This window comes from Staurois parvus, unplaced genomic scaffold (genome assembly GCF_062004578.1).
Source record: "Staurois parvus isolate SC_StPar_1 unplaced genomic scaffold, SC_StPar_1.0 ptg000221l, whole genome shotgun sequence".
Classification (NCBI taxonomy): Eukaryota; Metazoa; Chordata; class Amphibia; order Anura; family Ranidae; genus Staurois; species Staurois parvus.
Window position 1 is genome coordinate 3,411,884 of NW_028318017.1, and position 72,089 is coordinate 3,483,972.

The window sequence follows — 72,089 nt, forward strand, 5'->3', positions numbered from 1 at the left end:
AGCAGCTTAGTGAGGGAAGGCAACAGGATACAAATGGCGGCTTGCTAAGTTCAAAGTCATTAACCAATCAGGACTAAAAGAAAAGCAGCATTATTCAAGCTACAGCCTCATCTGATAGGAAGGAAGTCAGAGAGTGAAAGACTGGCTGACCTGGAACCGACAAGCAGAGAGGCAGGAAACGCGACTGCACCAGCTATCCAAGGCTATGCTATTTGTTTACTTGGTTGCCAGGTGATGAGTGGAAAGCGCACACCCTCCAAAGAGGATAAGAAGAGAGCATGTCACACTAAGGCAGTGTTTCTCAACTCCAGTCCTCATGGACCCCCAACAGGTCATGTTTTCAGGATTTCCATTATTTTGCACAGGTGATTTGATCAGTTTCACTGCCTTAGTAATTACCACAGCTGTTTCATCTGAGGGAAATCCTGAAAACATGACCTGTTGGGGGTCCATGAGGACTGGAGTTGAGAAACACTGCACTAAGGTAACACAGCATGGAGGAGAATAGAGGGCGTAGCACAGCGTTCATCAGCACCTCAAAGACCAGTGAAATATGTGCTTTTCCCGCAACCCAGGCACAAGGGTAACTTGGCTTTAGGGGGATTAACCACCCATACGCTGGGTCTTCCAAACCAGGAGAGGCTGAGAACCTAGGGGGAGGTGCTGTAGCGGGGATACTGCTCATCAACACCCATCCAATCTGGAAACCTTTGGCAGGTGGCCTCGAGCGACCGAAAAAGAACACCGGGGATCAGGAGGGAGGGACTTTTATTCTAGCTATTGGAGGTTGTCCTGGGGGTTATCTACAGAGGATCAGCCCATGGTGATATGAGGTGTGCCAGGAAATACTTTTTTTTTTCCTTCAGCCCCTAGTGGGAGGGACTCCCACTTTTCTTAAAGATACCAATCAAGTGCTAATCGACCTGCAGGAGGTGGTGACCAATCCTTGTACTTTTTTAGTGATGGCAGATATTGCCTGGCTATATAGCAATATCAAGGATGGGATGGAGGTAGTGGATTTTTACGGATGGAAAGCTGTGGACCTTCCAGGTATTCAAAAACAGTTTATTCTCCAATTGCTTGATTTTGCTATGAAACACAACTATTTTTGGTTCAACAAAGTTTTTTTTCTCTCTCTCCGCAAACTAGGGAAGTTGCCATGGGCACTAAATTGGTGCCCTGTCTTGCAAACCTGTTTATGGCCAGGTGGGAGGAGGACATCTATTCTCAAGATAGGCTGAAGTTCATATTCTAGCGGCGGTATATAGATGATCTCCTCTTCCTATGGCAAGGTGACATAAAATCCCTGGATCATTTTGTGGGGATGTAAATACCAATAATCGTAATATTAGATTGTCCCATACCTCTAGTTGGGTGGAGATTATTTCTTATATTTAACTCTGATTATAATTATTATAATAATTATTAATGGAAATGGTACTGTTACAAATTTTTTTTTTTCTCCCTCCCTCTCCCTCCTCTGCCTCAGGAGTACCCCAATAGACAAGTTTCTCAAGCAGCTGAGCACCCACTTGCCTCCTGTTCCTCACCTGTCACAGGGGACTCAGCAACTGCTGCAGCCAAGATAGAGCACGCTCCGATCCAGGAGAACACCCTAATCACATGCCGCCCCAGCCCTCACCTCCTCAGGCTACCCATGATCCTACATCACCGGCTGAGATAGCACAGGCGGTGGTAGTGCTCCTCACCCCCACCTTTACTGAAGCTGTTATTCACTTCTTAACCACTTCCAGACCGGACACTTTTACCCCCTTCCTGTCCAGGGCAATTTTCAGCTTTCAGTGCTATCACACTTTGAATGACAATTGCGCAGTCATGCAACACTGTACCCAAATTAATTTTTTACCATTTTTTTGAGACAGATAAAGCTTTATTTTGGTGGTATTTATTCACTGCTGGGATTTTTATTTTTTTTGCTATTTAAATGAAAAAGTCCAAAAAGTTTGAACAAAAGTGTTTTTTTTATAAAATTTCGCAAATAAATAATATTTCATCATAAATCTTTGCCAAAATGTATTCCGTTATCTTTTTAGTAAAAAACAAAAAACAAATTAGTTTATAACCAAAAATTATAATTTTTAAACATTTTTTTTTTACATTTTTATTTTATTTTTTATATTATTTTTTATTTATTTATTTTTTTATAATGTCACCCTAGCAGTACAGTGTCACCATGGTGACACTGTACTACTTGTGGGGGGTGATGAAGATTTTTTCTTTTTTTACAATGATTGCTTTTTACACCCATATAGGATGTAAAAGCAATCATTTCTCTTTCTCTCTGTGTGCATTCCTGCACTTATTGAGAAGTACTGAGTGAGCTGTGATTGGTCACAGCTTGTCACATGGTACAAGGCTGTTGTGAATAGCCTTGTACCATGTGACCTCTGTGATCATTCACAGATTTCACACGTAGTAAGCAATGATGTAACAAGTGACATCTTGCTTACTACTTTGCATGTGATCACTGATTGGCCAATCAGTGATCACATGATCGGGACCTCGTACAGAGGTCCCGTCCGACGATCGGTGTTTCACTGTGTCCGGAGGACACAGCGGGCACCGGATTGCGGTGCTGCGCGCTCCCAGGGAGCGCGCACAAGCAGGCTGCGGGGAGGCAATTCATAAACGGCCACCCGACCCTGTACTGCCACTGTCCGGCCGTTTATATGCAACGGCCGGTCGGGAAGTGGTTAAAGGGCCAGTGCAGTGTCACAGAGATCTACATCCCATGACCCAGAGGATTACACTGGCAGAGGAAAGGATAGCCACTGTGGAAGATGATTTTGTGGCCATTGCTGCAGCTGTACGCAGACTCACTACCTACCTCACAAAGGAGCTGTTTGACAAGATAGATGACCTTGAAAACTGCTCATGGTGGAGTAACCTGTGCATCATAGGGCTGCCCAAAACCTACACACTGCCTATGTTGATCAACATTTGCTCCACAAACATCCCAGAACAACCGGGCCTCCGCTTGTCCTGTCTAATTAAACAAGCTCACTGTATCAGACCTCCATTGGACTCGCTTTAAACCCTAGACCGGTGATTGTCCACTACCTCAATTATGCAGATAAGCAAGCCATCCTTCCGAAATCTTGGAGGGCACACAACATCTCTGTTGATGATCAACTGCTATTCTTATTTGATGATTATTCCATTGAGGTGATGTGACAATGTAAAGCATTCTCCGCCATCTGTCCCACCCTCCACCACAAACGCACCACAAACGCATCACATTTTCACTGGCATACCCTGATGTGCTACATATCCAACCTACTAATGGAGACCCTCTTCCTCACCTCCGCCCCCCCCCCCCCAGGGGAAAATCTGCATTGTCTCAAAATCAACAAATGGGTGCAATTTGGCTGAACAGAACGCTACAACCATTGAACTGCCTCTGCTCGTACTTCACCTACAGCTGAAAGGCCTGTATGCAAGTATCCCTCTGATATATTGTTACCCACATGTTATGGCTATTTTACACATCCATGTTTGTTCATATGTGGTTTAGATGTTTTCATGTTTTAGCCTAAATTCCCCTTGCATCTCCCCTTGTTAGCCACCTAAGCAGCCATTGGCCCATTTATGGTTTCTAGCACAGCTGGCACCTTAGTGTGTCTGCCTCTATCATGGCCTTCTTTATTCATCGGACACAGCTTTCTCCTAAACCCCACATCCTCTATTGGTATTTCCCTTACCAGCCCCCCTCTTTTTACCCTCCCCCTCCTAATACTCCCCATTCCCCTACCTCTCCCTCTTCGGTCTTTCCCTCCCTGTTCCTGAACATACCTCCCATCCTCAAACCATGTCCCTCCAAGGTGGGAGTTCCCATGAAGGTTGTTCCATGTGGGGGAAAAAAAAAGTCCCAGATGACTGAAAGGAGATTTTTCCCTCCTGCTATGTTTTTCTTGGTGGTTTGGTTTGTTAATTATTCCACTTATGTTTCTGTAGATCATCTTTCCCTTTAATTGTGACCCTGGACTCATTGGGGCAATGCCTGAAGTGGTGTTGCCCTTCTTTGGGCTACTTTATTTTTCTTCAACAAAGAAGACATGGCTTCTTCAGATTACAGGGATCATCTAAAAGTAATCTCTTGGAATTTTAAGGGGCTATGTTATCCTAACAAGAATAAGCAGGTCTTAAGCGTTTGCAGGCGGATGTTTCTCTTATGCAAGAGACACACCTGGCTGCACATGATCTTGCATGTCTTTCTAAACTATGGGTTGGTCAGGTATATGGCTCTCCTGCTATAGGTCGCAAAGCGGGCATAGCTTTTCTATTACATTTCTTCTATCCTATGCTCACTCACTCACATCTTCAATCTCTCCTTCTCTAATGGTGCCTTCCTCACCCCTCTAAGGCATGCACACATCACTGCCATACTTAAAAAGCCCTCGCTGGACCCCACCAACCTGAACAACTTAAGACCCATCTCCCTGCTCTTGTTTACTTCTAAACTGTTAGAACGCTTAGTCTACAATCGCCTGAGCTCCTCCCTCACCGACAACCTTCTTGGCCCTTTACAGTCTGGCTTTTGCTCACTACACTCCACTGAAACTGCCCTACTAAAACTCATTAATGATCTATTAACTGCTAAAACCAATGGCCACTACTCCATACTCATCCCAACCAATGGCCACTACTCCATATTCATCCCAACCAATGGCCACTACTCCGTATTCATCCCAACCAATGGCCACTACTCCATACTCATCCCAACCAATGGCCACTACTCCATACTCATCCCAACCAATGGCCACTACTCCATACTCATCCCAACCAATGGCCACTACTCCATACTCATCCCAACCAATGGCCACTACTCCATACTCATCCCAACCAATGGCCACTACTCTATACTCTTCTTGACCTCTGCGGCTTTTGATACTGTTGACCGTCCCCTCCTCAAAAAACTCCACTCTCTTGGCCTCAGAGACTCTGCTCTCTCCTGGTTCTCCTCCTACCTATCGCAGCGCTCTTTCAGTGTTACCTCTAACTCTGCCTCCTCATCTCCACTCCCTCTTTCTGTAGGGGTCCCTTAAGGTTCTGTCCTTGGACCCCTTCTCTTCTCCATCTACACCTCCTCCCTTGGTCACTTGATAAACTCCCATGGCTTTAAGTACCATCTCTATGCTGATGACACACAATTCTATCTTTCTACTCCTCACCTCACCGCTTCAGTCTCCTCTCGCATTACTAACCTAAGTGACATATCGGCATGGATGTCACTCCACTTCCTCAAACTCAATCTTTCCAAAACGGAGCCTGCAGCCCATGCCCCCTCCCCTGACTTCTCCATCAAGATCAATAATACAGCCATCAGTCTCTCCCCCCCATGCCAGGGTACTAGGTGTAATCCCAGACTCCCATCTGTCCTTTCAGCCCCAAATCCAATCACTGTCCAAATCTTGTAGACTTCCCCTCCGCAACATCTCCAAGATACACCCATTCTTAACCTCTGAAACTACTAAGCAACTTATTTACTCCCTTGTTTTCTCTCGGCTTGACTATTGTAACTCCCTCCTCATTGGCCGACCTCATCGCAGGCTATCCCCTCTTCAGTCTATCATGAATGCTGGTGCCAGACTCATCCACCTTACCAACCATTCCATATCTGCCATCCCTCTGCCAATTCCTCCACTGGCCTCCACTTAGTGTCCTCCATCTCTCTCTGCCAATCCTTCCACTGGCCTCCACTAAGTGTCCTCCATCCCTCTCTGCCAATCCCTCCACTTGCGTCCCATTCCTCAATGAATAAAATTCAAAACATTAACAATAACATATAAAACCATTTATAACCCCAACTGTCCTCTATGCGCCTCACAAGACCTCCTGCTCTCTAGCTCACTTGTTTCCTCCTCCCATGCTCATCTCCCGGACTTCTCCAGAGCCTCCCCCATCCTCTGGAACTTTCTACCCAAATCAAACTATTACCTACTCTGCCCACTTTTAGGTGATCTCTGAAAACCTATCTCTTTAGGACAAGCTATCCTGCCTTCAGCTAATAAGGGAATCTTCTATTCCTCCTACCAGTCCATCCCCCACAGTTATTACCTTTTTGTTCCAATAGCCCCTCCCTATTGGATTGTAAGCTCCAATGATCAGGGCCCTCCTAACCCTCTTGTATTGAACTGTATCATTGCTGTATTGTCTCCCGTTATATTGTAAAGCGCTGAGCAAACTGTTGGTGCTATATAAATCCTGTATAATAATAATATATTACATAAACACCTGTGCCATACCATGCACTCTATCGAAACCAATTCTGATTCTGCACACTCACTTTACACTTGACTATCGCTTCTTGTGACATTGCTATTTCCAACATCCATGCCCCCAACTCCCCAGGGCAGGCCTTTTTTTTAAAGATTTGGTCTCTTAGGCTATACAAATCCCTAAACCTTGCCACATGCTTGGCGGGGACTTTAACTCTGTCACGCATCCACTTGCTGACCGCACAAGCGACCACTCGCCACGACACAAACAGCAAACTTCTCAGGCCCCTCCTCCTACTCTCCTAGCGCAATCCATCTCTATTCAATCTCAATGATATGTGGTGTCTAACACACCCAATGAATTCTCAATATACATTCTACTCCCATCCACACAATTCCTTTTCTTGTACTAATTACTTCTTCTAGTCATCTGCCTTCCTACCTCTGACTTGAAAGACTGTCATATGCGATATGGCTATCTCTGACCACTGTCCTTTATTACTTCACTTGTCTGGACTAAAATCACCGATACCCCCTCCCCCACACTGGATCCTGGTGCTTCCCTTCCTACTTATCAAATAACAATGATTTCATACATATCCTTTATACTGCTTGGGCAGAGTTTGCGCCACCAATGGAGCCCATATTACTAATCCCAACCTTTTTTGGGAAGCAGGAAAAGCATTTCTCCAGAGCAAATAGTCTCATATACCACACAATTTAAAAAACAATCCCTACTTCAATATCAACGGGCAAGGGAAACCCTTCGTCAAGCCCACATTGATCTTTCTCTTTATCGCATGCCAGCTACCAAATTGGCTTGGCAATCTGCCAAAGGTGCCTTTTGACTACTGGGCTGAACAACAGCAGGCAGCCAAGCTATCTTATTGCTTAAATTTCACAGATATGGCATCAAATTGGGCAAATTGGCTCGTCTATGTACAAGCCCACTGCCCTACATACATTTTTACACTCCAAACCCCTAAGGGTTCACTGCTTACTACGTCCTATGAAATAAATACTCTTCTTACCTCCTTTTATAAGTCTTTGTACTTGGAGGAACAGATCAATACTAAAGTTGCAGAGGAAATACTCACTAGTGCACACCTGCCCAAACTCTCCCAAGATCAGGTAGAAGCTCTCAATGCCCCGATTATCCATGACAATATCCGCTCCATGATTAAACTATTACCTACCACAAAGGCTCCAGGACCCGATGGATATTGCACAGAATTTTATAAACTCTCAATAGATTTTATTCCAGATACTTTACATCATGTCTATAAGGCAATGTGGACTAACGGTCTGTACTTATCCACCTCTTCACGGGCAAACATAAAACTTTTTGTGAAAAACGGGAAGGATCCATTATCAGCTGGGCCATATAGGCCGATCTCTCTGATCAATGTTGATGCTAAAACACTCTAAAATTTTCACGGCCGTTGCTCCGTCATATTACACCCAGCTCAACCTGGATTTGTTCCAGGACATTCACCAACCCTAACCATACACAAGGTCTTGATGGTGCTCAAATATGTCAAAGCTCATCTGAAAAAAGACATTGCCATTATTTCCTTGGAAGCCCCAACGGCTTTTGATAATATCAGCTTCTATTGGCCCTTCATGGTTATGAGGGAGTTTGGCATATTGACTTTGTCCAAAAAATGTACTCCTCTCCCATGGCCCGGCTCGTTACTCCTGACTTTGTCTCCAGATATTCCCTTAACTAATGGCAATAAGACAAGGGTGCCCTCTATTCCCCCTTTTTGTCAAAATAACCCTAGAACCTCTATCCAGACTACTCAACTCAGATGATGGGATTAGCGGTGTCACGATCGGCGACCAAACCTTCAGATCAGCTTTGTTTGCTATCGATGTATTGTTGTTCTCATCTGACCGTCAGACTTTATCAAACTTCAGAACTTGTTTGTGACCTTTTGCAGCTGTTCTGGACTGTGAATTAATTTCAATAAGAGTGAAGTTCTGCCATTGATCCCATCTGCCTCAACCCATTGGTTCTCATCCTCCAAATTTAGTATTGCAAAACATTCAATTTTCTATCTGGGGATTTGTATAGGCTGAGAATCATCCACACTATATAGCCTTAACTACCCTCCTCTGATTAATAAGATTGTACAGGAGTTGGAAGTCTGAGTGGATCTTTCCATTTCACTCTTCGGGAGATGCCACCTCTTCAAAATGATTTGCAAATTACTCTACCCTCTCTAAACACTACCTATTCTCTTGAAACACTCAGATGTGCAAAAAATTAATACTGCCTTACAGGCCTTTGTATGGCAATGCAAAAATATGTGTATTGCACGCCAAAAATGATGTCTCCTCCATGTGGAGCTGGGCTACCGAATATTAGGTTTTATAACTTAACTTATCTTGCCTGCTTCACCAGGGCCTAGATTAGTTATCATTAAAATCATGCTACTCAAACTATATACTAGAAAAAGCCCTGGTGCACCTTCCAGCCATCCTTCATTCGAGACTTAAATCTCTTCCTCTCCATCTTCGATCCAACTCATTAATCAGAGAAACCGTACAGAGATGGTACAGAGACTCTTGGATTTGCCACCAACCATGTCAGGAATGGACTTGCCAGTAATGGTGGGACTCACCTGCCTTGTGGGCTGCAGTACCAGGGCTGGCCAGCGGGTGCTCCCAGCAATCAGAGACTCAACCCTGCAGCCAGCCAAACACCTGAAGCTGATTATGCAGGTGTATTTAAGGGTTGGCCAGACCTGCAGTCTGGGCCTTGGTGTGTGTTTTCTATGGGCCCTGTATCCTGCATTCCTGTTCCTGTCTGATTCGTTGCCGACCCTGCCTGATCCGGACCTCTGCTACTTCTCCTGTTTTGATCCCTGGCTTGTGACCCCGACCATTCTCTGCCTGACCCCCTGTACCTACCTGCCCGTTAGTTGCTGTACCCGGCTCGTGACCTGACTACTCTCTGCCTGCTCCTCCTGTCCCTACCTGCCTGATTGTTATTGACCCGGCCTGCCTGACGATGCTTGCATTGTATGTATTGTTATCTGTGGGTGGTTTGGTTTGGTTTGTTTGCACTGTGTTATGTTTTAGTATTGCACTGCGTTTATGTATTGTCAGTGTTAATAAATTATATTGTTTATCACATATCTGAAGCCTGCGTTTCCCTGCGTCAGTTCACATACCTCTGGTCATACCCAGGAGCCCTGACAAACCATCTCCCGCTACCTGCCTATTCACGGAAACCCTCTTTCCTCCCTCTAGTAAGCATGCAGATTTTACCCAATGGTCACATACTGGACTTAACAATGCGATAACGGACCAACAGATCCTTTAAGTCATTCCTGGATCTGGCTTCTCAATTCTGTCTTCCTGGAGCCTATATTTTTCATTACCATCAGCTTGTGAACTATGTCTGGACCTGCTACACCCCTTGACAAGACCTGTTCCAGAGCTCATTCATTGAGATAGCTCTCCATCGGGACCAATACTCTATCTCCAACATCTATCCCCATCTCATTACCCATCAAACCACAAAATATAATCTCACTTCCAAGCCTTGGGTTCCCATACTCCAACAAGATGACACCTCAGAAAAGATCCTGCTAGGTTACCAGAAAATCACAGCATTAGTGATCTGTGAAACACAATTTAAAATTATGCATCATGCCTACTACTCATTCACTGCCAATAAAGCAATTTCTGCACATCCCACGTGCATATAGTGTGACCATCATCTACCTACTTTGTTTCATGGGAATGCAATCAAATATCCGTCTTCTGGGACCAGGTCTTGCATTATGTTGCTCAAATCTATAATGTTACCATTCCCAAGGATGCTATGTATCCTTGGATCTGAAGAACTCTCAAGTCGGCACACTCCATCAAATCTACCAACACTCCTCAATGGATCCACATATGCCTCCTTGTAGGGCACTTCTACAAGCCTGGATACATCTCAACCCACCATGCATCTGTCAGGGCTCCGGGTATGACCAGAGGTGTGTGGACCGACACAGGGAAACACAGACTTCAGGTATAGCGTGTAACACAATATAATTTATTAAAGACGACACAAACATAAATGCAGTGCAAACAATCAAACTCAACACTTACATAAATATGTACAACCAGGTGCAATAAACCTTAAATGAATAGGTACCAGTGCAGTCAGGGCTGGAGAGGTGGAGCGGTCAGGCAGGCCGAGCCCACAGCACAGATTTCCTCAGGGCGCAGGGTCTAAATCCCAGCCTGCTATTCACCAGGGCCCCTGATGGTGGGGATGGACTTGGTGCAGACTGGACCTCCCCTGAGTGCGTCCGGCTGTGGTAGCGAGTACTGGCAGGGGAGTGCAGGAACGGAGTCTGATGGGAAAGGGCAGGCAAACTTACTAGAGGTGATCCGTGCGGGATGGATGGATCGTCGGGTGAAGTAAGCGTAGTCAGACAGGCCGGCTCGGTATCGTGCGGGCAGCGTGGTACAGGAGGAGCAAGCAGAGAATGGTCGGGGTCACAAGCCAGGTTCAGCAGGTAGCGGGCAGCGCGGTACCGAGGATCAGGCAGAAGGATGGTCAGGCAAGCCAGGGGTTCAGCAGGAGATGGTCAGCAGAGGTCAGGATCAAGCAGGGTCAGCAACGAGGCAGGAACACAGGATACCAGGTACAGGGGCTCATGGGAAACATACACCAAGGCCCAGATCACAGGCCTGGTCATTCCTTAAATACACCTCCTGCAATCAGCCCAGGTGTTGGCTGACTACAGGAGTGAGCTTCTGGCTGCTGAGAGCACCCGCTGGTCAGCCCTGGTACTGCAGCCCACACGGCAGGTGAGTCCCACCACCAGTGCTGAGTCCATTCCTGACAGTACCCCCCCTCAAGGAGCGGCCTCAGGACGCTCCAAACAGTCCTTAGTGGGCAAAATGTTCCACCGCCCGGGTCAGGTAACTGGCTGGATATTTTACTGCCGGGGTCAACCGGCTGGCTGGGTTTCCTGCTAGCAGATTTCTCTTTATGTAATGGAACCCAGGAAGGCAGGTCGCTGGACACAGGATTTCCAGGAGCAGGCTGGGAATCAGTTATTGGCTAGTTTAGCTGGGCAGCGTACGGAGGCACGTCAGGCTGGGCAGCGTACGGAGGCACGTCAGGCTGGGCAGCGGACGGAGGCACGTCAGGCTGAGCAGCGGACGGAGGCACGTCAGCGGGCACCGAGTCATCTGGCACGACAGTGGGCACCGAGTCATCTGGCAAGACAGCGAGCTCCGAGTCATCTGGCAAGACAGCGAGCTCCGAGTCATCTGGCAGAACCGCGGGCGCCGGGTCACCAAGCTCGACAGCGGACACCGAGTCATCTAGCACGACAGCGGGCTCCGAGTCATCTGGCAGAACCGCGGGCACCGAGTCATCTGGCAGAACCGCGGGCTCTGGCAGAGAGGGGTGGAAGACACTGAGTGGAGGCCAGTGGAGGGATTGGCAGAGAGGGGTGGAGGACACTGAATGGAGGGCAGTGGAGGGATTGGCAGAGAGGGGTGGAGGACACTGAGTGGAGGCCAGTGGAGGGATTGGCAGAGAGGGGTGGAGGACACTGAGTGGAGGCCAGTGGAGGGATTGGCAGAGAGGGGTGGAGGACACTGAATGGAGGGCAGTGGAGGGATTGGCAGAGAGGGGTGGAGGACACTGAGTGGAGGCCAGTGGAGGGATTGGCAGAGAGGGGTGGAGGACACTGAGTGGAGGCCAGTGGAGGGATTGGTAGAGAGGGATGGAGGACACTGAATGGAGGCCAGTGGAGGGATTGGCAGAGAGGGGTGGAGGACACTGAATGGAGACCAGTGGAGGGATTGGCAGAGAGGGGTGGCAGATACAGAACGGTTAGTAAGGTGGATGAGTCTGGCAGCAGCATTCATGATAGACTGAAGAGGGGATAGCCTGCGATGAGGTCGGCCAATGAGGAAGGAGTTACAATAGTCAAGGCGAGATATAACAAGGGAGGGAATAAGTTGCTTAGTGGTTTCCGGGGTTAGGAACGGGCGTATCTTGGAGATGTTGCGGAGGTTGGAAATGTTGCAGAGGTAAAGTCTACACGATTTGGACAGTGATTGGATATGGGGCTGGAAGGACAGATGGGAGTCTAGGATAACACCTAGTACCCTGGCATGAGGGGAGGGACTGATGATTGTGTTATTGATCTTGATGGAGAAGTCAGGGGAGGGAGCACGGGCTGGGGGGAATACTAAGGGCTAAGACTTATATCCCTTTGTGCCCCCCTTGATTGCAGCATCGCTGGTATGAATCATTTACTGCCATGCACAGCTTAATTGTCTATTGTGTTTTCTGTATATTTCATATACTGATTGTATGTATTTATCAGTTTTTGGGTTAGGACTTTATCCTGTTTACAACTGTTGATGTGCAATTTAGAAACGATTCCCATAGAAGTCAATAGCCCATAATTTACACCTGAACAGGACCGTACTGCTCAGAAATCGAACTGGACTTTTTTTCAATATGCACTGAATCCACACTGCCAATGCAGCGGACTTATGTGAACAGGCACCATAGGAAGCCATGTTATTTCAAACCGCATCCAATCCACCTATATGTGAACCAGAACTAAAGGCTTGGAATGGAATTGTGAAAAAGGAAACCTAATTCTAAAGAACCTCTGGGAAAAAAAATTGAGGAAACTTTAACAGTGATATGAACAAAGCCCACCTGAGCCTGCATAGCAAAACTTGCCTGAGCAGTCTTCAGGGACAGGCCCTGATAGTCCAACCAGGAGTAATGCAGCATACTGGAAATGGAGAACCTAAAAAATCATTCTCTGTACAGTGGGCAGCATCAGAGACACATTAAGTTCCATGAAAAGAGCAGAATGCTACCAAAGAAGTAGGTCATCCATGTACTCTACAAAAGGAATACACTAAGTTCATAAAAAGGCCCAGAATCAGAACCAGGACCCTAGTGAACCTCTGTGAATTGGAAATCCTGGGCAGGTTGAACAGTAAGGACACAAACAGAAGATGACATTCCTCCATCGTAAAGGACAAGGACTTCTGGAGAGGGGAATACCCAAAGGTGGGACCTGTTCATGTCCACTGATGCCAGGAAGACCCCAGCTAGAGAGGCCATCACTGGATGCGCCAATTCCATCTGAAACTTCCTTACATGAAAAGACTTTTCACAATGAAAATAGATCCAAAATAGAATGAACATCACCGTCTGGTCTTGGAACCATAGAACCTTTGAGGATAAATGTGAAATAACTCCCTGAAACAAAGGAGGATGCAAAGGAGCAAATCTGTTTAGCACAATCAAAGAGAAAACATGAAGCATGAAGTGAGGAGAGGGAATGCTCTGAATTCCTAACTCAGTCACAAGCCACCATGCTGCAAACCCACTTATCCGCTATCACCCCTTTCCAAAATCTGCATAAGGCCTGTAAAAGTCCTACTTCACCCAAGTGAAGGCCCTTGTTTAGATTGTGTGGATGCCCAGTACTCCTAATGGAAATGGAGATTGTGAGAGCAGCAAAGGAAACATCTTGCTGAGATAGAAGGAGCAGCAGGTTTGTGAGCTTGCCCAACTCCCTGAAGAAACCAGAGTGTCCCCTTTTCCTGATAAATTCTGGGTATAATAACTTCTGGTTGAGAAGAGGTTGCCGGCTCTACTGGAAGCATACACCCTCCCTGAGTGAACTTACTTTCCCTGAGGCATTGCCAGGTAAATCTCTGCAGAGGAGAGAACACTTCTTGGAGGTAAGCCCAGTCCATGTACTAGACATCCATATGGAGATGATACTGTATATCAGGAAAACTAAAGCTCTTGTGGCGTCCACCATGATCCAAGTCATGAAGCCTCATGAGAAGAAGACATGGGAAGCTGCAAGTATAATTTATGCAAAAGGATTCACAAAATTTCTAGGGTTATGCAAAAAACTCTGACCCTGGGGTTGTACGTTTTGTCGTAATAACGTCTTCAGGAGGTATTCCTGAAGACATCATCACGACAAAACATATGTCGAGTCGAAGCTACAGGATATGACGGCATTCTGACCCTGCAGTGACAGCTGTGGTGGTGGTGCACAGTGGTGAAGTGGAGCATGGGTAGCAGCACTTGGAGGTGTTGACGCTGCCTGAAGAGGAATCCGATGGTCCATCTACACTGGGTGGTGCCGGATGGACATTGGAGGGAGCCGGGTTTTCTCCTGGACTATACTGTGTGATGTCCCCATCTTCTACTTTCCAGTCTGGAGACAAAGTGAGACAATCCTCGGAGGTTTTCCTCATCTCCCAGCCATGGACTAAAATACAAAGACAAAGAGGATTACTAGACAGGAGCTGATTGGTTCCCCCAAACCAGGACTCCGCCCACATCAGGCAGCTTGGTCTCTGAGGAGCTTACAATTCCACCCTCAAGGGAACTAGGAAATGGCTCCTCTGATCTCCTACCAGGTCATTTCTTTATTCATGGACCTTAGTCAGAGAGTGAGGAAACAACCAGAACTGTCTTTTATTGGGACAGTGATGAGGGGATTATAGGACGAGGGTCCCCACCCCCTCTATCACTCATCGCCATCTTCCCAACACAAGAAGTACTGCACTTCCTTATTTACTCCATGATTTAGTCATGAAGAACAGCGGGGCTGAGCCCCACCAGAGGTCAGAGAGTGAGGATGGGGGGAGAACAACCAAGATGAAGACTGGACTGATCCTGAAGACCACCATCATTGGGGTATTGACTCTTCCCTCATTATCACTTTCTGTTTAATCCTAAGTTGGATCCTAAGTTGGAGGATGTTATCACATTATTATCACCATGTAAAAGTCTGTGCTCCAATCACATCATCCAATATAAAATGTCCAACTGGTAGGAAATGGGAGAAAAAGAAATAACGTAAATGTAACATACAACTAATTATATAAGATACAAAAGGACTATATAGTATCAGAATGTTGTAATGTACAACATAGAGTATATAGTGCAGGGGTCAGGAGTATGTAATGTACAACATAGAGTATATAGTGCAGGGGTCAGGAGTATGTAATGTACAACATAGAGTTTATAGTGCAGGGGTCAGGAGTATGTAATGTACAACATAGAGTATATAGTGCAGGGGTCAGGAGTATGTAATGTACAACATAGAGTATATAGTGCAGGGGTCAGGAGTATGTAATGTACAACATAGAGTATATAGTGCAGGGGTCTGGAGTATGTAATGTACAACATAAAGTATGCAGTGCAGGGGTCAGGAGTATGTAATGTACAACATAAAGTATGCAGTGCAGGGGTCAGGAATATGTAATGTATAATATAAATTATACAGTGTAATGGTCAGGACTCATAATATTGGTATTCAGTAATCAGTAGAAGCTTAAATGATTACTGTAGACAAGTTGCAGAGATCCCACACCGCTGCCTCCCATCTCCTGAGACTGCACTCAGTGACTTGGGTCTGAGACTATACAGACATATCCCTCCACCCGGTACAACCAGCAGACAACAGAGCAAGTAATCCTGTCCGAGATCTTACTAGACCCGGGGGGGGGAAGGAGACCCAAAGCACATACACTTGGTGCTTAGGTCTAATAGCACCTATGATGAAAATTAACAGTTTGCTTCCAGTATCTATAAGGATCTACAGTCCATACACACCCAGCACAAGGCCGGGGTCACACTACCAGACGCTTCTCGGGGATGCAGTTCCTCTGAGCTCCACAAGGTGGTGATCTCACTTCTACCCACACAGGAAGTCTTTATGGAAGACAGACAGGAAGTGATGTCAGGCACAGACAGAAAGTTCCGGGTGAGAGGAGGAAGTAGAGGGGAGACGTTGGTGGAAGTGGCAGCAGGGGAGGTAATGAGACGTTATTTTATATATACACCCAGTAACCCCCCCCGAAGACATTTCATAGGTGGCCTGGACTGGAACTGCAGACTGAATCAATGAAAAAAAGGTACAACGTTTAGAAGAAAAATACATAAATATATATATATGTATTGCCATTACGGAATGTTAAGGGGGTCGGATTGTCTTGAAGGCAACTTAAAAAACCAGCTGGAACTCCTCTTTACCCCTTCAGGGGTGTAGTATGTTGTGTGTAATATCTGTCTATAGATCTAGATAATTATTACAGACAATATCTTCTTATCTTTTATCTCTTGATCTTCATCTACAAACCAGAGAGGCGTTGTCACCCAATAATCATTATAATACCATCTATATATATGTACCTTCTAAGGTGAGATGTACACAATGGCTTTGCATAGCAGAACTCATTGGGCAGCACCGTGGCTAAATGGTTAGCACTTCCACCTGGCAGTACTCGGGTCGTTGGTTTGAATCCCAACCACGGCACCACCTGCCTGGAGTTTGCATGTTCTCCCTGTGCCTGCGTGGGTTTCCTCCAGGTACTCCGGCTTCCTCCCACACTCCAAAGACATGCTGGTAGGTGAATTGGATCCTGTCTAAATTGGCCCTAGTATGTGTGTGTATGAATGTGAGTTAGGGACCTTAGATTGTACGCTCCTCGGGGGTGGGGACTGATGTAAATGTAATATATATATATGTAAAGCGCTGCATAAATTGACAGCGCCTGTAATAAATTGAGTGTCTAAGTATTTGCACACCAATGCTCTAGGTAGAATAACATGAGTTGAGGACACAATACTTTGCGTGGCTTTTTCCAAATTCATAAGAGGGGCGAGTGAAATTTGTCACTTTATAGTCAAAATGTGAATGTTATTGAATCCTCTGTTTATAACATGCTGAAGGCTATGACATATATGGATGTAAAGAGCTTTCAACCTTTACTGCTTCCCCCCCTTCCTGACCAGGCCATTTTTTAAGTTACGGCGCTGTTACTTTAACTGACAATTGCGCGGTCATGCAACGCTGCACCCAAATTAAATTTACGTTCAGGTGAGTCCCACCACCACTGGCAAGTCCATTCCTGACAGGCTGTATTTTAAAAGACAGCAGCTACAGTTTTTGTAGCTGCTGACTTTTATTTTTTTTTTCCATGTGCTTTAATGCCAAGCTGATATATCTAACCATCTGTTTAGAGGAATTATAAACTGAATGATCAGAGTAACTGCTCTACTGCAGGCAATGAGGGGTCGGCCTACAGCCGGGTTAAAAAATTCCTTTCCTGATCCCCCGAGAGGCAATCAGATATTCCCTGGATCAACTTTCCCTATAAATGTTACATCCAGTTATATTCTGTGTATCCAAGAAAGGATCCAGGACTTTCCTACAGCAATCCACTGAGCTGTATTGTATAGTGTGTGTATATATACACATCATTGGATTCAGGTGTTCCAGTCACCTCCATGGCCACAGGTATCTAAAATCCAGCCCTTAGGCATGCAGACTGCTTCTACAAACATTGGTGAAAGAATGGGTCGCTCTCAGGAGCTCAGTGACTCCAAGCGTGGTCCCGTGATAGGTGGCCACATGGGCAATAAGTCCATCCGTGACATTTCCTGGCTACTAAATATTCCACGCTCAACTGTTAGTGGGATTATTATAAAGTGGAAGCAACTGGGAACAACAGCAACTCAGCCACCAAGTGGTAGGCCACGGAGAATGACAGAGTGGGGTCAGTGCATGCTGAAGTGCAGAAGTAGCCAACTGTCTGCAGAGTCAATAGCTAAAGACCTCCAAACTTGGTGTGGCCTTCAGATGAGCCCAACAACAGTGTGCAGAGAGCTTCATAGAATGGGTTTCCATGGCCGAGCAGCTGCATCCAAGCCTTACATCACCAAGTACAATGCAAAGCGTCGGATGCCGTGGTGTAAAGCACGCCGCCACTGGACTCTAGAGCAGTGGAGATGTGTTCTGTGGAGTGACCAATCACGCTTCTCTGTCTGGCAATCCGATGGACCTGTCTGGGTTTGGTGGTTGCCAGGAGAACGGTACTTGCCTGACTGCATTGTGCCAAGTGTAAAGCTTGGTAGGGGGAGATTATGGTGTGGGGTTGTCTTTCAGGGTTTGGGCTTGGCCCCCTAGTTCCAGTGAAGGGAACTCTTAAGTTGTCAGCATACCAAGACATTTTAGACAATTTCATGCCCCAACTTTGTGGGAAGATTTTGGGGATGGCCCCTTCCTGTTCCAACATGACTGTCCAAGTATACCATGTCCACCCCTCTGTCCAAGTATACCACGTCCACCCCTCTGTCCAATTATACCACGTCCACCCCTCTGTCCAATTATACCACGTCCACCCCTCTGTCCAAGTATACCACGTCCACCCCTCTGTCCACGTATACCACGTCCACCCCTCTGTCCACGTATACCACGTCCACAGCCACCCCTCTGTCCAAGTATACCACGTCCACAGCCACCCCTCTGTCCAAGTATACCACATCCACCGCCACCCCTCTGTCCAAGTATACCACATCCACAGCCAACCCCTCTGTCCAAGTATACCACGTCCACAGCCACCCCTCTGTCCAAGTATACCACGTCCACAGCCACCCCTCTGTCCAAGTATACCACGTCCACAGCCACCCCTCTGTCCAAGTATACCACATCCACCGCCACCCCTCTGTCCAAGTATACCACATCCACAGCCAACCCCTCTGTCCAAGTATACCACGTCCACAGCCACCCCTCTGTCCAAGTATACCACGTCCACAGCCACCCCTCTGTCCAAGTATACCACGTCCACAGCCACCCCTCTGTCCAAGGTTTTGCTCACCTCCTCATAAAAAGAAATCATATTTGTGTGACAACTTCCATCTTTCATGAATCCATGCTGTCTGTGGCTTACAATATTTGTTTCCAGCAAGAACTCATCTATGTGGTCTTTTATTAATCTCTCCAGTATCTTCCCAACTATAGAAGTTACACTAACAGATCTATAATTACTTGGGAAAGATTTTGTCCCCTTTATAAATATTGGCCCCACATTGGCCTTACACCAATCCAGTGGTACTATGCCAGTCATTAATGAGTTCCTAAAAATGAGAAACAATGGCTGTGAGATGACAGAGCTGAATTCTTTAAGGCCCCGTGGGTGTATGCCATCCGGTCCAGGGGCTTTATTCACCTTTATTCTGTCTAAATATTTCTGGATCATATCAATTGTGAGCCAATGTGGATCATCTGGAGCTGTGTCAGTACCACCCCCCATTATGGACAAGAGCCCCCCATGCTCCTTTGTATACACAGAGCTGAAGAAGGGATTTCATACATTGTCCTTCTCTTTGTCCCCAGTCACCCCCTCTAGATGGTTCTGTAAAGGGCCTACATGCTGGGACCGGACCTTTCTACTATTCATATATTGGAGGAATGTTTTGGGGTCGTCCTGATATCTTTCTGTCATTTGTTTTCAGTTTTTGCGCCTTTATTTCCTTTTTGCATCTTCTGTTCTATTCTTTGTAATGTGTAAACGATGATCGCGTTCCTTCATTGTTATATTTAATAAAAGCTCTTTTCTTATTATCTATCGCTTTTGTAACTTTGGCCGTAAGCCACAAAGGTTTGATTTTTAGCCTTTTATACTTGTTGCCCATGGGAATATATTTTGCAGTGTGGTCACATACAGTCTTTATGAAGAACCCCCATTTCTGTGTTGTGTTCATCAATGCCAATATTCCCTCCCAGTCTAAGTCTTGGAGAGCAGATCTCAGCCTTGGAAAATTAGCTCTTAAAGTTGAGTGTTTTTTATTTTTCCCGTATGTTCTTGCTGTTTACAGGTAACAATAAATGATATCATGTTATGGTCACTGCTACCCAGATGTTCTTTTATATGGACATTCATTATAAGCTCTGCATGGTTGGAGATGACCAGGTCCAGCAGAGCATCATTCCTAGTTGGGGCCTCTATGAAATGTACCATAGAATTGTCCTGTAGTAGGTTTATAATTTTTTGCCCTTTGACTGTTCCTGCAGAACCATTACTTGAGTTAATTTCCATGTATTTAAAATCCCCCATTATTATCATCACTTTCCCAACCCTTGCAGCCCTTTCCATCTGTGCGAGGAGCTGAGTCTCCACCTCCTCATTAACACTGGGAGGCCTATAACAAACTCCATTGATTACCTTTGTAGCAAGTACCCCCATGTGCAGTTCCACCCATAATACTTCAGCCTCATCACACTCTCCATCAACTAGGTCCTCTTTCACACTCGCTCTGAGATCACTTCTCACATAGAGACAGACACCACCACCTTTCCTATTTCCCCCGTCTCTCCGAAAGAGAACCTAGCCAGGAATATGAATGGCCCAGTCATGTGAGGAATGAAGCCAAGATTCAGCAATACCAATTCAATCCTAGTTCTCTTCATGCACCAAACCTTCCAACTCACCTATTGTGCTGGGCACACTTCTGGCATTGGGGAACAAACACTTTAAAACATTGACACCTTGTGCACATGTATTTTGCGTATTTTCTATTTTCCTACAGAAGGTACCAATTCCAATGGTTGTTTGTAACATGGGCACCTTCTTATCACCTGCCATAGCCCTCCCCCCAGCTTTCCCCATTCCACCCACCAATAAGTACTGACCCCTGTCTGATTTGTCTACCCCATTGTAATCCAATTCTCCCTTTCCCCTCGATCCTAGTTTAAATTCTCCTCGATCCTCCCCATAAACTCCTCCCCCAGCACAGCAGACCCCCTTCCATTGAGGTAAAAACCATCTCTAGCATATAGACTGCACCCCAATGAGAAGTCAGCCCAGTGCTCTAGAAACCCAAATCCTTCCCTCTTACTCCAGGTCTTCAGCCATGCATTGAGTTCTCTAATCTCCCCCCGGTCTCTCCTGAGTTGCACATGGCTCAGGTATATTCAGAGAATATCACCTTGGAGGTCCTTCCCTTCAACTTGCAGGATAGTTCTTTAAATTGATTCTTAAGGAGCCTCCACCTTCCATGTATTTTCATTGGTTCCAACATGGACCAAGACAGCTGGGTCATGCCCAGCCCCTCCCAGTAATTTATCAACCCGGTGGTCCACCACATGCTGAACCCTGGCAACAGGGAGACAGCAAACCATTCAGTTGAGGCGATCCTGGTGACAAATTGTTCTATCAGTCCTTCTGATTATAGAATCCCCTACTACCACCAGCTGTCTAGGCCTTCCTGCACTACCCTCACCACCCCTCCCAGATGGTCTGCCCTCCTGGCTGTTAGGAATAGCAGTGACATCCAGGGCTGCCACCCCTGAGCTTGCCACCCCCACATCTTCACCCAACTTGGCAAATCTGTTTGGGTGCTCAAACCCAGGGCCAGCCTTCCTTTTCTGTGAGCCCCTACCACTCCCTCTCGCTACAGTAACCCATCTACCTACCTGATAATCCTGATTAGCCCCTCCGCCCTCCACATCAATCCCATTATCTACCCGCTCAGAGAGCAGAAGACTCCATTCCAGGTTGTTGGTTCTGCCCAGGGTTGCAACTTGCTCCTCCAGATCTCTAACGTGAGATTCCAGAAGGGCAACCCGCTCACATCTGTCGCAGCAGTATCCATCCTGGAGCTGTTTCTCCATTGTGCATACGTGTGCCACACTGTGCACGGCACAAACCTTCCACATACATGCGGTACACTGCACGGCGCAAACCCTTCCACATACATGCGGTACACTGTGCATGGCACAAACCCTTCCACATACATGCGCCACACTGCACGGCACAAACCCTTCCACATACATGCGCCACACTGCACGGCACAAACCCTTCCACATACATACAGCACAAACCCTTCCACATACATGTGCCACACTGCACGGCACAAACCCTTCCACATACATGCGGTACACTGTGCACGGCACAAACCCTTCCACATACATGCGGTACACTGTGCACGGCACAAACCCTTCCACATACATGCGGTGCACGGCACAAACCCTTCCACATACATGCGGCACACTGTGCACGGCACAAACCCTTCCACATACATGCGGCACACTGTGCACGGCACAAACCCTTCCACATACATGCGGCACACTGTGCACGGCACAAACCCTTCCACATACATGCGGCACACTGCACAAACCCTTCCACATACATACAGCACAAACCCTTCCACATACATGTGCCACACTGCACGGCACAAACCCTTCCACATACATGTGCCACACTGCACGGCACAAACCCTTCCACATACATGCGGTACACTGCACGGCACAAACCCTTCCACATACATGCGGTACACTGTGCACGGCACAAACCCTTCCACATACATGCGGTGCACGGCACAAACCCTTTCACATACATGCGGCACACTGTGCACGGCACAAACCCTTCCACATACATGCGGCACACTGTGCACGGCACAAACCCTTCCACATACATGCGGCACACTGTGCACGGCACAAACCCTTCCACATACATGCGGCACACTGAGCACGGCACAAACCCTTCCACATACATACAGCACAAACCCTTCCACATACATACAGCACAAACCCTTCCACATACATACAGCACAAACCCTTCCACATACATGCGGCACACTGAGCACGGCACAAACCCTTCCACATACATACAGCACAAACCCTTCCACATACATACAGCACAAACCCTTCCACATACATACAGCACAAACCCTTCCACATACATGCGGTACACTGTGCACGGCACAAACCCTTCCACATACATGCAGCACACTGTGCACCACGGCACAAACCCTTCCACCCTGCTAGCACTCATATCCCAGTCACAATATTAATATTACTACAGGTTAGAAGACTCCTTTTTTCCACTCCGGTTTTTTCTATTTCAATGGTCTTTATTAAATTTTTTAAACTGTATAAACAGAGGCAATAAAACACGCCCACGCAGGGGCTATCAATTGCACAGATAAACAAAATGCAAAATAAAAAAAAAAGGAAAAACAATGCTCTAATGCCAACAGGGCAAAAGGTACGCCCACGCAGGGGCTATCAGTGGCACATAAGGTACAAAACAGTAATGTAACTGATTATAACAATTAAATGCAGCTGTCCAGTCACACCAAAAACAGAGAGAGAGAGAAAAAAGAAAAGAGAGAAAGAAAAAAAAAAAAAAAAAAAAAGGGGTGGGGGGCAAAGAGCAGGGATTCAAGAGCGCCAATACCGAACGCCATTACATCCCCAGACTAGCCGGGGGGAGTGAGGGAAGGGCATATTGCAACCACGGCTCCCATATTTTCAAAAATTTACGTTGGGAGTCGTTGCGGATACTCGACATCTGTTCGTTGAGCATCATAGTGATCATACGATCCCGCACCCCCTGAAGAGGGACAAACGGACTCTTCCAGGCCTGAGCAATTGTCCTAGTGGCAGATAAAAACAGATAGGAAGCCAACTTCTGCTGGTGAGCTAAGAGGCCCGGTATGGGGCAATGAAGCAAGGCATACCGAGCATCCCGGCGTATGGAGAGATGGAACAAGGTGAAAAGGAGGCCAAACACACGAGACCAAAAACGAAACAGTCTCGGGCATGACCACCAGATATGTAATACATCACCACGATGACCACAACCCCGAAAACATTGATCACTACAGGCAGGGTTAGCCCGGGCCAGCCGAGCCGGGACCCAGTACCAACGAAACAATACCTTATAGGCTGCCTCCAGTGTGGTCGTATTAAATGAGCATTTAGCTATGAGTGACCAGGCCTTATTCCAGTCCTCCGGATCCACAGCCACTCCCAGGTCGCGCTCCCACTGAACAACATATGAAAGAGAAGTATGCGACGAGCGTCTGTTCAGAGCTGCATAAAGAAGGGATATAAGGCCCGGAGCGCCCGGACGCAGTTGGCAGAGCTGTTCAAAGGCAGATTTCTGGTACGGGAACGCAGAAGTACCCCGCAGCGAGAGCAGCCAGTGTCGCAATTGAAGATATCGAAAAAATTCCGCCGGGGGGATATTCCGGGATTCCCGAAGAGAGTCCCAGGTGGGAAAGGACCGAAAAATCAAAAAGTGTCGCACCTGCGAAAAACCATTAGTCACCCACCAAGAAAACGCCCCTGGGTGATCCAAACCCGGCGGGAAAAGAGGGTTGTTAATAATTGGGAGCAAAGGCAGAAAAGGTGACATCAGACCACCAGAGTAACGCACCGAGTCCCAAACTTGTAGGCCATGAAGTAACATCGGACTCAGTGCCATAGGGCGCAGGGCAGGGGGAAGCCATAGAAGCATCGACAGTGCGATAGGGGCACAATTAGGTAGTTCCAACAGGACCCAGAGGGGGACGTCGGAAGAGGCGTGCAACATAGACAGCGGGGCAATCTGGCTCGCTTGATAATACTTAGTCACATTAGGCACCCCAAGACCACCCTGAAGTCTATGGGCAAAAAGCGTACTTTTGGATACTCTGGGGTGCTTATCGGCCCAGATAAAACGCATTAACTTCGCCTGAAGCAACCGAAGAAAATGAGGGGGAACCCGCACCGGGAGTGTGCGAAAATAATACAACAATTTCGGCAAGATGGTCATTTTCACCGAATTAACCCGTCCTATCCAAGACAGGTGCGGAAATTGCCAAGAATGCATAAGAGAGGATAGAGAGCTAAGCAATGGATAGTAATTCGCAGCAAACAAGGAGTCATAAGTGGGGGTCAAGCGAATGCCTAAGTATTCAAGAGAAGAGGAAGCCCATTTGTAAGGGAAGTGGGATTGTAGGCGCGAAACCAAATCTGAAGCCAAAGTAATATTGAGGGCGACAGTCTTATCCAAGTTGATACGGAGACCCGAAATCAAGGAGAAGCGCTCAAGAACCTGTTGCAAATTAGGAAGCGTCGTCAGGGGGTTAGTAAGAGTCAGGAGGGCATCATCCGCAAAAAGGTTCAGTTTGAATTCCTGTCCCGCGTAAGGAACCCCCGATACATTGCAATCGGTCCGAAGCGCCAAAGCCAACGGCTCAGGCGCCAGGACAAAGAGCGCTGGGGACAGGGGGCAACCCTGTCTCGTCCCTCGCCCAATAGGAAAGGGATCTGAAAAATACCCAGCGTATTTGACGGAGGCCGAAGGAGAAGAATACAAGGCCTGAATCCAAGAAAGAATAGAATCCCCAAAACCCCAACGAGACAGCACAAACCGCAGATATTCCCAGGATAGAGAATCAAAGGCTTTATATATGTCTAAAGACAGTAAGAATCCCGTGATTTTCCGCTGTTGCAGAAAATGTATAAGATGGACCACCTTACGAACGTTATCACCCGCCTGCCTCCCGGGGACGAACCCTACCTGGTCCCTGTGGACCAGGCTACGCAAATATTTATTAATGCGGAAACTAAGGATCTTGCCCAATATCTTCAGGTCTTCATTAAGAAGAGAAATAGGCCGGAAGGCTTGCGGTTCCTGTACATCATCGGTCGTCTTAGGAATCATGGCGATATGCGCTCTAAGCGCATCTGGGGAGGGCGAGGAGCCCTGTCGTAACGCATTAAAATACTCAGCCAAAAAGGGCGCCAACAAGGCTGAGAATTTCTTATAATAAAGACCGGAAAAGCCGTCGGGACCTGGGGCCGAGGTGGACCGTAAAGATTTGATAGCTTGGAGCACTTCTGGTACAGTGACACCGGCGTTGAGTGCCACCTGTGCTGCCTCGGATAACCCAGGAAGTCGGAGATCTTGAAAGAATGCCTCTGCTTGAGCCACGGGGAAGGGATCTGGTTTAGCGTAGAGGCGTGCAAGGAAGTCTGAGAAACGGGAAACAATCTGCTGGGGATTAGAAGTACAGCCACCTGTAGGAAGTCGCAGTCGAATCGGTTTATGGGGTTTCCCCACAGAATTGAGTTTCCTGGCCAGAATCAGGCCCGGCTTATTAGCACAGGAATAAAATTTGTGTTTGGTCCAACGCAGGGCCCGTTCCGCCTCTGAAGAGGCAAGTAGGTCTAACAGAGCGTCCCGAGCGCGTTTATGGGCCGCAGATGGAGAGGACTTCCAACGCGCATCCGCAGAGGCCAGGAGAGAATGAAGCTCCAAAAGTCAGCGCTCCCGCTCCCGCTTCCGGACCGCCGCCAGCTGTATAACATGACCCCGCACCGTGGCCTTATGCGCCTCCCATAGGGGCACTGCCGAGGAGACCGATCCCGCGTTTTCCGTGAAGTATGTTCGTAAAAAAAATTCTATTTGTTGGCAGGTAGCCTGAGTGGTCAATAAAGAATCATTGATGCGCCAATGAAATGGGCGCCGTTCTGACCCAGAGAGGGCAAGGAGAAGTACCAAGGGATCGTGATCCGACCAAGGCGAGGAGGGAATAGTTATCCGCCTGACCAAGGGAAGCTGCTGAACCTGCATAAATATATGATCAATTCTACAAAAACTATCATGAGGACTGGAATAGAATGTAAAGTCGCGTTCCGTTGGGTGAAGCTCCCTCCAGACGTCCGCCAGCCCCGCTGTCCGCAGGAGAGAGCGCATACGTTCCTCCAGCACCAAGTCATGAGAAGGGGCCGCCCCCCGTGCGCAGCGCCTATCCAATGCGGAATCCAAAGTAACATTTGAATCCCCCAAAACAACAAGAAGACCCTTGGAGTGTCGGGAAACAATGGTGCAAAGATGTGAAAAGAATTTATCCTGAAAACGATTAGGCGCGTAGTAAGAGACAAAAGTAACCTCCTGATCCCAGAGGGTGCCTTGCAGAAGCAGATACCTGCCCGTGGGGTCCGCTATATTCCTAGCACAGACAAAGGGGAGATTGCGTTTAAAAGCGATCAGGACACCCCGACGCTTCTCAGGGGCCGAGGCCGTGTAAAAGGTGGGATAGTGAGGTGAAAGATAACGCGGGGCGGAGGACTGAGAAAACCTGGTCTCTTGTAAACATACCACGTCAATTTGTTGTGATTTGAGGTGATGAAAAACTTTAGCCCGCTTCTGAGGCGAATTAAAGCCTTGAACATTTTGCGAATGAATTTTCAAAAGGGGCGAGGCCATGGCGGCATCAGGGCAACGCGCTCAGCAGAAGAAACCATAAAGCAGCTAGCAATTTCTGCTCCCAATGGCGATCGGACCGTGGCGTCCCGGAACCCTGCAGAAAACAAAAACAAAAAAAAACCAAAGGAGAAAAAAAAACAAAGAAAGAAAGAAGGAAAAGTACACAAAAAGAATATACAATAGTGCAATCGTGTCACGCCAATGGTGACGTGCATCCTACAAAGGAAGGATACCAGTTAGGGGTGGCTCTGCCACCGGACACATGGCTGCAAATGGAAACATCCGAAACATAAGTCCCCAGGGGGCAAAAGGGCAATAAGGCACTAAACACAATAGAACGGGGTACCAAAGCAATAAAACTAAAGGAGCTAGGCCACCGTGATGACCTCCCCATAGCAACCCAGAGCACCATGGGGCTAACCCCATCCCACCCAACCGGGCCTACCAGATCAACCTCCCACCCCGAAACCAGAGGGAACCCTCACTCCGTGCTACCAACAAAAACCGGAATACCATCACCCAGGCCCAAAATAGGCTGCGGCAGCAGAAAGTCATAATTCTCGAATCCATGAGGAGACCCCCCCCAACCAGGGAAGGAACCCAAGGGGGCACACTGGAGCAGTCCCAACCCGTAATGCTGACAAACTGGGGGAGCCCTAAGGGCCAAACTCACGGTCCCGTCAAGGAAGTCCATCGGTGAGATGATACATGGGAAGTCCAAGACACATCTTCAGCCCGGAGAAGAACAGGAAGGACTTGATCGTGAAGAGGTCTGAGGGAGGGCCCTCTTCCTATTGGATGACCGCTCCCAGATGCGGCTTGGAAGAAGCGGCCTTGCCGGGGATCCAGATGAATGAGCTGGGCTCCGATTCGCAGCCTCAGGCGAAAGAAGGTGTAAAGATTCCAGAAGAGAATGGGCCTCCTTCGGCGTAGCCACAGAATGACTGCGGCCCTGGTAGGTGAAGGTGAGGCGAAACGGGAAGCCCCAAGCGTATTTGATACTGTGTTTCACCAGGACCGAAGTGAAGGGCTTCAATTGGCGACGCTTCTGAAGAGTGGTCTGAGAGAGGTCCGCAAAGAGCTGGTAGCGATGCCCCTGGAAGCTGAGGTCAGGGTTGTTTCTGGCCGCCAAGAGGATAGTTTCCTTAGTGCGGTAATACGTAAACTTGATGATAATGTCCCTCGGGGGCCCATCCGGTCGTCTGGGGCACAACGCACGATGTATGCGGTCAAATTCGAGCCGGTCAATGGGAACAGCGGGTGTCAGCTCTTGAAACAGAGCTGTAGCAGTGGAAGTAAGATCCGCGACCGTTTCCGGGATACCCCTTAACCGCAGATTGCCACGGCGGGAACGATTTTCGAAATCCTCAAGCCGTAGCAGCGCGTCCGCCAATTCTTTCTTGAGGTCGCACAAATCCTGTTCGTGATTTTCCATGACCGTGGCCGCAGCGTCCATCTTATCTTCGAGGTCGTTCGTCCGGTTGCCCAACTCGCGAATCTCCTGCGAAAGACGGTCGGCCAGCTTGGAGGTAGCGGAGGACAACTCGGACTGCAGCATACATTGGAATCGGCGCAGGAGCTCAGCATCCCGCAGAGATGGGATGGGAGACTGCAGGGATGGCTCTGGTGCCAGGTCCTCTACACTGCCAGGGTCCGACCCACCTATGGATGGTGACAGCGGGGGACCCAAAATCGCGGCTGGGGCTCCATCTGTGGTCCCGGGCGGGAGCCGCGAACCCGTGGCCGGGGTCCTGGAAGTCCGCGGCGGCCGGCCCAAAATCGAGGCCCCGGCTTCAGCCGCGATCTCCGGCGGGTAGGCCGCAAACTCCGGAGCAGCCTGCCGGGAGCTGGAGGCACGGGCGGCCGGCGTTTTTTTGCCCATCAGGGCACCAGAGAGACAGGGGGCCAGGGAGGAAACAGGGGGACCCCCCCCTGAGGAGAGAAAATCGGCCGATGTGTCCGGCGGCCGAGGAGTTAATTTACAAAGCAGCCATCTTGGTTGCTGCTCACGAGCGCCCCCCCACTCCGGTTTTTTAACTCCACTTAACCAAATGTCCACTTAGTCAAAGGTCCAGCAAGCAAAATACAGGCAAGCTGAAGAATGAGCACGCTCAGAGTGAGCTCTACAGAAAGTTATATAGGACCTGTATCACCTGTGACCAGTTACCCCTCCAATTAATCAGCAGACTGAAGGAAAGAAAGGAAAGCAAAAAACATGCTATTTAAATATTAACCCCTTGCCTACCGGGCACTTCTACCCCCTTCTTGCCCAGGACAATTTTCAGCTTTCAGCGCTGTCACACTTTGAATAACAATTACTCAGTCATGCAACACTGTACCGATGATGTTTTTATAATTTTTTTCACACAAATAAAGTTTTCCTTTGGTGGTATTTACATACCGCTGGGTGTTTTATTTTTTGCGCTATAAACAAAAAAAAGAGAAAAAAATTTGAAAAGAGAGTTTTCCTTTGTTTCTATTATAACATTTTGCAAACGGGTAATTTTTCTCTTTCACTGATGTGTCTTGATGAGGCAGCACTGATGGGCACTGATGAGGAGGTGGCACAGATAGGCAGCACTGATGAGCATTGATAGGCAGCACTGATGAGGCAGCACTGATGGGCACTGATGAGGAGGTGGCACAGATAGGCAGCACTGATGAGCATTGATAGGCAGCACTGATGAGGCAGCACTGATGGGCACTGATGAAGTGGCACGGATAGGCAGCACTAATGAGCATTGATAGGCGGCACTGATGATGCTGCACTGAAGGGCAGCACTGCTGGGCAGCACTGATGGGTGGCACTGCAGGGCACAGGTGGGTACCACTGATGGGCACTGATCGTCAGTGCCCTGATGATCAGTGCCGATCACTTCTTTGGCAATTGCTGGTTCTCGGCAGTACTTTCTGCATGCTGTGACAGTGTGTGGAAAGTGCAGCTGATAACCGGCAACTGTATTTACCCGGTGATCTGCTGTGTCATTGGACATGGCTGATCACATGGTTAAAAGGCCGCTGTGATTGGCCTTTTACCACATCACGTGATCAGCTGTGTCTGTAGGATACAGTGATCATGGAGATCGCCAGGGTCGCGCTGGAGGGTAACCATCAACTGTATTTACCCGGTGATCTGCTGTGTCATTGGACATGGCTGATCACATGGTAAAAGGTTGCTGTGATTGGATTTTTACCACATCACGTGATCAGCTGTGTCCATAGGACACAGTGATCACGGAGATCGCCAGGGTCGCGCTGGAGGGTAACCATCAACTGTATTTACCCGGTGATCTGCTGTGTCATTGGACACAGCTGATCACGTGGTAGAAGGCCGCTGTCCGTAGGACACAGTGATCGCCAGCGGCGCCAGGTGCTTGCCACTGGGTGCGGTCAGAGGGCGTGTTCTGGAATTACATCCATGGAACTAGACAGCCGTGCTGTAGACACTGTAGATTAATTGTCAGTCTTAATTGTTACTTTCAGAATGCAATTCGGGTCTATTCATGTTAAGATGAAAGTGTTTGACCACCAATCAGCTGTATTTCCATGAGGATAGAATCAAGATATCAGGAAAAGATTGTCTGAGCGCTTACACACACCATCCTCATGGGTGCACATGTATGGATCATAACTGGCATGATTGCACGCATGAAACCTACCTGGGTGCATATCATAGATTGGTTATACATGCTGGACAGTGTACTATCTCTGCTCCATATGAAGGATCATAAATGGGACTCTGAGGACTGTTGTCTCTGTAATATTCTCAAATATTTCGCTGGACTTTGTCGCCTGTTGCAAGTATCTTTATCCGAATAAATGCTTCTCCCTGGAAAGGAACCGTTGAACTTATTTGCTGCGAGAAACATTCATTTCTTGTATATCGGCTAGCGAAGTCTTGGTCAGCAACAATAATTCTAATTATCACTCCTCATGCGTGTAATCTGTATGACAACAAGGGGGAGGAGTTGATGATAATATATTTGCCCCCAAAGCTGGCCTACATGGTTCAGTTTTATCCTTCAGCCAGCGGGATGAGTGAAAAAAAAAATGAACCGATTCCCCCATCCACACATTGGAGGTGGATGGGGGAATCCTCCCCGCTGCACTCTTGTATTCTTACAATGGGGGGGACTCCTCCGCTCTCAGAATACACGGATCAGTACTGTGGGAGTGGCTTTTATCCGGCAGTGGCCACACATGGATGGAAATGTGAGCGATCCCTGCTGAACCAGCTGAATTTCCATGGATCTATGGTCACCTTCAGTGACTTCCTCCCCTCCCCCTCATCTCCTTCATGATGGAAGTCATGCTGAGATCATCTCCCATTGGCTGAGCAATATTCTCATTTGTCTCTCAGCTCCTTCTTGCTATTCCTCGTCCTGCCTGTTGTTTCCTTGGATTAATTTTCTGTGTAGTGACCCCGGCTTGGTCTCTTGGATGCGCTCGTCTGTTGCTTGCCCTGACCTTTCTCCTGATTCCTGGATCTCCTCCTCATCTCTCCTCCATATCCTCTTACACAGCTTTTCTCCACACCTGCAGTGACCCTGGGGGGAGGAAACTTGGCACCAGGACGCCGCCAAATCCATCCCCACCATTAGGGGCTCTGGAGAAAATTGTCTGCTATTTACACTCCGTTCCTCCGCACGTCACCTGATCACATGACAGCTTACTTCCACAGATTCCGGACAGATTTCTGGATGGTAAAGGTCAAAGTTCACTCTTCAGTTTAGGAGAGGTAGGACGCACCCAGGAACAAGGATTTGGTTTGTATGAAAGCCTCATATAGAGGACCCCTCAAATCTCCTCATCCAAATGTCCCTCCATCCAGAGTCTATATGTCCTATGACATCACACTGACCTCACAGCTCCTCCTCCCAATGTCCCTCCATCCAGAGTCAGAGAATCCTATGACATCACACTGACCTCACAGCTCCTCCTCCCAATGTCCCTCCATCTGATTGTTTCTGATGCTCTTAGGATGTGGGGTCCCTTGGTATCCTCACATGTAAAGTGGGACTGTTGGTCCTGCGTTGTATGTAATGACATCAGAATGCTGCAACAAGCCTATACCCTGCGTAGTGTGGGGGTCCTGTGGGGGGAAATTATACCTCAGCCTGAAGTGGGGCTTTAATAAAATGGAGACCTGAATGGAGAGGTGAGGAGGATTCTGGGAATATCATTTGATGTGACTATTTGTGTTCAGATGTAGAGTTTTCCTCCTGTGAAGTCTGGAGATCATATGACATCACATTGCCTCCACCTCCCTCCCTGATAGAAGAGAGAAAGAAGAAGAAGATTCTAGAAGTCACCAGAGAGATCACTGAGCTGCTGACAGGAGAGGTGAGCGGTGCCGGGAATTCTGGGACATTCTCCAGTAACAGACAAGGGATGTGTCTGGATGGTGACTGTATCATTGTGTGTGTCAGGTTCCTATAAGGTGTCAGGGTGTCACTGTCTATTTCTCCATGGAGGAGTGGGAGTATTTAGAAGGACACAAGGATCTCTACAAGGACGTCATGATGGACAATCAGCCGCCCCTCACATCACCGGGTAAGAGGAGACTTTATTGTAAAGGAGAGAGCAGTACGGAGGATCCACCTAGATCCCCCATCATCTGATAAACACATAGAAACAATGGATTCAGTCAGTGTGTGTGTTTCCTACAGATGGATCCAGTCATGGGAACCCACCAGAGAGATGTCCCCGTCCTCTGTATTCCCGGGATTCCACACAGGAAGGTCACACCATCCCTCACCATCATCAGGTAGATGAGGAACAATCACTGATAGTATCATTAGGATCTGTACATTATCTGCATTGTTACCATTGATGGCATTTTTATTTTTTTATTTTAGAGTGGAAACCTGAGAGATCCTAAAGTTGAGGTTAAAGAAGAGATAAAAGAGGAGGAGGATGAGGATGGGGGGATGGAAAAGTCAAACTTTCTAAAGGAACACACAGATCTGTACCAGGACACCATGGTGGAGTCATCCAGCTACAGGAACCCACCAGAGAGATGTCCCCGTCCTCTGTATTCCCGGGATTCCACACAGGAAGGTCACACCATCCCTCACCATCATCAGGTAGATGATGACAATTATTGGTAGTTGTGATTTATACACAGCATGTTTGTTACAATGAATGTTTTATTATATCTTTCAGAGTGGAATCCTCGGGGATGATAATATTGATGTTAAAGAAGAGTATAAAGAGGAGGATGAGAAGTATGGAGTGATGGAGGAGTTTTCAGAAGGACACAAGGATGTGATGGAGACACCTAATACCAGGAACCCACCAGAGAGATGTCCCCGTCCTCTGTTTCCCCGGGATTCCACACAGGAAGGTCACACCATCCCTCACCATCACAAGGTTAGAGGGATATCAAATCTAGAACATGAACTTGTTGAAATGATGTGTGAATTTTTTTATGTGATGTCACAATATTGAAGCTTATGTTTTACAGAGGACCTCTTCTATTATTTTTTTGATTTAGGGTGAAGATCTGATAGATATAAAAGTTGAGGTTAAATCAGAAGAAGAAGAGGCGTATGTGATGGATGATCAGCAGTCTATGGAGGAGGATGGAATAACGGGGACATTTATAGAGGAGGACACTCCTACAGAGATCAGCACAGGTGGGTCATGAACACTAAATCCATTCCTCCACCCATACTGCTCACTGATTGGTCCAGAGTAGGGCGGGGACTGGGTGATATCAGCCTGTAATCCCCTGGTCACTTTCCTGAGCTGTGTTCCCCGTCCTGTATTCCTGGATTTCTCTCGGATAATCTTCCTTCTCTGTGCTGCAGACACAATTTATGTATCTAGACTGGATTTATGGAGGTTCTGGGGTTCAGCTGGCAGCAAAATGTTGATTTTCACCATAGATGTTAGTACACCTAGGCACCTGGGGTGTGAGTCTTGTATCTTTGTCCACATGCCCGGGTCTAGTAAGATCTCTGACAGAACAAGGGTTACTTGCTCTTTTATCTGTGAAATATGTCTGTATAGTCTCAGACCCAAGTCACTGAGTGCAGTCTCAGGAAATGGGAGGCAGCGGTGTGGGATCTCTGCAACTTGTCTACAGTAAACATTTAAGCTTCCCCTGATCGCTGAATACAAATATGATTCCTGACCTTTTCGCTATATACCCTGTTTTGTACATTACATATTCCTGACCCCTGCACTGTACACTCTATTTTGTACATTATATACTCCTGACCCCTGCACTGTGTACACTATATTGTACATTACATACTCCTGACCCCTGCACTGTATACTCTATTTTGTATATTACATACATTACATATTCCTGACCCCTGCAATATATACTATATGTTGTACATTACATACTCCTGACCCCCACACTATATACTCTATGTTGTATATTACATGCTCCTGACCCCTGCACTATATACTCTACATTGTACATTACATACTCCTGACCCCTGCACTATATACTCTATGTTGTACATTACATACTCCTGACCCCTGCACTATATACTCTATGTTGTACATTACATACTCCAGACCCCTGAACTATATACTCCATGTTGTACATTACATACTCCTGACCCCTGCACTATATACTCTATGTTGTACATTACATACTCCTGACCCCTGCACTATATACTCTATGTTGTACATTACATACTCCTGACCCCTGCACTATATACTCTATGTTGTACATTACATACTCCTGACCCCTGCACTATATACTCTATGTTGTACATTACATACTCCTGACCCCTGCACTATATACTCCATGTTGTACATTACATACTCCTGACCCCTGCACTATATACTCTATGTTGTACATTACATACTCCTGACCCCTGCACTATATACTCTATGTTGTACATTACATACTCCTGACCCCTGCACTATATACTCTATGTTGTACATTACATACTCCTGACCCCTGCACTATATACTCTATGTTGTACATTACATACTCCTGACCCCTGCACTATATACTCTATGTTGTACATTACATACTCCTGACCCCTGCACTATATACTCTATGTTGTACATTACATACTCCTGACCCCTGCACTATATACTCTATGTTGTACATTACATACTCCTGACCCCTGCACTATATACTCTATGTTGTACATTACATACTCCTGACCCCTGCACTATATACTCTATGTTGTACATTACATACTCCTGACCCCTGCACTATATACTCCATGTTGTACATTACATACTCCTGACCCCTGCACTATATACTCTATGTTGTACATTACATACTCCTGACCCCTGCACTATATACTCTATGTTGTACATTACATACTCCAGACCCCTGCACTATATACTCTATGTTGTACATTACATACTCCTGACCCCTGCACTATATACTCTATGTTGTACATTACATACTCCTGACCCCTGCACTATATACTCTATATTGTACATTACATACTCCTGACCCCTGCACTATATACTCTATGTTGTACATTACATACTCCTGACCCCTGCACTATATACTCTATGTTGTACATTACATACTCCTGACCCCTGCACTATATACTCTATGTTGTACATTACATACTCCTGACCCCTGCACTATATACTCTATGTTGTACATTACATACTCCAGACCCCTGAACTATATACTCCATGTTGTACATTACATACTCCTGACCCCTGCACTATATACTCTATGTTGTACATTACATACTCCTGACCCCTGCACTATATACTCTATGTTGTACATTACATACTCCTGACCCCTGCACTATATACTCTATGTTGTACATTACATACTACTGACCCCTGCACTATATACACTATGTTGTACATTACATACTCCTGATCCCTGCACTATATACTCTATGTTGTACATTACATACTCCTGACCCCTGCACTGTATATTATACTGCTACTATATAGTCCTGACTGTTGAATGTTATACAATATGTTGTACATTCCATAAGCCTGCCTTCTGTTCTCTACCCTCCCCCCACTGCTATATATAAACTATGACACAGCAAGACCCTGTCACTGTGAAGATGGAGGAGGATATGACACAGGATTCACCTTGAGGGTTAATGTGAGATTCTGGATGATCATTTCCAAACAGAGAAAGCTCGGTTTTCCCTGGATTCTGTTGTTCTAGATCAGAACTTTCAATGTCCGGATTTTACCAGATGATGCAGCCTGTCCTGTGTATACAGGTGTGCGGGGTCCTGATTTATTGTATTTGTTTATTTCAGGTACTTATATAGCAATGATAAACAATCCTCCTGCTAATGGAAGTGACCTGCACAATACAGCGGCTGACACTCACTGATACCTTAAACAGTCATCAATAATACAAACAACTATAGTGCAGCGCTCTAATCCCCCCACAAACCCCCCAACCAATAAATATACACAGTATATACCGTGCCACAAAAATATATAAATGCTATAAAATACCTCGTGACCAAATCTTAGTGCTCTATATACAGTGATAAATGCCACAACTTAGTGCTCTACATACTGTGAATAATGCAACAACTAAAAATCATGTGACAGCTATATGATGGATCAGAAGAACCCCTAATTAGGGTACTGAGTGATATAGTGAACCAACGGGATCAAACAGAACATAAATCCAGGACAATGTCCATAAACTTTGTGCTTCAAAAACCATGAAACATATTGTGATGAAGGTGGCTGTGAATGTGTCAGCACACTCGGATCCTCAAATGGCTAGATTGCCTCCTCACCTCCCTTCTGCGACCCAACGGGCCACTTCACTTTCAGGATCTCCCTGGATCCTACTCCAACTGTGGCAGGTGATACTGGGACTTGTGGTTCATCTCCACATGAAAAACAGGCTTCACAGGAAGGTTTTCTGTTACAAATATCTCACACCCCACAGGGTGAGTGAAAAAACTTCCATAGTGTAGAAGGTGATAAGTATTTTATTTAAACCAAATAAATTAAATAAATTAATAAATTAAACCATCACATTAGAATCGTAACAGCAACAGCAGACCCCTCATGTCTAGGTATACTGCATGAAAAATAGGGGACTTTCAGGTTCCTCAAAATGGCGTCCAACTCCGGAAGTGCGTCACCCTGCACCGGAAGCTGCGTCACGGCGTACCTGCGCGTTACGTCACCAACCTCGTGACTTTCTCGGGGTATTGCTATTGGTGCGCAGCTCACTCCTTTTATACCACTCTGTTCCCAATCTCACGGTAACCGCTTCTCCTCCCAGCACTAATAATGCTGGCGGCCATGTTACCGTAGCCCAGTATCGCTATCATATACCCACGCTGACAACCTCAATGCACCAAATGCCAGAGAATAAATAAAACATAGGTGCAGCACAGCGTCTCAGTGACAAACCTTGAAATCTCCCCATAACACCCACCCTGACAAAGAAACAATGCTTTAATGGATAAATAAATAAAAATATGAAGAGGGGCAATACTTACAAACAAAGGGGAAAAAATGAATATACACTGTTACACTGGGCCAGTATATAGATGATTTTTTACAACCAGTGGTTAAGAAGACAAGGTCCTTTTTAAGAGATACTAAGCACCTAATACAATTACTTGAGGGTTTGGTAGGGGGACCAATGTATATATGGCCTGTGCGGATGTTTCTTCCCTCTATACGATTATAGGACATAGGATGCATTGGAGTCGGTTGGTTGGGGATTGAGGCAATATAGTCATTTATCCTGGACCCAAAGAAATTACCTATTGGAGCGCCTTGATTTTTTTTTGGGTCATAACTATTTCTGGCATAACAACATATAATATAAACAGATACGAGGGGTGGCAATGGGAGCAAGGTTTGTGCTGAGTGTCGCAAACCTTTTTATGGCCCACTGGGAAGAAGAAGAAGTATATACAAATTACCCAGAGGAATTGAGATTATTTAAGAGATATATTGATGATTATTATCTGGGAAGGTGAACTTTCCACCTTAATGGGTTTTCTGAATAAATTAAATCAGAATAATAAGAAGATTGTTTTTACATGAGAAGTGGATAATAAAGAGATACATTTTTTAGATTTAAATATTAGAGTCAGTAATGGGACATATGTTACTAAAACATTTTTAAAACAGTCGACCGAAATGGTTACATACCAATAGGGAGTTGCCATTATCCACCATGGCTCTGTAATATACCCAAGGGCCAGCTTATCAGAATTAGGAGGAATTGCACGGTCAAAGATGATTATTTTCAACAAGCTAAACCTTTGGGTAATCAGTTTGATAATAAAGGTTATTCACTGTATGAGATAGACCGATTGATAGAAGAAATAGGCAATGTAGACAGGATAGGTTACTTGGAAGACAATATTAAGAGTAACAATGAAGAATACGGTGAACAGGTAGCAATTGTGCTAGATTATAATGTACACTTTAAGAAGATTATTATTATTATTACATCGAGTTTATATAGCGCCAAAGGGTTTGCTCAGCGCTGTACAATAGGGGGGACAATACATGGCACAGTACAACAAAAACAGACAGCGTACGAGGGGTAAGAGGGCCCTACTCTTTCAAGCTTACAATCTAGGAGGGAGGGGGTAGTGGAACAATAGGAAGTGGCTGAGGGGAATGAAGTGGCTGAGGGGGATGAAGTGGTGGGAGGAATGAGGGAGAATGGCCGTTAGGTGAGGGTGGGGTAGGCTTCCCTGAAGAGATGGGTTTTGAGGGAGCGCCTGAATGTGGGGAGGGAAGGCGACAGTCGGATGGATTGGGGCAGTGAGTTCCAGAGGATGGGGGAGGACCTGGAGAACTCCTGCAGTCGTGCATGGGAGGAGGAGACCAGGGAGCAGGATAGAAGGAGGTCCTGTGAGGAGCGAAGGGTACGGGTAGGGTGGTACTTGGGGATCAGGTTGGTGAGGTAGTTGGGCAATCGGGAGCCAGTGGAGGGAGAGGCAGAGGGGGGTGGTGAGGTGGATGAGTCTGGCCGCTGAGTTCAGGATGGTCTGGAGGGGGGAGAGCTTGCACTGGGGTAGGCCGATGAGAAGGGAGTTGCAATAGTCAAGGCGTGAGATGAGGAGGGAGTGTACAAGAAGTTTGGTGGTGTCTGGGGTGAGGAAGGCACGTATCTTGGCAATATTGCGGAGGTGGAGCCTGCATGTGTTTGGAAGTGATTTGACATGAGGCAGGAAGGAGAGGTTCGAGTCGAGAATGACGCCAAGGACTTTGGCTTGCGGGGCGGGAATGATAGTGGTGTTGGTGGTGGTGATGGATAGGATGGGGGGGGGGGGGGTGTTGGCAGGGGGAAAGATGAGGAGCTCGGTTTTGGAGAGGTTAAGCTTGAGGAAATGTAGCGACATCCAGTCTGAGATGTCGTTTAGGAGGTGAGTGATGCGGGCGGAGATAGTGGGGGTGAGGAGAGGGGTGGAGAGGTAAATTTGGGTGTCGTCAGCATAGAGGTGATAATTGAAGCCGTGGGAGTGTATGAGTGTGCCCAGGGAGGAGGTGTAGATGGAGAAGAGAAGGGGTCCAAGGACAGAGCCTTGAGGGACCCCAACAGAGAGGGGGAGGGAGGGGGAGGTGGCGCCATTGTAGGTGACGCTGAAGGAGCGTCGGCATAGGTAGGATGAGAACCAGGAGAGATCGGTATCTCTGATGCCAAGGGAGAGTAGTTTATTAAGGAGGAGGGGGTGGTCGACTGTGTCGAAGGCCGCAGAGAGGTCCAGGAGAAGGAGGACAGAGTAGTCGCCCTTGGCTTTGGCGTTTAGTAGGTCGTTAGTGATTTTGAGTAGGGCAGTTTCGGTGGAGTGTAGGGGACGGAAGCCGGACTGTAATGGGTCAAGGAGGTTATTGTCAATAAGGTGGGCGCTTAGGCGATCGTAGACTATGCGCTCAAGGAGCTTGGAGGTGAGTGGCAGCAGAGAGATGGGTCTGAGGTTGTTGGGGTCTGCGGGATCCAGGGAGGGCTTTTTGAGGATGGGGGTGATATGTGCGTGCTTTAGGGGGGAGGGAAATGCGCCAGTAGAGAGATTGAAGATGTGGGTGAGGGAGCAGATGAGGGAAGAGGGGGGTGACCGGAGGAGTTGAGAGGGGATAGGGTCCAGGGGGCAGGTAGTGAGGCGGGCTTCTGAGAGGACCTTGACGACTTCCTCAGTAGTGACAGGGCTGAGGGAGTGCAGTGCAGGGGGGGTTACAGTGGGCGGGGCCTTGGGAGAGGTGGAGGGCAGTGCGGTTGTGAGGGCAGAGGAGGGGGGAGAAGAAGGGGTGACGGGGGTGGGGAGGCTAGGTGGGGAGGTAGATTGCGAGTTGACAATGTCCTTACGGATATCGTCAATCTGGTTACGGAAATGGGTGGCAATCTCGTGGGCGGTGAGTGAGGTACTGAGTGGAGGAGGGGGGGAGAGAGCAGGGAGTTGAAGGTGGAGAAGAGTCGGCGAGGGCAGGAGGAGAGGGTGTTGATCAGGTTAACAAAGTAGGCCTGCTTGGCGGCGTGGAGGGAGGAGGTGTAAGTGAGGAAGGCAGATTTGTAGAGGGAGAATGTGTGAAGGGACCTGGTTTTGCGCCACAGTCTCTCCAGTGCGCGACTGCGACGTTTGAGGCATTTAGTATGGTCGTTCTGCCATGGTTGAAGCGGTCTAGGTTTGATGATGCGTGTGGTAAGGGGTGCCAGAGAGTCTAGGGTAGCTGATAGTGCGTCGTTGTACAAGGTGGTGGCTATGTCAGGACATGACAGTGAGAGGATGCTGTCGTGTAGGCGGTCGGCGGCTGAGTGGAGGGGGGCCGGGTTCAGGTTGCGAAGATTGCGGCTGGTGATGGTTTGGCGTTTTTGGGGGGGGAGTTGGAAGGGGAGATGGAGAACGTGATTGAAGGTATTTTTAAAAAACATCGGAACATTTTAAAATTAGATCCCATTTTAAAGAATATTTTATCAGAAAACCTGAGATTTATTTATAGGAAAGCACCTAATGTAAGAACTAGAGTAGTTAAACGCGTGGTAGACCCCCCAATTAGGAACAATATAACATTTTTTAATGATAAAGGCTTTTATCCATGTAAAGGTTGTTTTGCATGTTTAGCAACTAAAAAACAAAATGTAAAACGTAAGACGTTTGTTGCTAATACCTCCGGGAGAGAATATGATATTAAGGATTTTATTTCATGTCGGACTGAAGGGGTGGTATACTGTCTGGAATGTGAGTGTGGCCTCCAATATGTGGGAAGGACGAAAAGACCGCTATGGAAACGATTAAGAGAACACGTACAAAATATCAAGAAAAGTTTCCCCAAACATAACGTGTCTAGACATTGTGCCATACACCATAATAAAGATCCATCGAAGATGCTTTTTTGGGGTATAGAAAAGTACAAAAGACATTGGCGAGGCAGTAATAAGATTAAGTCTTTAAGTAAAGCTGAATCCAAATGGATATACCATATGAGTACCCAAGTCCCTAAAGGATTGAACGTGGGGTTCGACTTAAATTGTTTCATTTGCGATTTTTGATTGACATATTTATGGATTGAGTTATTTCCGCATCACTTGGCTATTTTTATATTCTTAATATTTTATATTTATTTATGTATTTTTATGTAGATTAATATATTGTAACTGTGTGAGTATATTACATGGAAAGGGGCTAGAGTACTATTAAATAAAATTTTTACTTATTTATCCCATTACATGGAAAGGGGCTAGAGTATTATTACATTTTATAGTAGATGTACATTTTACACTTAGTTATCCCCTTATTAGATATTCGTATTCCCTCGTTTTTAAATTATTTCAATTATTTTAATTATTCAGTATTTTTATCCTGTTAGTATTAGGGTTGATAACAGTGTATATTCGTTTTTTCCCCTTTGTTTTTAAGTATTGCCCATTTTCGTATTTTTATTTATTTATCCATTAAAGCATTGTTTCTTTGTCAGGGTGGGTGTTATGGGGAGATTTCAAGGTTTGTCACTGAGACGCTGTGCTGGACCTATGTTTTATTTATTCTCTGGCATTTGGTGCATTGAGGTTGTCAACGTGGGTATATGATAGCAATACGGTAACATGGCCGCCAGCATTATTAGTGCTGGGAGGAGAAGCGGTTACCGTGGAGATTGGGAACAGAGTGGTATAAAAGGAGTGAGCTGTGCACCAATAGCAATACTCCGAGAAAGTCATGAGGTTGGTGACGTAACGCGTAGGTACGCCGACGGTGCACGGTGACGCACTTCCGGCGTTGGACGCCATTTTGAGGAACCTGAAAGTCCCCTATTTTTCATGCAGTATACCTAGACATGAGGGGTCTGCTGTTGCTGTTACGATTCTAATGTGATGGTTTAATTTATTAATTTATTTGGTTTAAATAAAATACTTATCATCACCTTTTACACTATGGAAATTTTTTCTCTCACCCTGTGGGGTGTGAGATATTTTTAACAGAAATCCTTCCTGTGAAGCCTGTTTTTCATGTGGAGAGGAACCACAAGTCCCAGTATCACCTGCCACAGTTGGAGTAGGATCCAGGGAGATCCTGAAAGTGAAGTGGCCCGTTGGGTCGGAGAAGGGAGGTGAGAAGGCAATCTAGCCATTTGAGGATCCGAGTGTGCTGACACATTCACAGCCACCTTCACAATATGTTTCATGGTTTTTGAAGCACAAAGTTTATGGACATTGTCCTGGATTTATGTTCTGTTTGATCCCGTTGGTTCACTATATCACTCAGTACCCTAATTAGGGGTTCTTCTGATCCATCATATAGCTGTCACATGATTTTTAGTTGTTGCATTATTCACAGTATGTAGAGCACTAAGTTGTGGCATTTATCACTGTATATAGAGCACTAAGATTTGGTCACGAGGTATTTTATACCATTTATATATTTTTTTGTGGCACGGTATATACTGTGTATATTTATTGGTTGGGGGTTTGTGGGGTGATTAGAGCGCTGCACTATAGTTGTTTGTATTATTAGGTACTTGTATAGCGCTGTCAATTTACGCAGCGGTTTACGTATATGTTGTACATTCACATCAGTCCCTGACCCTCAAGGGGCGTACAATCTAAGGTCCCTAATTCACATTCATACATACACATACTAGGGACAATTTAGATAGGAGCCAATTAACCTACCAGCATGTCTTTAGAGTGTGGGAGGAAACCGGAGGGAGGAGGGTGTGGGAGGAAATCGGCAAACTCCAGGCAGGTGGTGCCGTGGTTGGGATTTGAACCGGCGAACCTAGTACTGCCAGGCAGAAGTGCTAACCACTTAGCCACTGTGCTGCCCTGTCCTTATATACTCAAGCTCCCAGTTTGGAGACAACTCCCAGTGTGGGAGACAGGAGGGCTCAGCCAGGGGTCAGAGGAGTTCCAGCAGCAACCAGGAGAGAGATGGTCTCATTCAGGGGTTAGAGCAGGGGCATATTTTCAAAAAGGCTAGAATGCTAGCCCCTAGTCCCATCCATAAGCCCCTGTCCTGGTTGGATCTGTCACAGGGTATGACCATGTGTTTGTGCCTGCTGTTAGCCCCGGCAACAGGCCAGTTGGAGACGCAGGGGTAGTCCAAAATGAAAGTTAGCAATGAGGCACGCCCCCTTGACATGGGCCGTGCTCTCGAGAGCGCAGCCTTTGTCTGTCGGTGTCTGCAAGCACGGGAGCTTTCGTGCCCGCGCTGCAGATACCGGGGCCCTGCAGTGTCAGGCTGACTGCTGTGGCCCAGAATATCCCAGAGGGAAGTTCACACCTCTCCATGGAGAGGTGTGAACCTCACTGCAGGGAACTATCTTCCTCTCTCCAGCTGAGGCGGATGGGGGAAGATAAGTGACAGAGGTGACGGGAGTCGCACCTCTTATCCTGGGTGGCCTGGCTTCAAAGGGCAACGACAGGATGAGAGGTGGATGGGGGGATGAAGGTGAGCCATGGGGGGAGCAGGCAGCATCTGTCACACCGCGACAGTTATATCCAGTTATATTCTGTGTATCCAAGAAAGAATCCAGGACTTTCCTACAGCAATCCACTGAGCTGGCCAGAACCAACTATTGAGGGAGTCTATTCCACATTTTCACAGCTCTCACTATGAAGAAACCTTTCCGTGTTTGAAGATTACATTTCTTTTCCTCCAGAGGTAAAGAGTGCCCCCTTGTCCTCTGTGATGACCTCAGGGTGATAGCTCTACACTGAGTTCACTATATGAACCACTGATGTATTTATACATGGAGATCATATCCCCCCTTATGTATTATACATGGAGATCATATCCCCCCTTATGTATTATACATGGAGATCATATCCCCCTTATGTATTATACATGGAGATCATATCCCCCTTATGTATTATACATGGTGATCATATCCCCCTTATGTATTATACATGGAGATCATATCCCCCCTTATGTATTATACATGGAGATCATATCCCCCCTTATGTATTATACATGGAGATCATATCCCCCCTTATGTATTATACATGGTGATCATATCCCCCCTTATGTATTATACATGGAGATCATATCCCCCCTTATGTATTATACATGGAGATCATATCCCCCCTTATGTATTATACATGGTGATCATATCCCCCCTTATGTATTATACATGGACATCATATCCCCCCTTATGTATTATACATGATGATCATATCCCCCCTTATGTATTATACATGGAGATCATATCCCCCCTTATGTATTATACATGGAGATCATATCCCCCCCTTATGTATTATACATGGAGATCATATCCCCCCTTATGTATTATACATGGAGATCATATCCCCCCTTATGTATTATACATGGAGATCATATCCCCCCTTATGTATAATACATGGAGCTCATACCCCCCCCCCCTTATGTATTATACATGGAGATCATATCCCCCCTTATGTATTATACATGGAGATCATATCCCCGCTTATGTATTATACATGGAGATCATATCCCCCCTTATGTATTATACATGGTGATCATATTCCCCCCTTATGTATTATACATGGAGATCTTATCCCCCTCTTATGTATTATACATGGAGATCATACCCCCCCTTATGTATTATACATGGAGATCATATCCCCCCTTATGTATTATACATGGTGATCATATTCCCCCCTTATGTATTATACATGGAGATCTTATCCCCCTTATGTATTATACATGGAGATCATACCCCCCCTTATGTATTATACATGATGATCATATCCCCCCTTTTGTATTATACATGGAGATTATATCCCCCCCTTGTGTATTATACATGGAGATCATATCCCTCCTTATGTATTATACATGGTGATCATACTCCCCCTTAATCTCCTCTTCTCTGTAGAGAATACATTCAGTTCCTCTAATCTTTCCTCATAGCTGATCTCCTCCATGCCTCGTATCAGTTTGGTTGCCCTTCTCTGTACTTTCTCCAGTTCCCCAATGTTCTTTATGTGAATTGGAGTCCAAAACTGAACTGCATATTCCAGATGAGGTCTTACTAATGATTTGTACCGGGAGGGGTGATATCTCTCTCTGGAGTCTATACCTCTCCTAATACAAGAGAGGATTTTGCTCGCTTTAGAACCCGCAGCTTGGCATTGCTGCCATGATTAAGCTTGTGATCTACCAGAACCCCCAGATCCTGTGCATGAAACAGAACAGAGTCAGCAGAGTGCTGAGGCAGATATGTCAGGGGTGACCACTAAGGTATATGTGCCATTGCCTCTAGTAACCATAACGGATGCAACAGAGGTGTCCCTGGAGACCTCTCAGGAGCCCAGACAGGTGAGGGTGTTTCTCGCAGATATTCTGGTAATGGGCTAAGACTGTGCAAGTCAGGAATGCCGAGGATGATGGTGAAAAATGTATTACTGTTAATGTTGATGGTGAAAGTGGGATATCTCCCATAACAACCAGAGGCAGTGCTACAGACCTATCCCTGGAAACCTCTCAAGGGCTGTGGGTGTCAAAGTCAGCAGTTGTCCAGAATAGCTCTGACACTGCTCTGGTGGAACAGAATGGGTAATCCACTCAAATGGTAGACCACATATTATCTGATGTGATTAAAAATGACTTGTGCAAGTTGTCTACTGCCAATCCTCTCCGTCTGCCTGGGTCTCCTTGGGCAGATGGATTGGAGACTGGAGCACAGACAGTATAGACTGGGATAGTCTGGCCGTAAAATTTATAGTGTAGTTGAAGGAAGGTTCCATGTGTGACAGTGGGGTGCACATGACAGTTGATGTGCCATATGGAGGGTTCTCAGAGCCGTCAGTAGTTGAGGGCACATTGGCTGCTGCAGAAGTTGACCCTCTCCAGTCAGAAGGACCAGATAAGGGCGTATGCTTGGCAGAGATTTTGCCCACAGCCCAACAAATGAGTAATGTTGATGGTCAGAATGACAGTGTAACTGATAATGACTTGGGATGGCTCACTGTTACTGAAAGTGAGAGGATAAATTTGAGACTCTGGGGGAGCACCAGGCAGTGATGTCAGTCCCCTCCAGTGAGGAAGAGGTTTTCTTTAAATGTCTCTGCCTCCCAAGGTCCCTAAAAAGGTCTTATGTTTGGATTTGGGGTGTCTAGAGGTGACAGATACATTACTGGAACTGCTGGAATTGGTGAAAACACAATTGCTGTACACCTGGGGGTACAGATAGAGAAGCTGGTACTGAAGAGTACCAATCCGTGGAGCCAGGTAGTACAGGTGGCAGTAAGCAATGTTGGTCAGAATTGGAACTGGTTACTTCAGTGCTGGTTAATTGTATGGAAAGTGATCTCACAGTTCCCTACAAGAGTGCTTCCAGTGACTGTTCTTGTGTGGAAGGCGCTCAGCAGAAATGCTAAAGAAATTGGAAATGACAGACAGGCTAGAGGTCTCTCCATTTGATGGTGTGATGATAACCATTCCTGCTGGTGTGGTCCGAGATGCAGCTGAGCAGTGGTCGGTACATGGCATGTATACTGTCTCAACCACTAGACCTCATAAGAAGAAAGGTCCAGAACAGCTGCGGCAGTAGCAGGAATTCTGTCCATCACCCACAAGAGGCCAAAGAGCCTGGAGACTCTGCCAGAAAATACTAATAGCGTTGGTAACGGTAACAGGGAAATGTGTGAACCAATATGGAATGGTATTCTAAATGGGTTTTTGGTTACTGAGGGTACCCACACAAGGGTTGATGAACCCAAAAGTACACCAAGAGTGGTTGAAGTTGGTACAAATGAGAAGAAATGTGTCTCCATGTTAGGCAATGGAGGTTCCCTATAGCTTTAGGACAGGAAGATGGGAAAAGGCAGCAGAAAAACCAAAATATACAGAGAAAGTAAAAGTATCCTGAGGATCCCAAGACCAAAGGGGAGTGGGGCTGGTAGAAGGATGGGTAGGGCCCTGTTAAGGTCTCAGAATAGGCACTTGTGGAAGCACACCAGAAAGAAGACTTGGGTAGCTCTAATTAGGTCCTGTAGAGCAGAGTTCCCATTCAGACGTAAGAGGGAAGGTAGTGACAGGGAGAAAGTATTAGGTGGTGGATTGTACAGAGATGCCAAAGTGAGAAGTTTGTGTTTCATGCCTTCCAGTTGGATAGGGTCTTGCTTGGGGGTATGTGACCAAGCAAGACCCTATTACTGTGAACATAGAGGAGCATATGACATAGGATTCACATTGAGAGTTCATGTGAGGTTCTGGACTATCATTTCTGATTTGAAAAAGCTGTGTTTCTGGTTTTCTCCATATTCTGTAGTTTTGTATCGGAACTTTAAATCCTGTGTCCGGATTTTACATGATGCCTGCAGCCTGTCTAAGTGTACAGGTGTGCAGGACCCTTATATACTCAAGCCTGAGGATTGGAGACAGCTCTCAGTGTGGGAGACTAAAGGTCTTACACAGAGGTCAGAGGAGTGCCAGCCAAGAGACAGGAGATCGCTTTCACGGAGTCAGGAGGGCTCCTATTGGGGTGTCAGGAGAACCCCTATCCAGAAGCTGGGATTGGGCTTTGCAGTAGGGCACTGCAACTAAAGTCTAAAAAAGCCAAGTGAACAGGTAAAGCTAGACAACACAGACAAAGGGGCTGGTAAGAAGAGCGGTGTTGCTGCAGACAAGGGAGCTAGGTGGCTTGGTATTTTGGTTTGACTGTTGATGAAAGAACGCCTACATGGGCAACTGATTGTCATAGATCCAACCCACACGCCCACAGCGACTAGCTAACTGAGGCGTGCACATCCAGCCGTTACTTGGGGTAAAGAAGGAATAAGGGGGACTTACTTTGAATATATATGTATATAAGATTGGCCGTGATATACTTTCACAGCCCGCACTACCTCTGGCCACCACTAGAGGGAGACTCCACTCCAATCCAGCTGGCCAACCGCACACAGGCAGATACAAATCTTATATACAATCTGTTGCACGCTAAGGGTTGAGGAGCAGCCTAGCAATCGGCACAACCTCCTAGGATTCGTCCAGTTATCCTACAAGCTAGAACCCCGGTGTTAATCACTCTTCCACTGTCCACACACCCCCTCACCAGACACACCACACTCGGTAGCTTTCCACCACCCAACAGTTTTATCCACAGCCTGGCCTGCTGGGTCACCACACACACACACAGATCTCCATCTGGCAGATCTATTACCTTTGCAATCTGCATGCAATCTGCCAACATGCAATGCAAACAGATTGGAAATGAACTTGACCGAGCATATAAAGACACTGCAATACGATACAATCCAATCTCTCCGGAGATATGAGCCCGAGCTTAAGTACCCAGAAGTCACTTATTAATTTATGATTTAATATCCCAAAAGTGGGCAGTGCATAAAATATGTACAAAGTATAAAAAGTTACAGAAAATACAAGAAGACACACAATTGGCTATTTACTACAAAATAAAAGGGAATAAAAAAGAAATAAAACTTTTACCAAGAGTTATCCTGCGACTGGAGCAAGTCAGAGAAAGTCTGCAATCTGCCAGACAATAGAACTGGCTCCGTACGAATCACACCAACCATATCCCAGGTCCTCAATTTATGGGAATATGGACGTAGGCTGGACATTAGTCCTTGGCCAATCAACTCTGGGGGGTGTTCCTTTACCAGCCAACAGGACGTTCTGGGTACTGAAATGCCCAAAGTCAATTGGACCAGGAACGGTTTGAATCACCAAGTATGGGATTGAATTCTGACACCAGCGCATCAGTCCGATCGTGACAGTACCAATCACTGTTCAGCTGTCGCAATCCGGCGCCATATAACTGTTTTCTGCATTTCTCTAGGATTCTACATAGGCTACAAATACAGTTCTACATGCAGATGTAGCCTACAGTGTGTCCAATCAGAAGGAAGTATTTTCATCTCTCTGCAACTAATATTTTAGCTTTTATGAGAGATGAAATATATTCCTTTGATCTGTGTATATACGTCAAAGCTCCCAGACACATCGGAACCACCTCTGGTCTCCCACTGTGTCATGAAGCCAAACCGTCTAGAGCCTTTTCCTTCCAGATTTCCAGAAGGTGACAAATCGTATTGGCATTCAGGTGTCACCTCCAGTCTAGAGCATGCTCTGTCCCTTCAGATACTAATTGGTGACCATATGTCTCTGACTTAATTCTGTACACATCTTATATTATTATAACATGGACTGAAGCTAAACCTACATTGCCATATTTCTACAGATCACATCTCAGCTACTCAAACCTTACATTTATGTCACATCACACTTACATTTACGTTACACTGATGCCCAAGTGAATTTTCAATTTTAATTAATAAAAGTGGGATGCTATGCCCTAAAATACAGTTTAGACCGGCACAACTCATTAAAAAAACACCTACCACATAAGTATAATCTCCCCAATACCACAAAACATAATATGTATTCTTTTGTTACACCCATTTTCTATAAGCTGGACATAATATATATCTGTTTTGATATTGTCCTCAAACTTTCGACTCAGAAAGTTAATGAGGGAGGAGTCAATATCCCAATGATGGTGGTCTTCAGGATCAATCCAGTCTTCATCTTGGTTGTTCTCCCCCCATCCTCACTCTCTGACCTCTGGTGGGACTCAGTCCCGCTGTTCTTCATGACTAAATCATGGACTAAATAAGGAAGTGCAGTACTTGTTGTGTTGAGAAGATGGCGATGAGTGATAGAGGGGGTGGGGACCCTCGTCCTATAATCCCCTCATCACTGTCCCTCCTATAAAAGACAGTTCTGGTTGTTTCCTCACTCTCTGACTAAGGTCCATGAATAAAGAAATGACCTGGTAGGAGATCAGAGGAGCCATTTCCTAGTTCCCTTGAGGGTGGAATTGTAAGCTCCTCAGAGACCAAGCTGCCTGATGTGGGCGGAGTCCTGGTTTGGGGGAACCAATGAGGTCCTGTCTAGTAATCCTCTCTCTTTGTATTTTAGTCAATGGCCGGGAGATGAGGAAAACCTCCGAGGATTGTCTCACTTTGTCTCCAGACTGGAAAGTAGAAGATGAGGACATCACACAGTATAGTCCAGGAGAAAACCCGGCTCCCTCCAATGTCCATCTGGCACCACCCAGTGTAGATGGACCATCGGATTCCTCGTATCCTGAGGACCCTCAGACTGTGCGGGACCGGGCCGGCCTTCTAACAGGGAAGAGCTTCTCCTGTACTGAGTGTGGGAAAGGTTCCAGTTCTAAATGCTATCTTAATGAGCACAAAAAATCTCACACAGTAGAGAAGCCGTATTCCTGTCCTGAGTGCGGGAAATGTTTTTCACAGAAGTCAAGTTTGTCTAGACATCAGAAATTACATACGGGAGAGGAGACGTATTCCTGTTCTGAGTGCGGGAAATGTTTTACATTGAAGTCCAATCTTCACAGACATCAAAGATCTCACAAGGGGGAGAAGCCACTTTCCTGTTCTGAGTGTGGAAAATGTTTTTCAGATAAAGCCAATCTTTATAATCATCACAGATTGCACACAGGAGAGAGGCCTTATTTGTGTTCCGAGTGCGGGAAATGTTTTGTGCAAAAAACAGATCTTGTCAAACATCGGAGGTCTCACACAGGAGAAAAGCCATATTCCTGTCCTGAGTGCGGGAAATGTTTTTCAGATAAGTCCAATCTTTATATTCATCAGAGATTGCACACGGGAGAGAAGCCCCATTCCTGTTCTGAGTGCGGGAAAGGTTTTGTAAAAAGATCAGATCTTGTCAAGCATCAAAGGTCTCACACGGGGGAAAAGCCATTTTCCTGTTCTGAGTGTGGGAAATTTTTTTCAATGAAGTCCAGTCTGTACACACATCAGAGATTGCACAAGGCGAAGAAGCAACTCTCCTGTCCTGAGTGAGGGAAATGTTCCTCACTGAAGTCCTGTCTTCCTGTACATCAGGGGTCCCACACAACCCTGGAGGTGTATTAGTGCCTTGAGTGTGGGAAATGTCTTCTAGATGAATGTTGCTGGACATCCCAGCTCTCATGTGGGGAAGAAGCACACCCTGATATACACCTCAGATATACTCCATGGCTGATCTTCATCATGGAAGAAACAGTTCATAAGGAGATCAGAGGTCCCCAAAGACATGGATTAATTGTGGGACCGGGTTGGTCATTGATAGCAGGAGAAGAATAAAAACGGAGTCATGAGCTTTCATTGGTGGAGTACATTTTGTGGTGGAAGATTTCACAAACACCTAGAGGTTTATGTTTAAAAAATAGGTTGATTAAATATGATGTAAACAAATATAGATGGTGCCACAGAGAAATTATTAATTCACAATTGAGAAAAAATATAAATACTGTATATTAAATTCTACCAGCTGCAAAATCCGCCCTATACCAGAAGGTGTACGAATAATAAACAATTTGCGCTAGTGAAAAAGGAAAAATAGATTATCACACACTAGTTGTCATAAAAAAGAAAGAAATTGTCCCATATATAAAAAAAAAGTCCAAAAAAAAATATATATAATTCTTCAATAATATGATTGGTGAGAAAAGAATATTTTCAAACGAAATCCACCAAAAGTGTCAATCCACCACCAAATAAAATGAATAAACTCACCAGTAGCTTTGGTCCCATGGCGGTATGTAAACAGAGATTGCACCATGCAGGTGAGGCATCATCACGAATGTCAGATCGAGGGCAGTAATTCTAGCACTAGACCTCCTGTGTAAATATAAATTGGTGACCTGTAAAGGCTTTTAAATTGTTCCCTATCAATATTAAAAATGTACATAGTTTGTTGCCGTTAAACTGGCATGCACAATTTTAAAGCATGTCATGTTTGGTATCCATTTATTTGACATAACATCTTCTTTTATATTTTATCAAACAATTTGGCATTATATTGTGTTTTCGTGCATTAAAATTCCAAAAAAATGAGTGTTTGAAAAATTGCTGCGTAGTTGTGACTTAAAAAATTTCAACACCCACCATTTTATTCTCTAGGGCCTCTGCTTTAAAAAAAATATATAATTCTTGGGGTTCAAAGTAATTTTCTAGCAGAAAAAAAATGTTTTTTTTCGTGTAAAGGAAAGGTGTCAGAAAAGGCTTGTTCTTCAAGTGGTTAGAAGAGTGTGACAGAAGCTTCTAATGTTGACAATAAAATGGCAGGATAGTAGAAGCCCCCCAAATGAGCCCTTTTTTGGAAAGTAGGCACTCCAAGGTATTTGCTAAGGGGCATGGTGAGTATTTTGCAGATCTCATTTGTTGTCTCGTTTTTGGAAAATGAAGAAAGAGAAAGAAAATATATTTTTTCTTTTCTTTTGCAAAACCCTGTTATAACAATGATATCTGCAAAGTACTCATCATACTTCTTATCCAAATCCTTGGGGTGTCTACTTTCCAAAAAGGGGTTATTTTTGGGGTGTTTGTACTATGCTGGCATTTTAGGTCCTCCGAAACTGTGATAGGTAGTGAGGAAGAGACATGAAGAAATAATGCTCTTTGAAAGCCTGAAGGTTTTCATTGGAATTTGGGGGCCTGTACTTGTCTAGACTGCCAAAAAGCTTCTTGCATGTGGTATTCCCATACTCAGCAGTAGTAGCAGAATGTGTTTTGCAGTGTTATTTCACATATATCCATGGCATGAGTGAACCATATATAATTAATTTATGTGTGTTAATAAAAATTGTCATTTTCCAAACATTTGTCGCAAAAAATAAAATATTCCATGGACTCAGCATGCCTCTTCCATGGACTCAACGTTCCATTTGGGGGTGTTTGTACTGATATGGCATTTTAGCACCTGAAGAAATATGATAGGCAGTCAGCAAGTAAAAGCAGTGTAAATTCCAATATATATATATATATATATATATATATATATATATATCATAGTTTGTAGGTGCTCTAACTTTTATACAAAACAATTAATATACACTTATTTAGATTTTTTTTATATCAAAGGCATATAGCAGAATACATTTTGGTCTAAATGAATGACTAACTTTGAGTTTATTGGATATTTTTTATAAATTAAAGTAGAAAATATCTTTTTAAAAAAGGACATCATTTTGTTTGGGTATGACCGCACAATTACCAGTTGAAAAACAGCACCGAATAGCAAAAAATGGCCTGGTCATGAAGGGAGCTAAATCTTCAAGAGGGAAAGTTTTTAACCACTTGCCCTCCAGAGTGCTCATAGTGAGCAGATAGCAGCCTATATGGATAAGGCCGTGTAATATTAATTTTTAATATCCAAACTTTAATTCGGTCTTTAGTAGTTCTGAAATATATGCCTGGCATTGAATACCCTCTTAATTGGATGTGAATGTGAGGTTTTGCATTTCAGTGGTCAGATGTGAATTATTTGTGTCTGAGCAAAGTTAATCAGTAAGAGGTTTAAAGTCATGTTTTTCTTTAAGAATAGTCTATGTAACGTATACTATGTTTTGAATTCTTATAATGAGTCTGAAAGCTTAAATTGTATTCATAAATCATGGATTCAGACAGTTGTATGTAACATAAGAACTTCAGAGACCTCTTTCATAGTCTGCATGTCAATCATGATAATGACTTGGTGGTTTGCAGTTAGGCTGGGAGTGACTATGGGAGTGTTTAAGGAGCCCGCGAATTTGAAACAAAGCTTAATGGGAGGACTTAATTTCTCATGCATTTTAAGTATGCAGCTTTTCAAAGAACGAGGGTCAGATGCTTCTTAGCTACTCTACACTACACTTCATTCAGACATACCTACACTTCAGACACTTACACAAAGAAAGCACATGGTAAGAGGTTAACAAAGAAAGCACATGTTCACTTCTTAAACTAGGCCTGAAAATCTTCTATTTAAGCTATTCAAAGGAACTACATTTTCTTCTAATATTCAAGGAACAAGCAACTTATATTCTTTATTTTTATTTCATTTTAAGCTACATATATCACCCCTAAGTGACAAGGTCGAAATTGGGACCAATTAGCCATTTTCCCTCCCCGGTGTCATGTGACTCGCTAGTGTTACAAGGTCTCAGGTGTGAATGGGGAGCAGGTGTGTTACATTTGGTGTTATCGCTCTCGCTCTCTCATACTGGTCACTGGAAGTTCAACATGGCACCTCATGGCAAAGTACTCTGAGGATCTGAAAAAAGTTGCTCTACATAAAGATGGCCTAGGCTATAAGAAGATTGCCGAGACCCTGAAACTGAGCTGCAGCACGGTGGCCAAGACCATACAGCGGTTTAACAGGACAGGTTCCACTCAGAACAGGCCTCGCTATGGTCAACCAGAGAAGTTGAGTGCACGTGCTCCGCATCATATCCAGAGGATGTCTTTGGGAAATAGATGTATGAGTGCTGCCAGCATTGCTGCAGAGGTTGAAGGGGTGGGGGGGTCAGCCTGTCAGTGCTCAGACCATACGCCGCACACTGCATCAAATTGGTCTGCATGGCTGTCGTCTCAGAGGGAATCCTCTTCTAAAGATGATGCACAAGAAAGTCCGCAGTTTCCTGAAGACAAGCAGACTAAGGACAAGGATTACTGGAACCATGCCCTGTGGTCTGATGACACCAAGATCAATTGATTTGGTTCAGATGGTGTCAAGCTTGTGCGGCAACAACCAGGTGAGGAGTACAAAGACAAGTGTGTCTTGCCTACAGTCAAGCATGGTGATGGGAGTGTCATGGTCTGGGGCTGCATGAGTGCTGCTGGCACTGGGGAGCTACAGTTCATGGAGAGAACCATAAATGCCAACATGTACTGTGACATACTGAAGCAGAGCATGATCCCCTCCCTTTGGAGACTGGGCCGCAGGGCAGTATTCCAACATAACGACTCCAAACACACCTCCAAGACCACCACTGCCTTGCTAAAGAAGCTGAGGGTAAAGGTGATGGACTGGCCAAGCATGTCTCCAGACCTAAATCCTATTGAGCATCTGTGGGGCATCCTCAAATGGAAGGTGGAGGAGCGCAAGGTCTCTAACATCCACCAGCTCCGTGATGTCGTCATGGAGGAGTGGAAGAGGACTCTAGTGACAACCTGTGAAGCTCTGGTGAACTCCATGCCCAAGAAGGTTAAGGCAGTGCTGGAAAATAACTGCGGCCACACAAAATATTGACACTTCGGGCCCAATTTGGACCTTGTCACTTAGGGGTGGACTCACTTTTGCTGCCAGCAGTTTAGACATTAATGTCTGTGTGTTGTTATTTTGAGGGGACAGCAAATTTACATGTTATACAAGCTGTACACTGACTACGTCACATTGTAGCAATGTGTCATTTCTTCAGAAATGTTGTGCCCGAATATGCCTAATCAAGGTCTACCCAGAGGGACTACCAGAAAAGGCAGTAAAAATGTATGCCATCATCGACGACCAAAGCAACTGGTCCCTAGCAGGTCCTAAATTCTTTGAAGCCTTTGGAATAAAGGGACCATCCGAACCCTATACCTTAAACACCTGCTCGGGCCGCATAGAGACTAGCGACAGAAGGGCTCAAAGATTAATCGCTTCTCCTGTCAGTAGGGATACGGAAATACCCTTACCAACGCTGATCGAATGTGATCAAATACCCAACCATAGGGATGAGATTCCTACTCCAGAAGCTGCATTTCACCAACCTCACCTAAGGCACCTAGCCAACGTTATCCCACCTATGGACATCAACGCCGAGATTCTACTCCTGCTCGGCAGAGACAATCTAAGGGTACACAAGGTGCGCCAACAGTGTAATGGTCCTGACTATGCGCCATATGCCCAGAGACTGGACTTGAGATGGGTAATCATAGGAAATGTATGCTTAGATCAACCAGAAATTGACTCCTTCAAAACGTACGTGCGTGCAGATGGACGCACAACTTGCATTAAGCCGTGTCCTCATCACTATGAGGTGAAAGAGAAGTCTCCAGGCCTCATACAACCACCTGACATCATTACTCCCTTCTTTGCCGACAACTTGGGGAGATCAGTCTTTCATACAACCAAGGATGATGATAAAGTAGCCTTGTCAGTAGAGGACAGAGAATTTGTGGAAAAAGACTTCTACGTGGACGACGGGCTAAAATCGCTACCAACTGAAGAAGCGGCTATCGATCTGCTCAAAAGGACTCAAAGTATATTGTACCAAGCTAAACTTAGACTACACAAAATTGCTTCAAACAGCCTAACCGTAATGAGAGCCTTCGAGTGAGGTGATCATGCACCTGGATTCAAAGACATTAACCTGGGACTGGACAGTCCACCTGTTCAGAGGAGCTTGGGCCTCAGATGGGATCTCTCGGCTGACTCCTTCGGTTTTCAAATAGGTTGTGCAGACAAGCCATTCACAAAACGTGGTGTCCTATCAGTGGTAAACAGCCTATTTGATCCGCTGGGATTTGTAGCGCCCATCGCCATACAAGGTAAATCCCTACTGAGACAACTTTCTGAAACTATCAAGGATTGGGATACCCCACTTCCTTCCGATAAAGAGCAAAAATGGGAAGCCTGGAAGCAATCTTTGTGTGCTTTGGATGAGATCCACATCCCGAGATGCTATATTAAAACCTCACTTACTTCTAGCGTAAAGAAGGAACTCCACGTGGACACCTCCACAGAGGCCATAGCAGCGGTCGCCTATCTGAAGGTCACAGAACCCAACAAGCAAAATCACATTGGATTTGTCTTTGGTAAGGCTAAGTTAGCCCCCAAGCCTGATCATACTATTCCCAGACTTGAACTCTGTGGGACTGTGTTAGCAGTGGAGATTGCAGACTTCATACAAGAAGAACTAGGTGTCAACATAGATGAAGTTCAGTATTACACAGACAGTAAGGTCGTTTTAGGTTACATCCACAATCAGACGAGACGATTTTATGTGTACGCCAGTAACCGCATAGAGAGAATCAGGAGGTCCTCCAAACCTGAACAATGGTACTATGTACCATCCGAACTTAATCCAGCAGATCATGCCACTAGACCTAGTCTGTAGGTTCCTTTACTAACTCTACTTGGCTTACAGGTCTGGAGTTTCTGCTAGGACAGGCGGACTAATGTGTACAGGAAGTTTTCAGCATCCAGGATCTGGATAATGATTCAGAAATCCGCGCTGAAGTTAGTGCATTGGTCACTGGAACAAAGCAAACCTCCAGCCTCGGTTGCCAGCGCTTTGAACGTTTCTCCAGTTGGATGAGACTCGCCAGGACTATCACAAGGTTAGTGCACATTGTGAAATGTTATCACAATACTCACGAAGATAAGGATTGTCACGGTTGGCACGTCTGCCATAAACCCTTCTCTGCGGAGAACATCTCTCATAGTGAGTCCCTCCTAACAAGGGGAATTCAATGTAGAATGGAAGTGCTTGTACAACAAACAGCAGATTCCAATAAAAAGCCCTCTTGCCAACTTAAATCCAGTTATTGACAGTTTTGGCTTACTCAGAGTTGGTGGTCGTTTGAATCAAGCCCACCTAAGAGTTGCAGAACAAAATCCTCTCATCATTCCCAGCAAACACCATATCACCGTCTTGCTGATCCGACACTACCACAAAAAGACTGAACACCAGGGCAGGCAAATCACTGAGGGCAAGTTACGGTCTGCTGGCCTTTGGATTATAGGTATGAAAAGACGTGTGGCCCAAGTATTGCATGACTGTGTTCACTGTTGCAAAGCTAGAGAAAAACAACTACACCAACAAATGGCTGATTTGCCTGCGGACAGACTATGTACAGAGCCGCCTTTCACCTACATTGGCCTAGACGTCTTCGGGCCATGGATGGTGTCCGCACGCAGGACCCGTGGCGGTCACGCAAACAGTAAGCATTGGGCTGTACTATTTACTTGCATGAGTGTGCGAGCCATTCACTTAGAGGTCATAGAACCCATGGACACATCCAGCCTTATTAATGCCTTAAGACGGTTCTTCGCAATCAGAGGACCAGTGAAACAGTTCAGGTCTGACCGTGGAAGCAACTTCATTGGAGCCTGTAGAGAAATGAACATAGACACCAAATCCATTCAAGATCACTTGGCGGAAAAGGGTTGCATCTGGATTTTCAATCCTCCTCATAGTTCCCACATGGGGGGCTCCTGGGAGAGAATGATCGGGATCTCACGCAACATCTTGAATTCTATGTTGATGGATGTAAACTCTTCAAGACTCACACATGAGACTCTAGTTACCCTTCTCGCTGAAGTTTCAGCCATCATCAATTCTAGACCCCTCGTGCCAGTATCTATGGATCCTGAAACACCAGTCGTACTGACTCCAGCTATCCTACTTACCCAAAAAACTGAGATTACGCTAATGCCTAGTGGAGAATTTACTCATGCGAATATCTACCAAAAACACTGGAAACGTGTACAATACCTAGCTGATTACTTCTGGAACAGGTGGCGAAAGGAGTATCTCAATATTCTTCAAGGAAGAAGAAAGTGGCAACACCACAAACCAAACCTAAAAGAAGGTGACCTCGTGTTGATGAAGGAGCAACATACCGTATGGATTGACTGGCCTATGGGACTAATTACAAAGGTTCTTCCTAGCAAGGATGGCAAGGTCTGTAAAGTGGAGTTGAAGATCTTCAGAAAGGGTGAGCTTAAAATGTTTGCAAGGCCAATTAACAAACTCATTTTGATACTACCCATCGAGAACATTCCTGCTGGGTGAACTTTACTGAACTTGAACTTTGTGGATCTTCTCTATTCCAACTCGGAATCTACTTTATTGTTATGTTTATTGCATTCTAACATGTTCTTTGTTACAGGTTGTTCTATATTTTATGGACATTCGTCATAGTGAAATCCCTTATGGAATTTCAGATGGGGAGTGTGCTGTTCTCCTCATATCTGTTATTTAACTGTGCATTGTATCACCAAATCTTATCTTATCGTTTTTCACCATGTTTGTTTCTATGCATTGATCTGTTGCTGCCATCTGCTGGCCAGAATTTGCATGCTGCATGCCTCTGTTCTTGCTAGTAAAGTTTTTCCTCTACTGGGCGTGGTTTTAGGCAAGCCTTGGTTCTGGTCACTTCCTGCAGCCATTTTATGTGCTTTATAGCTGTGTGACAGGACATTCAATACCCTGGGCTTGTGAAGGCATCAGTTTTTGACCAGCAGTTAGCCTCAGGAAAGATATCCCAGGACAGCATCAATACCTCTACTACCTTACAGTATTGTATCACTGTTTGTCGCTGTATTTTGGACCAAATAAACCCACGCTGATTTCATTCCCGTGTATACGTTTGGATCCATCTAACCTGAGCATCTGCCGGTCCAGTCTGCTCCACTGCTTGGATACGAAGGTAGGAAGTTACACAGCCATTATCAGTTATACCTTCATTTGCCTTCATGTGGGGACAGAACAGAGGCCTTGTTACTGACAGTCCTAAAAATGAAAATGCAGAAGGCAGGGAACTGAGGATGGTTTAGAGCAGAAGGCTTGATTGACATGAGCTGAACCAAAGTAATAGGCATGGTGGAATGGGTCAACTGGCACAGTGGAAGGCTGGAATGGATCAGCAGCTGTGGAAGCATACTGGAATGGATCAATAGGCATAGAGGCAGGTTGGACCGGGTCATCAGACATGGAAGCAGGTTGCACCTGTTCGACAACTTTCATGAGAGGTCTCAGCCATCATCAATGCCAGACCTCTGGCTCCAGCCCCAAATGACCCAGAGGACCCCATTTTGCTTACTCCAGCAAAACACCTAACCCAGAAAACTGGATTAGTTAGTTCTCCTCCTGGAGACCTCAACACTAAAGACACTAGAGACAAGTGCAAAGTGTTTCGAACACCTTTTGGGACAGGTGGAAGAAAAAGTACATCTCCACTTTGCAACCACGGAGAAAGTGGCAGGAGAACAAACCTAATCTAAAGAAGGGCAATGGTGTTCTTGTGAAGGACTGTCAGTCCCAAAGAAATGAGTGGCTTCCAGGCCTTGTTACCAAAACTCTTCCAAGTGAGGATGGGAGAGTCAGAAAGGTTGAAGCTAAAGTTCACAGGAAAAGGGAGCAAAGGCGTTCCTCTGACCAATTTCTGTTCTGGTCTTACTGTTTTCTCCTAAGGACCCAAATAGTGGTATCCATTGATACCAGGCAGGAAGTGTTCTGCCCCCAGCAGGATATCCATGTTGCTGCAATACTAGATTTGACCACAAGATGGAGCCAGGGATAAAGTTACAGTTTTGCAGAAACTAGAAACTGTTCAGTTTTAATACAAATTCCCATCATTCCTCAGCCTAAGAAAAGGGAGCAAGGTGCATTCTGGGACTCAGACACCACCTTAGAGATTGAGAGAAGGAACCAGCTACCAGAGCACGTTGGACTATTATTATTATTGTAACGGAGGAAAGGCAGGACAGAACACACAGAGTGGATGGCAGATGCACAAAGCTTTATTGAGACAAACAGACGGCAGTCCTTCAATACGTTGGGTGGCAGAGAGGGTGGATTTGCCACTAAAGGGTAACGAGGGGGCCCCACCCACTTATAGTCCACTAGGAGAGCCAAGGGGGTGTCCCTGTAAGATGGGTAGTCCGACACAGGAGGGGGTGCAAGGAGTCACCACCGCAACAGTTCAGGTAACACGGGGGAAGCAGGTACTCACGGATCCAACGGTGCCTGGTCTCCCAGGGGTAGAAGCAGAACGCAGGTACCTGTGGAGTCCGGATCAGGTGGGTGGCCTCTGGCTCTAGCAGGCAGGCTGTGGTAGTCTCTCCCCTTTCGGTGGGGTCTCTCGCAATCGCAGGCAAGCTTTCTCTGGTTGTCTCTTCCCTCCTGTGGGGTCTCTGTGAGGCTGGGGTAGGCTTGCAGAGTCTATTCACAAAGGTCTCGCTGAAGCTTGAGATCCCTTGCAGACTACACACCAGAATGAATAGGAGCTCCCAGCATCCACCTCTTAAACTGCTGCAGGACGCTCCCCGGTCGCGTTGGCAACCGGGAGGGGGAAGGGGAACACTAGACCCCAGGGAGAATCAGGCTGGTGACAGGGACATCCTGGGGCAGGGATGCTGTCTGCATAGATGAAAAGCAGGTTGGGAGGTGTGCAGAGAGCTCCCAGCCAGCTGGCCAGGAGGGAGGGGGCCCAGAGTAATTTGATTTGGCCTAGTGACACGGGACAATTGGAACAATACAGAGCAGGACACTGAGGGCATGTGATACAAGGCATTAATAAGGGGATTAATAATTGGCAGGCTCCCATACCTTGACAATTATTATTATACAGGATTTTTATAGCGCCAACAGTTTGATCAGCGCTTTACACTATAACGGGAGACAATACAGCAACAATACAGTTCAATACAAGAGGGTTAGGAGGGCCTGATCCTTGGAGCTTACAATCTAGGAGGGAGGGGCTAGTGGTACAAAAGGTAATAACTGTGGGGGATGGACTGATAGGAAGAGTAGAGGATTCCAGTATTAGCTGAGGGCAGGATAGGCTTCCCTGAAGAGAGAGGTTTTCACAGATCGCCTAAAAGTGAACAGAGTAGGTGATAGTCTGATAAATTGGGATAGAGAGTGCCATAGGATGGGGGAAGCTCTGGAGCAGTCCCGGAGACGAGCGTGGGAGACAAGGGAGCAAGAGAGTAGGAGGTCTTGCGAGGAGCGGAGAGTACGGTTTGGGTGATATTTGGAGACAAGATTGGTGATGTAATTTGGGGCAGAGTTATAAATGGCTTTATACGTTACTGTTAGTGTTTTGAATTTTATCCGTTGGGCAACGGGAAGCCAGTGGAGGGATTGGCAGAGAGGGGTGGAGGACACTGAATGGAGGCCAGTGGAGGGATTGGCAGAGAGGGATGGAGGACACTGAATGGAGGCCAGTGGAGGGATTGGCAGAGAGGGATGATATAGAACGGTTAATGAGGTGGATGAGTCTGGCAGCAGCATTCATGATAGACTGAAGAGGGGATAGCCTGTGATGAGGTCGGCCAATGAGGAGCGAGTTACAATAGTCAAGGAGAGAGATGACAAGGGAGGGAAGAAGTTGCTTAGTGGTTTCCGAGGTTAGGAACGGGCGTATCTTGGAGATGTTGCGGAGGTAAAGTCTACACGATTTGGACAGTGATTGGATTTGGGGCTGGAAGGACAGATGGGAGTCTAGGATAACACCTAGTACTCTGGCATGAGGGGAGGGAATGATGATTGTGTTATTGGTCTTGATGAAGAAGTCAGGGGAGGGGGCACGGGCTGGGGGGAATACTAAGAGCTAAGACTTATATCCCTTTGTGCCCCCCTTGATTGCAGCATCGCTGGTATGAATCATTTACTGCCATGCACAGCTTAATTGTCTATTGTGTTTTCTGTATATTTCATATACTGATTGTATGCACTTTATCAGTTTTTGGATTAGGACTTTATCCTGTTTACAACTGTTGATGTGCAATTTAGAAACAAATCCCATAGAAGTCAATAGCCCTTAATCCATACCTGAACAGGACCGTACTGGAAATCGAACTGGACTTTTTTTTGTTCTGCACTGAATCCACACTGCCAATGCAGCGGACTTATGTGAACAGGCACCATAGGAAGCCATGTTATTTCAAACCGCATCCAATCCACCTATATGTGAACCAGAACTAAAGGCTTGGAATGGAATTGTGAAAAAGGAAACCTAATTCTACAGAACCTCTGGGAAAAAAAATTGAGGAAACTTTAACAGTGATATGAACAAAGCCCACCTGAGCCTGCATAGCAAAACTTGCCTGAGCAGTCTTCAGGGACAGGCCCTGATATTCCAACCAGGAGTAATGCAGCATACTGGAAATGGAGAACCTAAAAAATCATTCTCTGTACAGTGGGCAGCATCAGAGACACATTAAGTTCCATGAAAAGAGCAGAATGCTACCAAAGAAGTAGGTCATCCATGTACTCTACAAAAGGAATACACTAAGTTCATAAAAAGGCCCAGAATCAGAACCAGGACCTTAGTGAACCTCTGTGAATTGGAAATCCTGGGCAGGTTGAACAGTAAGGACACAAACAGAAGATGACATTCCTCCATCGTAAAGGACAAGGACTTCTGAAGAGGGAAATATTAAAGGTGGGACCTCTTCATGTCCACTGATGCCAGGAAGACCCCAGCTAGAAAGGCCATCACTGGATGCACCAATTCCATCTGAAACTTCCTTACATGAAAAGACTTTTCACAATGAAAATGGATCCAAAATAGAATGAACATCACGGTCTGGTCTTGGAACCATAGAACCCTTGAGGATAAATGTGAAATAACTCCCTGAAACAAAGGAGGATGCAAAGGAGCAAATCTGTTTAGCACAATCAAAGAGAAAACACGAAGCATGAAGTAAGGAGAGGGAATGCTCTGAATTCCTAACTCAGTCACAAGCCACCATGCTGCAAACCCACTTATCCGCTATCACCCCTTTCCAAAATCTGCAAAAAGCCTGTAAATGTCCTACTTCACCCAAGTGAAGGCCCTTGTTTAGATTGTGTGGATGCCCAGTACATGCAAAAGGATTCACAAAATTTCTAGGGTTATGCAAAAAACTCTGACCCTGGGTGTGGCAAACTTGCTCATCAGAATTGGAGCGGAGTTCCCCTTCAACCCTCTTTTTCATGTTCTGTCTGTTTATTTGAGGCATTCCTCAGCCTCATTCCTACCCTCCTCCCTTCCTGAGAGGCAAAGTATCTTCTGGCATATGGTGTGGGGTCAACCAGGTTAAGACATCCTGCGTCCAGAGGCCAGCAGTCGGTAAAGGCTGTAAAGTGTACTTCCTCCCCCATCTTACTCAAGATAAGATAATTGCACATTCTTCTGGTGAACTGTATGTTTCATATCACGGGGTATGAGTTTTAGTTAGTTTAGAGTTTCCCAATGACCACTCCCAAAACGTGTAGTCAGAGCCCCCCCTCTCCTTTGAGAGGGACTTTTAAGAGAGACAATTGAGTTAGAGCTTGACACACACGGACACACACAGAGATCTCTCAGCAACATCGTAACAGAAGGAGATCAAGAATTCACCCTGCTCTATAACTTGGATCTGCAAACCCAGGCATATGGGCAAGTATCTTAACCCTGTAATCTTCTTCCTAATTATCTCCGTGCTGTATCTTTATATACATATATATATATTTTTGTGACATCTCTTTGTAAATATTGTCTTGCACCTGTTTTGACCCTGTTAGTAATAAATCTTTCTTCCTGAAAGTGTTAAACTGTTTCTAAGCGCTTACTTGCAATTCACGAATCCCTGCCTTTGAAGAGACGCTACTGTTTGGTATATCTCTGTATAACAGGTCTGCGGGCCGTGCTATATAGATTAATATTTCAATCATTATAGTGTATATTTGATAATGGGAGCTTCCCAGTCTCCGACAAAAGTGGTGGTAGCAGTAGAGGGTTAATTGCGTAATTAACCCGACCCAGTAACAAGCGCATTTAGGCTGCAGGCACTGATTGTAGTCCATTAGCTGGGCAATCGCTGTGCTGGGTGCAGCTAAGTGTGGCCTTGTTACGTGCGTCACACAGCGGTTTTAGATCGGCCGGTCCTTCGGTCACGAGTTTGGTGAGAAGGTCTGGGGTCTGACGCCGTGGGCGTGATGTATTACTGTTAGTCACGGTCGTGCGATTGTCGCATGTTGGTGGCGGCGATCGTGGATCCGTGACACTGGGGTTGTGCGTTTTTGTCGTAATAACGTCTTCAGGAGGTATTCCTGAAGACATCATCACGACAAAACATAGGTCGAGTCGAAGCTACAGGTTGTGATGGCATTGTGACCCTGCAGTGACAGCTGTGGTTGTAGTGCACAGTGTTGAAGTGGAGCATGGGTAGCAGCACTTGGAGGTGTTGATGCTGCATGAAGAGGAATCCAATGGTCCATCTAAAACAAAAAATAAAATATTCCTGCGCCAACAAAAAAGTGCCATGTACAAAATATGTGTATCCCTCTTCTAAATTGCTGCTGTGCAGAAAATGTGAAAACACAAATAATATTTATAAATGAAACAGCGCAAAATAGACCTTCATACAAATTTAGTGAATCACAAAACATAAATGTTCCATAATCATTGGTGCATATCTCTGTCAAAAAATCTTCAGGAAAGACACCCCAAAACCACTTGTGATGAAAGCTGAGGATTCCAAATGCTTTTAGGAAACTTCCACCTATCACCCGTGCACACCAACATCAAATACACTCACCAGATTTTGGTGAATGAAAAGCCTTTAAGGATTTTTGGGAAATCCTAAACCCTCTTTGCATCAGATCAATAGTAGCCTGCCCCACCAGGTATGTATCTTCTCCCAGGTCCTCACCGTAGTATCCTTGTTTACTCCACCGTATCAGAGAAAAAAAACTTATATAGTGTAATATTGCCAGATAGATATTATAACAGAAGACAGAATCCAGGCCACTCACATTTTTCCAACTTGTAAAAGGCGCATTTATTTAGGCCAACGCCAGCCTGATATTAACCCCTTGACGCCGATGTCACACAAATATGCGGCCTCACAAAACTGGGCTTTTTTCCGTGGGGCCACATATTTCCATACTTGTCTTTATGCTGGGAGTGCACCACACAGCATGCTTCCAGCACAAAGACCGGGTGCCACTGAGAGCACCGGGTCCCGTTCTAACGATTGGGACCCGGGACTCCCGATTCCGGGTCACATGATCGCTGTGATAGCCTCTGATTGGCTATCACAGTGATCAGTCACTGTACAGCCTAGCCCCCTTGTTTTTTTTTCTCTCTATGAATGGAGGAGATAGATACATTGTATCTCTCTAACTCCTGGAATAGAGGGCAAAAAATGTTTGTTAAAATAAGAAATATTAAAAAATAAAGAAAAAATACCTAGGTCAAGCTTTGATCTAGTTCAGTGCCAGGGTGTTTGGGTCAGGGTCAAAGGTCAGGATTTAAAAAAAAAAAAAAAAAATTGGTATTAGTGTCAGTGTGTTTTTAGGTAAACAAAAAACAAAATGCGCACTATTGTTTCTGGGCTGTGCTACAGGTACAAATAACATACACATATATGGTATTGCTGCAATCTTCAAGAACTGGAAAATTTATTTTGAGTTGTTCTTTGGTGGTAGGTTATAGTAGTAACAAGAAACACACAGCTAAATTTAAAAAACAATAATTTTTTTTTCTATTTTGGGACAGTTTTTTCCTTTGATAATAAAAAAAAATCCGGAGATATCCATTACCATTTACCACCAAATGAAAGCCTAATTTGTCCTGAAAAAAACAAGGTATAATTCACCTGGATGTACAAAGTAGTTGTCATGATATGTGCGGTTTTACTAACACAGGTCAACGTTGCAAAATTGTGCTTAGGCATTAAGATTTGTTTTACCCTTAGGCGTGAAGGGGTTAAGAACCAGCAAACAGCCACAAAATCCAGGATTCTCACATCAATAAAAGCCAGTAAGAGCAGAGGAACAGCAGAAGACCAGTCTAAATCCCTCCAAAATGGCCGCTGGAACGCACCACCTGGCGTGCGCTCCACTTACCGGAAGTGACGTCAGATGTCGGATGTGTGGACCGGAACGCAATTCGTGGTCCATGGTCCATCTACACTGGGTGGTGCCGGATGGACATTGGAGGGACCCGGGTTTTCTCCTGGACTATACTGTGTGATGTCCTCATCTTCTACTTTCCAGTCTGGAGACAAAGTGAGACAATCCTCGGAGGTTTTCCTCATCTCCCGGCCATGGACTAAAATACAAAGACAAAGAGGATTACTAGACAGGACCTCATTGGTTCCCCCAAACCAGGACTCCGCCCACATCAGACAGCTTGGTTTCTGAGGAGCTTACAATTCCACCCTCAAGGGAACTAGGACATGGCTCCTCTGATCTCCTACCAGGTCATTTCTTTATTCATGGACCTTAGTCAGAGAGTGAGGAAACAACCAGAACTGTCTTTTATAGGAGGGACAGTGATGAGGGGATTATAGGACGAGGGTCCCCACCCCCTCTATCACTCATCGCCATCTTCCCAACACAAGAAGTACTGCACTTCCTTATTTAGTCCATGATTTAGTCATGAAGAACAGCGGGGCTGAGCCCCACCAGAGGTCAGAGAGTGAGGATGGGGGGAGAACAACCAAGATGAAGACTGGACTGATCCTGAAGACCACCATCATTGGGGTATTGACTCCTCCCTCATTATCACTTTCTGTTTAAGGGTCCAAAGTGTGAGGATGTTATCACATTATCACATTATCACATCCAGATGGTAGGAAATGGGAGTAAAAGAAATAACGCAAATGTAACATAAAACTAATTATATAGGATACAAAAGAACTATATAGTATCAGAATGATGTAATGTACAACATAGAGTATATAGTGCAGGAGTCAGGAGTATGTAATGTACAACATAGAGTATATAGTGCAGGGGTCAGGAGTATGTAATGTACAACATAGAGTATATAGTGCAGGGGTCAGGAGTATGCAATGTACAACATAGAGTATAGAGTGCAGGGGTCAGGAGTATGCAATGTACAACATAGAGTATATAGTCCAGGGGTCAGGAGTATGTAATGTACAACATAGAGTATATAGTGCAGGGGTCAGGAGTATGCAATGTACAACATAGAGTATAGAGTGCAGGGGTCAGGAGTATGTAATGTACAACACAGTATATAGTGCAGGGGTCAGGAGTAAGCAATGTACAACATAGAGTATATAGTGCAGGGGTCAGGAGTATGCAATGTACAACATAGAGTATACAGTGCAGGGGTCTGGAGTATGTAATGTACAACATAGAGTATACTGTGCAGGGGTCAGGCGTATGTAATGTACAACATAGAGTATATAGTGCAGGGGTCAGGAGTATGTAATGTACAACATAGAGTATATAGTGCGGGGGTCAGGAGTATGCAATGTACAACACGGAGTATACAGTGCAGGGGTCAGGAGTATGTAATGTACAACATAGAGTATATAGTGCGGGGGTCAGGAGTATGCAATGTACAACATAGAGTATATAGTGCAGGGGTCAGGAGTATGCAATGTACAACATAGAGTATATAGTGCAGGGGGTCAGGAGTATGTAATTTACAACATAAAATATATAGTGCAGGGGTCAGGAGTATGTAATGTACAACATAGAGTATATAGTGCAGGGGTCAGGAGTATGTAATGTACAATATAGAGTATATAGTGGAGGGATCAGGAGTATGTAATGTACAACATAGAGTATATAGTGCAGGGGTCAGGAGTATGGAATGTACAATATAAAGTATACAGTATAAGGGTCAGGACTCCTATTATTGGTATTCAGTAATCAGTAGAAACTTAAATGTTTCCTGTACACAAGTTGCAGAGGTCCCACACCGCTGCCTCCCATCTCCTGAGACTGCACTCAGTGACTTGGGTCTGAGACTATACAGACATATCCCTCCACCCGGCACAGCCAGCAGACTACAGAGCAAGTAATCCTGTCCGAGATCTTACTAGACCTGGGGGGGGGGGAAGGAGACCCAAAGCACATACACTTGGTGCTTAGGTCTAATAGCACCTATGATGAAAATTAACCGTTTTCTTCCAGTATCTATAAGGATCTACAGTCCATACACACCCAGCACAAGGCCGGGGTCACACTACCAGATGCTTCCCGGGGCTGCAGTTCCTCTGAGCTCCACAAGGTGGGGATCTCACTTCTACCCAGACAGGAAGTCTCTATGGAAGACAGGAAGTGATGTCAGGCACAGACAGGAAGTGATATCAGGCACAGACAGGAAGTTCCGGGTGAGTGAGGAGGAAGTAGAGGGGAGACGTTGCTGAAGTGGCAGCAGGGGAGGTAATGAGACGTTATTTTATATATACACCCAGTAACTCCCCCAAAGACATTTCATAGGTGGCCTGGACTGGAACTGCAGACTGGATCAATGAAAAAAAGATACAACGTTTAGAAGAAAAAAAATATATATATGTATTGCCATTACAGACTGTTAAGGGGGTGGGATTGTCTTGAAGGCAACTTAAAAAACCAGCTGGAACTCCTCTTTACCCCTTCAGGGGTGTAGTATGTTGTGTGTAATATCTGTCTATAGATCTAGATAATTATTACAGACAATATCTTCTTATCTTTTATCTCTTGATCTTCATCTACAAACCAGAGAGGCGTTGTCACCCAATAATCATTATAATACCATCTATATATATGTACCTTCTAAGGTGAGATGTACACAATGGCTTTGTATAGCAGAACTCATTGGGCAGCACCGGGGCTAAATGGTTAGCACTTCCACCTGGCAGTACTCGGGTCGTTGGTTTGAATCCCAACCACGGCACCACCTGCCTGGAGTTTGCATGTTCTCCCTGTGCCTGCGTGGGTTTCCTCCAGGTACTCCGGCTTCCTCCCATACTCCAAAGACATGCTGGTCAGTGAATTGGATCCTGTCTAACCTGGCCCTAGTATGTGTGTGTATGAATGTGAGTTAGGGACCTTAGATTGTACGCTCCTCGGGGGCGGGGACTGATGTGAATGCACAAATTGACAGCGCCTGTAATAAATAATAAATTGAGTGTCTAAGTATTTGCACACCAATGCTCTAGGTAGAATAACATGAGTTGTGGACACAATACTTTGCGTGGCTTTTTCCAAATTCATAAGAGGGGCGAGTGAAATTTGTCACTTTATAGTCAATATTTGAATCCTCTGTTTATAACATGCTGAAGGCTATGACATATATGGATGTAAAGAGCTTTCAACCTTTAACCGCTTGCCCTCCAGAGGATTCCCCCCCTTCCTGACCAGGTGAAGTTACTTTAACTGACAATTGCGCGGTCATGCAACTCTGCACCCAAATTAAATTTACGTCATTTTTTGCCACAAATAGAGCTTTCTTTCAGTGGTATTTGATCACCTCTGCGGTTTTTATGTTTTGCGCTATAAAAAATAAAAAGATCAGCAATTTTGAGAAAAAAACAATATATTTGACTTTTTGCTATTAAATATGTCCAGTAAAAAAATGTAAAAACATTAAATTTCATCATAAATTTAGGCCTAAATGTATTCTGCTCTATGTCTTTGTTAAAAAAAAAAAAACAACTGGAATGCTGCACTGCCACTTCTACAACTGTGGAACAAGGGTGAGGGAAGTAATATGTGTGATATAAAAAAAAAACAGTGATTGTGTATGTGCTGTACTACAATGCACCTCCCTCTTCAGTGTATAAATGTGTGAACTTAACTTTAAAAATAAGCAAGAATGCCAATTCCTACAATGCACCCGTCTTTTACTCAAATGTGATAGTACAACCCACCGTAATGCACCGTGCCATTCAAAAAAGTGCAGCACTTCTCACGCATGCGCAGTGGGCACCCGGCTGTGAAGCCGCAAGCTGTCACAGTCGGGTGCCCACACTAAAGATGCCGGCACCAGGTTGAGAAGACGGCCGGTGAAACCAGCGGTTGTGAGGACAACGAGGGACCGAGGGACAGGTAAGTGGCTGTATTTTAAATGACAGCAGCTACAGTTTTTGTAGCTGCTGACTTTTATTTTTTTTTTCCATGTGCTTTAATGCCAAGCTGATATATCTAACCATCTGTTTAGAGGAATTATAAACTGAATGATCCGAGTAACTGCTCTACTGCAGGCAATGAGGGGTCGGCCTACAGCCGGGTTAAAAAATTCCTTCCTGATCCCCCGAGAGGCAATCGGATATTCCCTGGATCAACTTTACCTATAAATGTTATATCCAGTTATATTCTGTGTATCCAAGAAAGAGTCCAGGACTTTCCTACAGCAATCCACTGAGCTGTATTGTATAGTGTGTGTACAGTAAATGCTGGACAGTGTACTATCTCTGCTCCATATGAAGGATCATAAATGGGACTCTGAGGGTTGTTGTTCTCTGTAATATTTTCAAATATTTTGCTGGACTTTGTCGCCTGTTGCAAGTATCTTTATCCGAATAAATGCTTCTCCCTGGAAAGGAACCGTTGAACTTATTTGCTGCGAGAAACATTCATTTCTTGTATATCGGCTAGCGAAGTCTTGGTCAGCAACAATAATTCTAATTATCACCCCTCATGCGTGTAATCTGTATGACAACAAGGGGGAGGAGTTGATGATAATATATTTGCTCCCAAAGCTGGCCTACATGGTTCAGTTTATTGTTTAGGCAGCGGGATGACCATAAAAACTGAACCGATTCCCCCATCCACACATTGGAGGTGGATGGGGGAATCCTCCCCGCTGCATTCTTGTATTCTGACAATGGGGGGACTCCTCCGCTCTCAGAATACACAGATCAGCACTGAAGCTATTGGCTGCAGCCACTGGGGGAGTGTCTTTTATCCGGCAGTGGCCAGACATGGATGGAAATGTGAGCGATCCCTGCTGAACCAGCTGAATTTCCATGGATCTATGGTCACCTTCAGTGACTTCCTCCCCTCCCCCTCATCTCCTTCATGATGGAAGTCATGCTGAGATCATCTCCCATTGGCTGAGCAATATTCTCATTTGTCTCTCAGCTCCTTCTTGCTATTCCTCGTCCTGCCTGTTGTTTCCTTGGATTGATTTTCTGTGTAGTGACCCCGGCTTGGTCTCTTGGATGCGCTCGTTTGTTGCTTGCCCTGACCTTTCTCCTGATTCCTGGATCTCCTCCTCATCTCTCCTCCATATCCTCTTACACAGCTTTTCTCCACACCTGCAGTGACCCTGGGGGGAGGAAACTTGGCACCAGCACGCCGCCAAATCCATCCCCACCATTAGGG

General features: G+C 45.7%; 3 protein-coding genes across 3 annotated transcripts in view; all 3 read left to right on the top strand.

The window, feature by feature from the left end:
- Nucleotides 1-33,236: 33,236 nt before the first annotated feature.
- On the top strand, nucleotides 33,237-33,958 carry LOC149460802 (uncharacterized). Its single transcript, XM_089679251.1, has 2 exons — nucleotides 33,237-33,464; nucleotides 33,589-33,958. The coding sequence occupies exons 1-2, from the start codon at nucleotides 33,237-33,239 to the stop codon at nucleotides 33,739-33,741; spliced, it is 381 nt and encodes a 126-aa protein (XP_089535377.1). The 3' UTR covers nucleotides 33,742-33,958.
- Nucleotides 33,959-50,414: 16,456 nt separating this feature from the next.
- Nucleotides 50,415-53,155, top strand: LOC149460803 (uncharacterized). Its single transcript, XM_089679304.1, has one exon. The coding sequence runs from the start codon at nucleotides 50,425-50,427 to the stop codon at nucleotides 51,319-51,321; it is 897 nt and encodes a 298-aa protein (XP_089535430.1). The 5' UTR covers nucleotides 50,415-50,424; the 3' UTR covers nucleotides 51,322-53,155.
- A 7,767-nt stretch (nucleotides 53,156-60,922) lies between these two features.
- Nucleotides 60,923-72,089, top strand: part of LOC149460804 (uncharacterized) — a 15,569-nt gene continuing 4,402 nt past the window's right edge. The window contains exon 1 of the mRNA XM_089679252.1: nucleotides 60,923-60,976. Coding sequence (XP_089535378.1) covers nucleotides 60,923-60,976 — 54 coding nt within the window. The remainder of the gene's footprint in view (nucleotides 60,977-72,089) is intronic.

Coding starts and splice junctions, on each gene's coding strand:
- LOC149460802 (XM_089679251.1), top strand. CDS start 33,237: ATGTTTTATTATATCTTTCAGAGTGGAATCCTCGGGGATGATAATATT. Junction 33,465..33,588: donor CCATCCCTCACCATCACAAG/GTTAGAGGGATA, acceptor TTTTTGATTTAG/GGTGAAGATCTGATAGATAT.
- LOC149460803 (XM_089679304.1), top strand. CDS start 50,425: ATGAGGAAAACCTCCGAGGATTGTCTCACTTTGTCTCCAGACTGGAAA.